At 42.3% G+C, this 72089-nt stretch overlaps 2 protein-coding genes across 2 annotated transcripts; both read left to right on the top strand.

The window, feature by feature from the left end:
- Positions 1–21601: 21601 nt before the first annotated feature.
- On the top strand, positions 21602–50257 carry LOC124701254 (callose synthase 9-like). Its single transcript, XM_047233301.1, has 51 exons — positions 21602–21805; positions 22364–22461; positions 23365–23528; positions 23673–23796; positions 24515–24625; positions 24710–24835; positions 25028–25117; positions 26895–26992; positions 27077–27194; positions 27388–27513; positions 27590–27666; positions 27743–27818; positions 28692–28808; positions 29568–29670; positions 29781–29904; positions 31289–31466; positions 31575–31627; positions 31708–31768; positions 31851–31932; positions 32401–32450; positions 33562–33648; positions 34177–34262; positions 34336–34360; positions 35255–35349; positions 35432–35513; positions 35620–35789; positions 35886–36006; positions 36930–37027; positions 37138–37228; positions 37322–37482; positions 39505–39614; positions 41302–41436; positions 41537–41605; positions 41695–41869; positions 42035–42149; positions 42479–42598; positions 42909–43024; positions 43119–43202; positions 43288–43400; positions 44146–44198; positions 45105–45281; positions 45739–45786; positions 46107–46265; positions 46684–46797; positions 46912–47000; positions 47085–47243; positions 47339–47441; positions 48249–48368; positions 48996–49046; positions 49139–49321; positions 49655–50257. Exons 1-51 carry the CDS (start codon positions 21607–21609, stop codon positions 49889–49891), a joined length of 5721 nt encoding a protein of 1906 aa, XP_047089257.1. The 5' UTR covers positions 21602–21606; the 3' UTR covers positions 49892–50257.
- Positions 50258–54562: 4305 nt separating this feature from the next.
- On the top strand, positions 54563–56033 carry LOC124694470 (pentatricopeptide repeat-containing protein At5g61990, mitochondrial-like). Its single transcript, XM_047227454.1, has one exon. The coding sequence runs from the start codon at positions 54563–54565 to the stop codon at positions 55805–55807; it is 1245 nt and encodes a 414-aa protein (XP_047083410.1). The 3' UTR covers positions 55808–56033.
- The last annotated feature ends 16056 nt before the right edge of the window (positions 56034–72089 follow it).

Here is a 72089-nt window from a genome sequence, read left to right on the forward strand (position 1 = left end):
GTGGACACTCTCAGCATTGATCACATAACAGAATAGATAAATGCATACTCTACACTCTCTTGTTGGATGATGAACACATTGCGTAGGATTACACGAACCCTCAATGCCGGAGTTAACAAGCTCCACAATTCAATGTTCATATTTAAATAACCTTAGAGTGCATGAAAGATCAACACGACTAAACCAAGTACTAACATAGCATGCACACTTGTCACCTTCACACTACGAAAGGAGGCATAGATCACATCAATACCATCATAGCAATAGTTAACTTCATAATCTACAAGAGATCATAATCATAGCCTACGCCAAGTACTAACACGGATGCACACACTCGTCACCATTACACCGTGCGGGAGGAATAAAACTACTTTAATAACATCACTAGAGTAGCATGCGGATAAATTGTGATACAAAACACATTGCAATCATAAAGAGATATAAATAAGCACTTCACTATGCCATTCATAACAGTGAATAAGTATTCTGTGAAATATAGCCTAAGAGACCCACACGGTGCACACACTGTCACCTTTACACACGTGGGACAAGGAGTCTCGGGGGATCACATAAGTAAAATTCACTTGACTAGCATAACGACATCTAGATTACAAGCATCATCATATGAATCTCAATCATGTAAGGCAGCTCATGAGATTATTGTATTGAAGTACATAGGAGAGATTAACCACATAGCTACCGGTACAGCCCCGAGCCTCGATGGAGAACTACTCCCTCCTCATGGGAGACAAGCGGCGTTGATGAAGATAGCGGTGGTGTCGATGGAGAAGCCTTCCGGGGGCACTTCCCCGTCCCGGCAGCGTGCCGGAACAGAGACTCCTGTCCCCCAGATCTTGGCTTCGCGATGGCGGCGGCTCTGGAAGGTTTTTGCGGGTTTCGTCGATCGTATCGAGGTTTTTAGGTCAGGGACCTTTATATAGACGAAGAGGCGGAGTCGGGGGGTCGACGAGGCGACGACACCATAAGGCGGCACGGCCAGGGCCAGGGCCGCGCCGGCCTATCATCTGGGGCCCCTGTGGCCCCCCTCTGGCGACTCTCGGGTGTTCTGGATGCTTCCGGGCAAAATAGGACCCTGGGCGTTGATTTCGTTCAATTCGAGAATATTTCCTTACTAGGATTTCGAAACCAAAAACAGCAGAAAACAGGAACCGGCACTTCGGCATCTCGTCAATAGGTTAGTTCCAGAAAATGCATAAATATGACATAAAGTATGCATAAAACATGTAGATATCATCAATAATGTGGCATGGAACATAAGAAATTATCGATACGTCGGAGACGTATCATCGAACTCCTGCCACAAACGCATCTATCGCTCGCTCATCAGATATGTTTTCTGCCGAGTTTTTGATGATATTCCACCTTTGGATGTACTTCCTCATTGATTCATCATGTTTTTGTCGACATGATCTCAATTCCCCGAGTGTCGCAGGCTTTTTGCAGGTGGACCGAAAATTCTTGACGAATATCTCCTCGAAGTCAGTCCAGCTGTCGATGGAACCTGAAGGAAGCTTCTTTATCCAAGATCTTGCAGCTCCACTCAAGTGCACCTGAATGCTTTGCATCGCCGTTGCCCTTGTTCCGCCTATTAACTTCACTGTCTCGAGATAATCTACCAGCCAATCCTCAGGATCCTGCAATCCGTCGAATTTCTTGAAATTGTCAGGCAACTTGAACCCCGAAGGCACCCGAGTTTTTCGGACCCTCCTTGTAAAACATGGTAGCCCACACATGTCCTCTTCGGCTATCTCTGGAGAATGTCGATGCTCCATTCTATGTTGTCGTGCTTTGTCTACCCTTGCTTGGATTTCCGTATCCCTTGCTTCACCTGGTTTCTCGGGAACTGCCGCTACAACAGCAGGACGTGGACTGTTTTGCCTTGTTGATCCTTCGGGAGGTGAATTTACAAATGCTGCTCCCATGGCTCCAACTCCCGCATAGCCATGTTGTACAATGCCTCTCTTGGATCTCCGGCAGGTGGTTTGGACGCGAGGATGAAAGCTTGCGTCGCCATGTACCCTGCTTCTGGTGTTTTCGGGATAATGTTTCCCCTTGTGTCTATCGACATAAAGGACATGTCGAGATTTTGGACTAGGTTCTCTCTCTCTGCTTCAGGTATGTTGTTTAGTCGAGACCTTGCCCTGTTGCGAGCTTCTCTGTGACTGCTGCCCGAAGTTCCTGATTGTCGGCTCAATTCTGCTCTTCGCCTACTCGACGCCGATGCTGCTTCTTGCCTTTATCGAGCTCTATCTTTTGTTTCTCGAGTTCTCGCCTGGCACGCGCGAGCTTATATTGGTATGCCTGTAACTCCTCTGGTGTTGCCGCGACAGTCATTGGTTCTGTCCCATTGATAGCTCTTTCCACTCGATCCCATACTGCCTGCGGGAATCACACCATCTCTCGCGTTGCCGTGCCGATATATTTTGTCCCCAGTCCTCGCGTAAGATCCGTAGGATCAACGAACGGATTTCCTGCCTCGTCGAAGTTTTCTGATGTCTGTTCTTGAGGTCGGCTTGAATCTCCGATCGCGTAGATCTGATGATACTTTATTTTTTCTATTTTTTCGAGATCGGTGACACCATCATATAGATTGGCAAAGACCTTTCCCACAGTGGTAGATTTGTCGATAAAGTCGAAGCTGTCGACACTCTCGGAATCGATGCTTATATAGGAGTCCGCAAACCACTCGAAAGACATGTCACTGAAGATCTTGGCGAGTTTTCCGCTTGCCTTGGTGCTGATGAAGCGTGGCGAGGAGGTTCCTTCGTCGCCTGACTCGACCGATGATGTCGAGCTTGAAGATTCAGTATGTACCACTGAAAACCTCGAGAAGGTCGGAATTTCGAGACGATACGTTCCTTCCTTCCCGATGCGAAAGTGGAACCTTCCGAACGTCATCTCCATGGGCTCCTCCAGATACGTATATGCATCCAAACGAGAGGGCGGGTGAGGTACAAAATCAACGAGACCAGTTTCGATCTGTTTACCTCTGTCCATGATGCTGCTTGCTACCGACGAAGTCGACGATCCTGAACGTGCCATCGAGATCAGCTCCTTGTCGCCTCTAAATCCCACAGACGGCGCCAATTGACAAGGGATTAACTTGTCAATGCCTACAAGTAGTAGACTAGGGTTTCGTTGGATGTAGAGGGCAAGTAGATCTCGAAGGTTTCAGCCGAAAAGTACTCGACGATGTAAAAGCTAGGGTTTGAGAAACAATGATTCGATCCTTTCTTTGTCCCTCGACTCCCCCTTATATAGGAGGCGGAGCCGAGAGATTCGTGATGTACAAGTTTACAGAGTTCGAGAGGGTTTCTGACCCGTCCCGTAAGATTACACTTTACACTTCCTATTACAACTCTATCTTTCCATAATAGCATTTTGGGCTTCCGAATCTTCTTATCCTTCGGGTCGTGGGCCTTGAATAAATCCCGGGTACCATCTTCGGCAGGCCCATTGGGGATGCATATGTCAATAAGTGCAACCTACGAATCAGCTAGCATAGAAACACGTGGGCTATGAGATAATTGAACATTCAACAACTCCCATGCACAACCAATTTGCTAAGTTGAGAGCACCTGTTAAATGTTCAGCTACCCCATTGATCTACGCACTGTCATAGTTGTAATCATTGACACATGAATTCATTAGGTAATCAATGTCAATTTTTAGGGCCACATACATTGGTTCGACACACAAATTTTAGAGATGTAGTTAGCAAACCTAGTTCATTACTAACCTTCACCGTTAGTACAAAGTACTGCCTCCGTCCCAAAATGTTAAGGCATCTAAGGATTAATCAAAAGTAAACTTTTTAAAAGTTTGACCAAGTTCATACATAAAAATATGAAAATTTACAATACCGAATCAATATCAATATTCATCACAAAGTATATTTCCTTAATGTGTTCATTCGATATTGTATATGTAAATATTGTTTACTAAAAATTTGGTTAAAGTTAGTAAGATTTAACTTTTAACTAATCCTCAAAACGTCTTACATTTTGGAATGGAGGGAGTACATGGTTTGGTAACTCTATCCCAAGATTACAGTGACCATATTTATATTTGAACCGTCGGTCGAACTTGCACATATGCATGTAAAACTATGCATCATAGATCCTTTAGGCTGCCATTCGGGTCCTAAGGGCCTGATTTGTTGATCACAATCCCATTTCTCGTTTCCATCGGGGCAAAATTCGTTTGTTTGGTGGGCTTGCTAACATGGAAAAACTGCAAAACACGAGTTTTAAAGCAGGCTAAAAGTTAGCCCCGGAGGAATGCTCGAGTCGGCCGATTCTCTAGGGACAGGTGATGGCGAGGCAAACTGGAGCATCCTTTTCTCCCTTGGTGCAATGGATGGCTCAGCTGGTATGCCCTGCAGGCCCTAATCCCCTCCGCTTTGCCCTCCCCAATCCACCACCCGTCGATGGGGCCATCAAGCCGCCGCCGCCACCTGACCAGCCCATGCAGGCCGCGCGACTGTGATCACGCGTGAAGCACATGTTCGTTGGGAACCCCAAGTGGAAGATGTGATGCGCACAACAACAAGTTTCCCTCAGTAAGAAACCAAGGTTTATCGAACCAGTAGGAGATGAAGGCCACGTGAAGGTTGTTGGTGACGAAGTGTAGTGCGGCGCAACACCAGGGATTCCGGCGCCAACGTGGAACCTACACAACACAATCAAAATACTTTGCCCCAACTTAACAGTGAGGTTGTCAATCTCACCGGCTTGCTGTAAACAAAGGATTAAACGTATGGTGTGGAAAATGATGTTTGTTTGCAAAGAACAGTAGAGAACAATGATTGCGGTAGATTGTATTCAGATGTAAAAGAATGGACCGGGGTCCATAGTTCACTAGTGGTGTCTCTCCAATAAGAAATAGCATGTTGGGTGATTAAATTACAGTTGGACAATTGACAAATAGAGAGAGCATAACAATGCGCATACTTATCATGATGACTAATATGAGATTTACTTAGGGCATTACGACAAATAACATAGACCGCCATCCAGCATGCATCTATGCCTAAAAAGTCCACCTTCGGGTTAGCATCCGCACCCCTTCCGGTATTAAGTTGCAAATAACAGACAATTGCATTAAGTATGGTGCGTAATGTAATCAACACAAATATCCTTAAACAAAGCATTGATGTTTTATCCCTAGTGGCAACAAGCACATCCACAACCTTAGAACTTTTCATCACTTGTCCCGCATTCAATGGAGGCATGAACCCACTATCGAGCATAAATACTCCCTCTTGGAGTCACAAGTATCAACTTGGCCAGAGCCTCTACTAGCAACGGAGAGCATGCAAGATCATAAACAACACATATATGATAGATTGATTGATAATCAACTTGACATAGTATTCCATATTCATCGGATCCCAATAAACACAACATGTAGCATTACAAATAGATGATCTTGATCATGATAGGCAGCTCACAAGATCTAACATGATAGCACAAGAGGAGAAGACAACCATCTAGCTACTGCTATGGACCCATAGTCCAAGGATGAACTACTCACACATCAGTCCGGAGGCGATCATGGTGATGTAGAGTCCTCCGGGTGATGATTCCCCTCTCCGGCAGGGTGCCGGAGGCGATCTCCTGAATCCCCCGAGATGGGATTGGCGGCGGCGGCATCTCTGGAACTTTTCTCGTATCGTGGCTCTCGGTCATAGGGTTTTCGCGACGGAGGGAATAAATAGGCGGAAGGGCAGAGTCGGGGGAGGCACGGGGGCCCCACCCCGTAGGCCGGCGCGGGACCCATGCTGGCCGCGCCGCCCTATGGTGTGAGGGCGCCTCGTGGCCCCACTTCGTATCCTCTTCGGTCTTCTGGAAGCTCCGTGGAAAAATAAGACCCTGGGCTTTTGTTTCGTCCAATTCCGAGAATATTTCCTGTGTAGTATTTCTGAAACCAAAAACAGCATAAAACAGGAACTGGCGCTTCGGCATCTTGTTAATAGGTTAGTGCCGGAAAATGCATATAAATGATGTAAAGTGTATATAAAACATGTGAGTATTGTCATAAAACTAGTATGGAACATAAGAAATTATAGATACGTTAGAGACGTATCAAGCATCCCCAAGCTTAGTTCCTACTCGCCCTCGAGTAGGTAAACGATAACAAGGATAATTTCTGAAGTGACATGCTGCTATCATAATCTTGATCAATACTATTGTAAAACATATGAGATGAATGAAGTGATTCGAAGCAATGATAAAGACAATGACTAAACAACTGAATCATATAGCAAAGACTTTTCATGAATAGTACTTTCAAGACAAGCATCAATAAAACTTGCATAGGAGTTAACTCATAAAGCAATAAATTCTTTGTAGAAAGTTTTGAAGTAATACAAAGGAAGGCATAAGTTTCAGCAGTTGCTTTCAACTTCAACATGTATATCTCATGGATGTATATTGATGACGCGTCAAGCACACGCCCGTTGGGAACCCCAAGAGGAAGGTGTGATGCGTACAGCAGCAAGTTTTCCCTCAGTAAGAAAACAAGGTTTATCGAACCAGTATGAGTCAAGAAGCACGCTGAAGGTTGTTGATGGCGGAGTGTAGTGCGGCGCAACACCAGGGATTCCGACGCCAACGTGGAACCTGCACAACACAATCCAAATACTTTGCCCCAACTTAACAGTGAGGTTGTCAATCTCACCGGCTTGCTGTAAACAAAGGATTAAACGTATGGTGTGGAAGATGATGTTTGCAAAGAACAGTAAAAACAAGTATTGCAGTAGATTGTATTCAATGTAAAAGAATGGACCGGGGTCCACAGTTCACTAGTGGTGTCTCTCCGATAAGAAATAGCATGTTGGGTGAACAAATTACAGTTGGGCAATTGACAAATAAAGAGCGCATAACAATGCACATACATATCATGATGAGTAGTGTGAAATTCAATCGGGCATTACGACAAAGTACATAGACCGCTATCCGAGCATGCATCTATGCCTAAAAGTCCACCTTCGGGTTAGCATCCGCACCCCTTCCAGTATTAAGTTGCAAACAACAGACAATTGCATTAAGTATGGTGCGTAATGTAATCAACACAAATATCCTTAGACAAAGCATTGATGTTTTATCCCTAGTAGCAACAACACATCCACAACCTTAGAACTTTCTGTCACTGTCCCAGATTTAATGGAGGCATGAACCCACTATCGAGCATAAATACTCCCTCTTGGAGTTATAAGTATCAACTTGGCCAGAGCCTCTACTAGCAACGGAGAGCATGCAAGATCATAAACAACACATAGATGATAGATTGATAATCAACATAACATAGTATTCCATATTCATCGGATCCCAACAAATGCAACATGTAGCATTACAAATAGATGATCTTGATCATGATAGACAGCTCACAAGATCCAACAATAATAGCACAATGAGGAGAAGACGACCATCTAGCTACTGCTATGGACCCATAGTCCAGGGGTGAACTACTCACACATCGATCCGGAGGCGATCATGGCGATGAAGAGTCCTCCGGGAGATGATTCCCCTCTCCGGCAGGGTGCCGGAGGCGATCTCCTGAATCCCCCGAGATGGGATTGGCGGTGGCGGTCTCTGGAAGGTTTTCCGTATCGTGGCTCTCGGTACTGGGGTATTCATGACGAAGGCTTTAAGTAGGCGGAAGGGTAGGTCAGGGGCGTCACGAGGGGCCCACACACTAGGGCGGCGCGGGCCCCTCCTTGGTCGCGCCGCCTTGGTGTGTCGCCACCTCGTGGCCCCACTTCGTAACTCCTCCGGTCTTCTGGAAGCTTCGTGGAAAAATAAGACCCTGGGCGTTGATTTCGTCCAATTCAGAGAATATTTCTTTACTAGGATTTCTGAAACCAAAAACAGCAGAAAACAGCAACTGGCTCTTCGGCATCTTGTCAATAGGTTAGTGCCGGAAAATGCACAAATATGACATAAAGTATGTACAAAACATGTGAGTATCATCAATAAAGTAGCATGGAACATAAGAAATTATAGATACGTTTGAGACGTATCAAGCATCCCCAAGCTTAGTTCCTACTCTTCCTCGAGTAGGTAAACGATAACAAAGATAATTTCTGAAGTGACATGCTATCATAATCTTGATCAATACTATTGTAAGCACATGCAATGAATGCAGCGATTCGAAGCAATGGTAAAGACAATGAGTAAACAACTGAATCATATAGCAAATACTTTTCATGAATAGTACTTTCAAGACAAGCATCAATAAGTCTTGCATAAGAGTTAACTCATAAAGCAATAGATTCAAAGTAAAGGCATTGAAGCAACACAAAGGAAGGTATAAGTTTCAGCAGTTGCTTTCAACTTGTAACATGTATATCTCATGGATAGTTGTCAATACAAAGTAATATGATGAATGCAAATAAGCAAGTATGTAGGAATCAATGCACAGTTGACACAAGTGTTTGCTTCTAAGATAGAAAGAAGTAGGTAGACTGACTCAACATAAAAGTAAAAGAATGGCCCTTCGCAGAGGGAAGCATGGATTGCTATATTTGTGCTAGAGCTTTTATTTTGAAAACAAGAAACAATTTTGTCAACAGTAGTAATAAAGCATATGTGTTATGTATAATATATCCTATAAGTTGCAAGCCTCATGCACAGATTACCAATAGTGCCCGCACCTTGTCCTAATTAGCTTGGATTTACATGGATTATCATTGCATACCATATGTTTTAACCAAGTGTCACAAAGGGGTACCTCTATGCCGCCTGTACAAAGGTCTAAGGAGAAAGTTCGCATTGGATTTCTCGCTTTTGATTATTCTCAACTTAGACATCCATACCGGAACAACATAGACAACGAGATAATGGACTCCTCTTTAATGCATAAGCATTCAACAACAGATAATATTCTCATAAGAGATTGAGGATTGTTGTCCAAACCGAAACTTCCACCATGGATCATGGCTTTAGTTAGCGGCCCAATGTTCTTCTCTAACAATATGCATACTCAAACCATTTGATCATGATAAATCACCCTTACTTCAGACAAGACGAACATGCATAGCAACTCACATGATATTCAACAAAGCGAAATAGTTGATGGCGTCCCCAGGAACATGGTTATCGCTCAACAAGCAACTTATTAAGAAATAAGACACATAAGTACATATTCAATACCACAATAGTTTTTAAGCTATTTTTCCCATGAGCTATATATTGCAAAGACAAAGAATGGAATTTTAAAGGTAGCACTTCAAGCAATTTACTTTGGAATGGCAGAGAAATACCATGTAGTAGGTAGGTATGGTGGACACAAATGGCATAGTTTTTGGCACAAGGATTTTGGATGCACGAGAAGTATTCCCTCTCAATACAAGGCTTAGGCTAGCAAGGTTGTTTGAAGCAAACTCAAGTATGAACCGGTACGGCAAAACTTACATAAGAACATATTGCAAGAATTATAAGACTCTACACTGTCTTCCTTGTTGTTCAAACCCTCACCAGAAAATATCTAGACCTTAGAGAGACCAATCATGCAAACCAAATTTTAACAAGCTGTACAGTATTTCTTCACTAATAGGTGCTAAGTATATGATGCAAAAGCTTAAACATGAGCACAAAAATTGCCAAGTATCAAATTATTCAAGACATTATACCAATTACCACATGTAGCATTTTCTGTTTCCAACCATATAACAATTAACGAAACAGTTTCAACCTTCGCCATGAACACTAAGAATAAAGCTAAGAACATATGTGTTCATATGCAACAGCGGAGCGTGTCTCTCTCCCACACAATGAATGCTAGGATCCAATTTTATTCAAACAAAACAAAAATAAGAACATAAAGACGCTCCAAGTAAAGCACATAAGATGTGACGGAATAAAAATATAGTTTCACTAGAGGTGACCTGATAATTTGTCGATGAAAAAGGGGATGCCTTGGGCATCCCCAAGCTTAGATGCTTGAGTCTTCTTGAAATATGCAGGGATGAACCACGGGGGCATCCCCAAGCTTAGAGTTTTCACTCTCCTTGATCATATTGTATCATCGTCCTCTTTTGATCCTTGAAAACTTCCTCCACACCAAACTCAAAACAAACTCATTAGAGGGTTAGTGCATAATCAAAATTCACATGTTCAGAGGTGACATAATCATTCTTAACACTTCTGTTCATTGCACAAAGCTACTAAAAGTTAATGGAACAAAGAAATCCATCAAACATAGCAAAACAGGCAATGCGAAATAAAAGGCAGAATCTGTCAAAACAGAACAGTCTGTAAAGACGAATTTTTCTTGGCACTTAACTTGCTCAGATGAAAATACTCAAATTGAATGAAAGTTGCGTACATATCTGAGGATCACGCATGTAAATTGGCAGATTTTTCCGAGTTACCTACAGACGGGGCTACTCAATTTCGTGATAGCAAGAAATCTGTTTATGCGCAGTAATCTAAATCTAGTATCATCTTTACTATCAAAGACTTTACTTGGTACAACAATGCAATAAAATAAAGATAAGGAGAGGTTGCTACAATAGTAACAACTTCCAAGACTCAAATATAAAATAAAAGTGCAGAAGTAAAATCATGGGTTGTCTCCCATAAGCGCTTTTTTTTAACGTCTTTCAGCTAGGCGCAGAAAGTGTGTATCAAGTATTATCAAAGAGATGAAGCATCAATAGAGGGTTTTGGAGTTCTCTCAACTATGCGTTGTATCTTATCTATGTAAGTTTCAGAGGCTCCTTTTTCATTACTCTTAGGCTTGCTATTCTCATCAAATAAATTTTCAGGAACAATCCAATCATAATTCTTTTCTAGTGCCTCGCACATTCCTAAGAGATTGCAAGGTATTGATGTTTTAATATCCCCCTCATAATTAACTTTATTAGTGTACTTTCGTCTATCTTTTTCCATCTTTTCAAGGGTACTAGCAAAGTTGGTATAAGAGCCAAGCATCTTATATTTAGTAAAGACTTTTGTAGCTTCTCTTGCTACATCGCCAAATTCTTTAAGAAGGGTTTCTAAGACAAAATCTTTCTTTTCTCCTTCTTCCATATCACAGAGTGTAAGAAACATATGTTGCATTACGGGGTTGAGATTAACAAATCTAGCTTCTAACACGTGTACTAAAGAAGCAGCAGCAATTTCATAAGTAGGAGCAAGTTCTACCAAGTGTTTATCTTCAAAATCTTCAACCGTACTAATATGAGTGAAAAAATCTTCTATATTATATCTTCCAATAATAGACCCTCGTCCTACCGGTATGTCTTTCAGAGTGAACTTAGGAGGAAACATGATGAAATAAGTAAAGTAAATGCAAGTAAGTAATTTTTTTGTGTTTTTAATATAGAGAACGCAAACAAGATAGTAAATAAAGTAAAGCAAGTAACTAATTTTTTTGTATTTTGATATAAGAAAGCAAACAAAGCAGTAAATAAAGTAAAGTAAAGCAAGACAAAAACAAAGTAAAGAGATTAGAAGTGGGAGACTCCCCTTGCAGCGTGTCTTGATCTCCCCTGCAACGGCGCCAGAAAACAGTCTTGATGACGCGTCAAGCACACGCCCGTTGGGAACCCCAAGAGGAAGGTGTGATGCGTACAACAGCAAGTTTTCCCTCAGTAAGAAACCAAGGTTTATCGAACCAGTAGGTGTCAAGAAGCACGTTGAAGGTTGTTGATGGCGGAGTGTAGTGCGGCGCAACACGAGAGATTCCGGCGCCAACGTGGAACCTGCACAACACAATCCAAATACTTTGCCCCAACTTAACAGTGAGGTTGTCAATCTCACCGGCTTGCTGTAACAAAGGATTAGATGTATAGTGTGGAAGATGATGTTTGCAAAGAACAGTAAAAACAAGTATTGCAGTAGATTGTATTCAATGTAAAAGAATGGACCGGGGTCCACAGTTCACTAGTGGTGTCTCTCCGATAAGAAATAGCATGTTGGGTGAACAAATTACAGTTGGGCAATTGACAAATAAAGAGCGCATAACAATGCACATACATATCATGATGAGTAGTGTGAAATTCAATCGGGCATTACGACAAAGTACATAGACCGCTATCCAGCATGCATCTATGCCTAAAAAGTCCACCTTCGAGTTAGCATCCGCACCCCTTCCAGTATTAAGTTGCAAACAACAGACAATTGCATTAAGTATGGTGCGTAATGTAATCAACACAAATATCCTTAGACAAAGCATTGATGTTTTATCCCTAGTAGCAACAGCACATCCACAACCTTAGAAATTTTTGTCACTCTCCCAGATTTAATGGAGGCATGAACCCACTATCGAGCATAAATACTCCCTCTTGGAGTTACAAGTATCAACTTGGCCAGAGCCTCTACACTAGCAACGGAGAGCATGCAAGATTATAAACAACACATAGATGATAGATTGATAATCAACATAACATAGTATTCCATATTTATCGGATCCCAACAAATGCAACATGTAGCATTACAAATAGATGATCTTGATTATGATAGGCAGCTCACAAGATCCAACAATGATAGCACAATGAGGAGAAGATGACCATCTAGCTACTGCTATGGACCCATAGTCCAGGGGTGAACTACTCACACATCGATCCGGAGGCGATCATGGCGATGAAGAGTCCTCCGGGAGATGATTCCCCTCTCCGGCAGGGTGCCGGAGGTGATCTCCCGAATCCCCGAGATGGGATTGGCGGCGGCGGCGTCTCCGGAAGGTTTTCCGTATCGTGGCTCTCGTGATCGGGGTATTCGTGACGAAGGCTTTAAGTAGGCGGAAGGGTAGGTCAGGGGGCGTCACGAGGGGCCCACACACTAGGGCGGCGCGGGCCCCTCCTTGGCCGCGCCGCCTTGGTGTGTCGCCACCTCGTGGCCCCACTTCGTAACTCCTCCGGTCTTCTGGAAGCTTCGTGGAAAAATAAGACCCTGGGCGTTGATTTCGTTCAATTCCGAGAATATTTCCTTACTAGTATTTCTGAAACCAAAAACAGCAGAAAACAAAGAATCGGCTCTTCGGCATCTTGTCAATAGGTTAGTGCCGGAAAATGCATAAATATGACATAAAGTATGTATAAAACATGTGAGTATCATCAATAAAGTAGCATGGAACATAAGAAATTATAGATACGTTTGAGACGTATCATATATCTCATGGATGATTGTCAACACAAAGTAATATAATGAATGCAAATAAGCAAGTATGTAGTAATCAATGCACACGGTTGACACAAGTGTTTGCTTCTAAGATAGAAAGAAGTAGGTAAACTGACTCAACATAAAGTAAAAGAAAGGCCCTTCGCAGAGGGAAGCATAGATTGCTATTTTTGTGCTAGAGTTTTTATTTTGAAAACATAGAAACAATTTTGTCAACGGTAGTAATAATTCATATGTGTTATGCATAAGACATCCTATAAGTTGCAAGCCTCATGCATCGAATACCAATAGTGCTCGCACCTTGTCCTAATTAGCTTGGATTTTCATGGATTCTCATTGCATTACATATGTTTCAACCAAGTGTCACAAAGGGGCACCTCTATGCCGCCTGTACAAAGGTCCAAGGAGATAGGTCGCATTTGATTTCTCGTTTTTGATAGATCTCAACTTTGAGGACATCCGTACCGGGGCAACATAGAAAATAGATAATGGACTCCTCTTTAATGCATAAGCATTCAGCAACAGATAATATTCTCATAATTAAGAGATTGAGGATTAATGTCCAAACTGAAACTTCCACCATGATACATGGCTTTGGTTGGCGGCCCAAAGTTTTTCTCTAACAATATGCATACTCAAACCATTTAATCATGATAAATCACCCTTACTTCGTACAAGACGAACATGCATATCAACTCACATGATATTCAACAAAGGTGTAATAGTTGATGGCGTCCCCAGAAACATGGTTACCGCTCAACAAGCAACTTATAAGAAATAAGATACATAAGCTACACATTCTTCACCACAATACTTTTTAAGGCTATTTTCCCATGAGCTATATATTGCAAAGACAAGGAATGAAATTTTAAAGGTAGCACTCAAGCAATTTACTTTGGAATGGCAGAGAAATACCACATAGTAGGTAGGTATGGTGGACACAAATGGCATAGGTTTTGGCTCAAGGTTTCGGATGCATGAGAAGTATTCCCTCTCAGTACAAGGCTTTGGCTAGTAAGGTTGTTTGAAGCAAACACAAGTATGAACCGGTACAACAAAACTTACATAAGAATATATTGCAAGCATTATAAGACTCTACACTGTGTTCCTTGTTGTTCAAACACTTTACCAGAAAATATCTAGACTTTTAGAGAGACCAATCATGCAAACCAAATTTCAACAAGCTCTACAGTAGTTCTCCACTAATAGGTGCAATCTACATGATGCAAGAGCTTAAACATGATCTATTTGAGCAAAACAATTGCCAAGTATCAATTTATTCAAGACAATATACCAATTACCACATGAAGCATTTTCTGTTTCCAACCAAATAACAATGAACGAAGCAGTTTTCAACCTTCGCCATGAACATTAAAAAGTAAAGCTAAGAACTCGAGTGTTCATATGAACAAGCGGATCGTGTCTCTCTCCCACACAAGGAATGCTAGGATCCGATTTTATTCAAACAAAAACAAAAATAAAAACATACAGACGCTCCAAGTAAAGCACATAAGATGTGACGGAATAAAAATATAGTTTCACTAGAGGTGACCTGATAAGTTGTCGATGAAGAAGGAGATGCCTTGGGCATCCCCAAGCTTAGATGTTTGAGTCTTCTTGAAATATGCAGGGATGAACCACGGGGGAATCCCCAAGCTTAGACTTTTCACTCTTCTTGATCATATTGTATCATCCTCCTCTCTTGACCCTTGAAAACTTCCTCCACACCAAACTCAAAACAAACTCATTAGATGGTTAGTGCATAATCAAAAATTCACATGTTCAGAGGTAACATCATAATTCTTAACACTTCTGGACATTGCCCAAAGCTACTGAAAGTTAATGGAACAAAGAAATCCATTCAATATAGCAAAAGAGGTAATGTGAAATAAAAAGCAGAATCTGTCAAAACAGAACAGTCCGTAAAGACGATTTTTTTCGAGGCACTTAACATGCTCACATGAAGAAGCTCAAATTGAATGAAAGTTGTGTACATATATGAGGATTACTCATGATTTTTTGCAGATTTTTCTGAGTTACCTACAGACAGATCTACTCAAATTCGTGACAACAAGAAATCTGTTTCTGCGCAGAAATCCAAATCTAGTATCAACCTTACTATCAAAGACTTTACTTGGCACAACAATGCAATAAAATAAAGATAAGGAGAGGTTTCTACAGTAGTTACAACTTCCAAGACACAAATATAAAACAAAAATTGCTGTAGTAAAATAATGGGTTGTCTCACATAAGCGCTTTTCTTTAACGCCTTTCAGCTAGGCGTAGAAAGTGTAACTCAAGTATTATCAAGAGATGAAGCATCAACATCATAATTGGTTCTAATAATAGAATCCAAAGGTAACCTCATTCTCTTTCTAGGGAAGTGTTCCATACCTTTCTTAAGAGGAAATTGATACTTAATATTCCCTTCCTTCATATCAATAACAGCACCAACAGTTCGAAGAAAATGTCTTCCCAAAATAATGGAACAAGATGCATTGCATTCAATATCCAAGAAAACAAAATCAACGGGGCAAGGTTATTGTTAACCGTAATGTGAACATTATCAATCCTCCCCTAAGGTTTCTTTATAGAATTATCAGCAAGATTAACTTCCAAATAACAATTTTTCAATGGTGGCAAGTCAAGCATATCATAGAGTTTCTTAGGCATGACAGAAATACTTGCACCAAGATCACATAAAGCATTACAATCAAAATCATTGACCTTTATCTTAATGATGGGCTCCCAACCATCTTCCAACTTCCTAGGAATAGAAGTTTCAAGTTTTAATTTCTCTTCTCTAGCTTTAATGAGAGCATTTGTAATATGTTTTGTAAAGGCCAAATTTATAGCACTAGCATTAGGACTTCTAGCAAGTTTTTGCAAGAACTTTATAACATCAGAGATATGACAATCAAAAAAAATCTAAACCATTATGATCTAAAGCAATGGGATCATTGTCCCCAATATTCTGAAAAATTACAGCAGTTTTATCACAAACAGTTTCAGCAGTTTTAGCAGTTTCAAGCAGTTTTGCACGCTTTGCATTAGGAGTAGAAACATTGCCAACACCAATTATTTTATCATTGATAGTAGGAGGTTTAGCAACATGTGAAGCATCAACATTGCTAGTGGTGGTAATAGTCCAAACTTTAGCTACATTATTCTTGTTAGCTAGTTTTTCTTTTCTTTCCCACCTAGCATGCAATTCATCCATCAATCTAATGTTTTCATTAATTCGAACTTGGATTGCGTTTGCTGTAGCAAATGACTTAATATCTTTAGTTTCATTAGGAATAACTTTCAATTTCAAAAGATCAACATCAGCAACAAGACTATCAACCTTGGAAGCAAGAACATCAATTTTACCAAGCTTTTCTTCAACAGATTTGTTAAAAGCAGTTTGTGTACTAATAAATTATGTAAGCATGGCTTCAAGACCAGAGGGTACACTCCTATTATTGTTGTAAGAATTACCATAAGAATTAGCATAACCATTACTATTATTAGAAGGATATGGCCTATAGTTGTTACCAAAATTATTCCTATAAGCATTGTTGTTGAAATTACTATTTTTAATGAAGTTCACATCGACATGCTCTTCTTGAGCAACCAATTAAGCTAAAGGAACATTATTATGATCAACATTAGATCTACCATTAACAAGCATAGACATAATAACATCAATCTTATCTCTCAAGGAGGAGGTTTCTTCAACAGAATTTACCTTCTTACCTTGTGGAGTCCTTTCAGTGTGCCATTCAGAGTAGTTGATCATCATATCATCAAGAAGCTTTGTTGCGGCACCCAAAGTGATGGACATAAAAGTACCTCCAAGCAACTTGAATCCAATAGGTTCCTCGAAGAAAAATTCAGTCCTGCATGAAAGGTTTGGATGATCATCCAAGTAGTCAGTCCATGGGTAGGGCAATTATTTACCAAAGATTTCATTCTTTCCCATGCTTGGGCAACATGGTCATTATCCAATTGCTTAAAATTCATTATGCTAATTCTCAAAGATATAATTTTAGCAGGAGGATAATATCTACCAATGAAACCATCTTTACATTTAGTCTATGAATCAATACTATTCTTAGGCAAAGATAGCAACCAATCTTTAGCTCTTCCTCTTAAGGAGAAAGGAAACAATTTCAGTTTTATAATGTCACCATCTACATCCTTATACTTTTGCATTTCACAAAGTTCAACAAAATTATTAAGATGGGCAGCAACGATCATCGTAACTAACACCCGAAAATTGCTCTCTCATAACAAGATTTAGTAAAGCAGGTTTAATTTCATAAAATTCTGCTGTAGCAGCAGGTGGAGCAATAGGTGTACATATGAAATCATTATTATTTGTGCTAGTGAAGTCACACAACTTGGTGTTCTCAGGAGTATTCATTTTAACAGTAGTAAATAAAGCAAACTAAATAAAGTAAAGTAAAACAAGTAACTATTTTTTTGTGTTTTTGGTATATAGAGAACGCAAACTAGACAGTAAATAAAGTAAAGCAAGTAACTAATTTTTTTTGTATTTTTGATATAAAGAAAACAAACAAAGCAGAAAATAAAATAAAGTAAAGCAAGACATTAACAAAGTAAAGAGATTGGATGTGGAGACTCCTCTTGCAGCGTGTCTTGATCTCCCCGGCAACGGCGCCAGAAATTTAGCTTGATGACGCGTGAAGCACACGTTCGTTGGGAACCCCAAGTGGAAGGTGTGATGCGTACAACAGCAAGTTTCCTCGCAAGAAAGTAAGGTTTATCGAACCAAGTAGGGAGATGAAGGCCACGTGAAGGTTGTTGGTGACGGAGTGTAGTGCGGCGCAACACCAGGGATTCCGGCGCCAACGTGGAACCCGCACAACACAATCAAAATACTTTGCCCCAACTTAACAGTGAGGTTGTCAATCTCACCGACTTGCTGTAAACAAAGGATTAAACGTATGGTGTGGAAAATGATGTTTGTTTGCAAAGAACAATAGAGAACAATGATTGCAGTAGATTGTATTCAGATGTAAAAGAATGGACCGGGGTCCACAGTTCACTAGTGGTGTCTCTCCAATAAGAAATAGCATGTTGGGTGAATAAATTACAGTTGGGCAATTAACAAATAGAGAGAGCATAACAATGCGCATACTTATCATGATGACTAATATGAGATTTACTTAGGGCATTACGACAAATAACATAGACCGCCATCCAGCATGCATCTATGCCTAAAAAGTCCACCTTCGGGTTAGCATCAGCACCCCTTCCAGTATTAAGTTGCAAACAACAGACAATTGCATTAAGTATGGTGCGTAATGTAATCAACACAAATATTTTTAGACAAAGCATTAATGTTTTATCCCTAGTGGCAACAGCACATCCACAACCTTAGAACTTTCCATCACTCGTCCCAGATTCAATGGAGGCATGAACCCACTATCGAGCATAAATACTCTCTCTTGGAGTCACAAGTATCAACTTGGCCAGAGCCTCTACTAGCAACGGAGAGCATGCAAGATCATAAACAACACATATATGATAGATTGATTGATAATCAACTTGACATAGTATTCCATATTAATCGGATCCCAACAAACACAACATGTAGCATTACAAATAGATGATCTTGATCATGATAGGCAGCTCACAAGATCTAACATGATAGCACAAGAGGAGAAGACAACCATCTAGCTACTGCTATGGACCCATAGTCCAAGGATGAACTACTCACACATCAGTCCGGAGGCGATCATGGTGATGTAGAGTCCTCCGGGTAATAATTCCCCTCTCCGGTAGGGTGCCGGAGGCGATCTCCTGAATCCCCCGAGATGGGATTGGCGGCGGCGGCGTCTTTGGAACTTTTCTCGTATCGTGGCTCTCGGTTATAGGGTTTTCGCGACGGAGAGAATAAATAGGTGGAAGGGCAGAGTCGGGGGAGGCACGGGGGCCCCACCCCATAGGCCGGCGCGGGCCCCATGCTGGCCGCGCCGCCCTATGGTGAGGGCGCCTCGTGGCCCCACTTCGTATCCTCTTCGGTCTTCTGGAAGCTCCGTGAAAAAATAAGACCCTGGGTTTTTGTTTCGTCCAATTCCGAGAATATTTCCTGTGTAGGATTTCTGAAACCAAAATCAGCAGAAAACAGGAACTGGCGCTTCGGCATCTTGTTAATATGTTAGTGCCGGAAAATGCATATAAATGATGTAAAGTGTATATAAAACATGTGAGTATTGTTATAAAACTAGCATGGAACATAAGAAATTATAGATACGTTTGAGACGTATCAGACTGTCGTCCCTAATTCTGCCTGCATGATGAACGGAAACCAGTGGCACGTCACTGTGGAGTTGTTATCGAGTGGTCGCCCCTTCTTGATTTGACCATGGTTCATCAGGAAATTAGCCATGAAATCGAAGAAGAATCCCCGTCGCATTGGTTTCTTCTCCCCTTTGTGATTTACAACCGGCGGGACAACACACGATGGGCGATCACGGAGGGCATCGTGGAGGTAGCAACGAGCGCACGCTCGAGATCGTCGACGACCTCGGTCATGGATGATCGGTCACAACCGACGGGGCCGACATAGTCAGTAGGAAGGTAGCCGACGTAGGCGTGCGCCTCAGCCTTGTGCGGCGTCGGGGGAGGTGCGGGTCGAGCACGCGCGCCACGTCGTCGGCGAGTGCAATGTTGAGGCGGCCGCGCCGCAACATCACCGACGGTGCCATGGGGCTGCGGTCGTGGAGGGTGCCGTTGAACATGAACTCGTACGCCAGCACACGCTCATCAGACTGCGCGCAACCACCCAGCAGGCACATGATGTTCACTAGCGCGATCAACTCAGAGTTGAAGGCTGTCTCGCGGTCGCGGCACCGTGCCGACCTCGACGAGCTCGAGGACTTGGTGGTATGCTCCTCCGCCCGCTTGATCGCCACCTCGCCCCCGCCTGGGAGCGTGACGCGGTACACTGAGCCGAAGCTCCCGGAACCGATCCGGCGCTGGTCGTCGAACCCCTTCGTCGCCACGCACAGTGTGTCGAGCGTCAAATTCTGCACCACGCCGTCTACCCCCTGCTCCTGCTCCTGCTGGACCCAAGCGGCGCCGGCATCAACGACTGCAGCACACCAAGATCATACGGGACATCATTGTGGTGGCGCCAACAGCGACACCATAGGAACACCGCGAGCTAAAATGGCACCACCAACAAAAGGAATGCAACCGCTCCGACGGCGACCCAAATAATGATCTTTATCCTCCCTGTATCGCTGTCCTTTCCGGGGGGGGTCAGCGCCACCGCCTTGGGGATCACGACGTCGAGCTCGAAAGCGGCAGTCCACAACACCAAGCTCGCCAAGGACACGGGCAAGCTCGCCAAGAACGTCAATTTCGCCTACCGTTATTAGTTCGGTAGATTAGAGTTGATAAATCTTCTATTTGCATGCAACCAAACGCCAAGCATTTTTCAGAGACACCGCTTCTTCCTTGGAGACGAAAAATTGAATTGTTAGAACATGCTTTTGAACTTGGTTCCGTTGAACATGGCTTCAGGAAGAAAATCTGCACACATCTCTAGAGAAAACGCCGCTAGCAACCAATCATCAGGTCCTAAGCGGAGGAAGTGATGCTAGACCGACCGATCGGTCAGGGGATGAGACTAGCAGAAGGCGGTTTTTAGAATTCTAAAAATAGAAATTGCAAAAACTGAAATAAAAACCCGTATAACCTTCCCTATCCTGCGTCCGACCCACAGGGACAGCCGGACAGGGAGCCATCTTCGGTACATCTTCCAGAGCCGGACGAGACCACGATCGAAAAACTCGTTCAAACGCGCGTTGCACCTGGTCACGTCCCCATCCTCGTCATACTAGTCCACAAGATGATGCCACTGGCCATATACCTCAGACTCGCACAACCATTTCCTCCCCCAAAAAAAAAGACCGCGTAACCATTTCCGCGTCGAGACATTGCTTAATGCTCCGGCATCCGATCTGGAACGCACACACGCAGATGGCCCACTAGCCAGCCTCACACGCACGTCTTAAAAACCCTCTCCCCCTTCCGGCGCGGCACGCGCACGCGCCGGTCGACCCGGAAGTGGCTTCCGTCCAAGTCGCGACGCGCAATCCACAGTGTATCCAGCACGCCACCCGCACGGAGTAGATCGCATCCAGTCCAGGGTGAAAAATATTCTCGCCAAAAAAAAGCCGACGAGGTTTTGAGATTTTGAGATTCCCGTCCTGCTCCTGCTCCTCCTCCGCCTTCGCCCCCTCCATTCCCTTCCCCCGCTCCAGCTCGAGCGCGCGCGCGCGCAGGCGGCCGAGCCGAAACCCTAGCCCCCACCGCGCGCGGCCGCCGATCGCAGCACAGCAGCCTGGCGCGCGAGCAGCGGGGTGGTGGCATGCGGGCCGGGCTCTGAGAGGCGCGCTGGTGCGGATCTGAGAGGCGCGCGCCTCCGCCGCCGAGTAAGATGGCGAGGGCGGAGGCCAACTGGGAGCGCCTGGTGCGGGCGGCGCTCCGCGGGGAGCGGATGGGCGGCGGGTACGGGGTCCCCGCCAGCGGCATCGCCGGGAACGTCCCCACCTCGCTCGGCAACAACACCCACATCGACGAGGTGCTCCGCGCCGCCGACGAGATCCAGGACGAGGACCCCACCGTCGCCAGAATCCGTAAGCCGAGCTTCGCTACCCCTTTTACTCAGCTTCGCTCCGCCCTCCCGGGGCAATCACCGGCTGTGTTACTAGTGCTTCCTGAGGAGGAGCTAGTACACGGCTTGATTCTGATTTTCGGCTACTGGTAGTGCGCTAGTTACAATCCGCCTGCCTAAATATTTCCATTCCTTCCTACATTAGCTCATGATTTCTGTGTGTTACTACTTTTCGCTCTGGCCTGCTGGTGCTGCACCACACCACAAGGCAACTCGTAGGTCATGGCACTAACCTCAGCTATGGTGCTGAGCTGCAATGCTCACATCATTTTGTACATTCCTGCTGGCAACATTCCAGTTTATAACTGCAGTTCTGCTCAGTTTGCCATTTATATTATGCTTCAGCTGTTTTGCATCATCGGACACACTTTTTTGGACCCAAGAGATGCTAGTAGAATATAATGCTCCGGGAAAAGCAAACACATGAGACTATATGATTTCGACTATGTTTCGCAATTAAGTTCAACTTTTACATGCACTTTTGTTTTGTCTTGTGATACCTCTCTACTTCCATGAGCAGTGTGTGAGCATGCGTATGCGCTAGCCCAAAATCTGGATCCCAATAGCGAAGGGAGAGGCGTCCTGCAGTTCAAAACCGGTTTAATGTCAGTAATCAGGGTACGTCTCTTATGCTTTATTGTTTTTATTTCATATACTATGTTCACAAGTACACGGTAACAATGTATGCCCCTTTTTTCATGTTGTCAGGCGTTAAGGCAACACTTTGACTCTTCGTTCCTGTGAAGTTATGTTGTTTGAAGTAAAACTAATTATGCGTTAGGAAAGTATGTTTTATGCTAGGTCTAGTGTTATCAATTTAGCGCTCTTGATGTTAGTATTCTTTGTTCTACATCAATGGTCAAACCTGATAATGTTTGTATAGCACAGATTCTGAAACGACCTGCATCTTGACACGGAGGTAGCGTAGTAAGCAAACCAGCACTCCACATATACAAAATATGAATCCTTGGGTGCAACTAACATTTTCTTCTATATGAAGACCGGTTAAGAGATGTGGGGGTAGGCTAAACAGGCCCAGAGCCCAAAATCACAGCTAAGCCATATACTCCCTTCTCTCATGCACAGATAGTACCGGGGCACCACGTGGAACTGCCTTTGCCACCTCAGTACCCACCTCTCTTCATCTCTTGTTTTTGTGCCAGATATGTAACTTGTCAACTATTATTATGGCATGAACACTCAGATGCACATGTATAAGAGCAGCCATTAGTCAAGGCCGCAATTTTTGCGACACTTCTAAAATGACACCTCCTACTTATGAACATTGGGTGTACTTAACAAGCTAATACTTTGTTATTTTATATATGCTGTTTGCTGATCAGAGCTTTAACATCTCATGGCTTCCTTGAACATGTGGCAGTGTTTTTGAATGTCAGTCTCACTCACAAGCCATGCTACACACCACGTCTCTTGAACCATGATTTGTTGAGTCATACTAGATTTTTGTTTTGTTTGGGAAGTTAATTATCTTCTTTTAACATGTCTTTCTCAAAATTTCAGCAAAAACTAGCAAAGAGGGAAGGCGGTGCTATAGACCGGAGTCAGGATATTGCTAAACTGCAAGAGTTTTATAAGCTATACAGAGAAAAGCATAAAGTTGATGAGTTGTGTGAAGATGAAATGAAGCTTAGGGAATCTGCTGTGTTTAGTGGTAACCTTGGAGAGTATGTATATTCCCTCCGAAGACCTTTCTTAAAAGTTCCAATTATTTTCTCTTTTTGAGACATGCTGTTTTTAAGCATACTTTTAAATCGATTTCTAGCATTGTGGTGTCTACTATCCGTTAACTACTGCTGTTATTTGAGCAGGCTGGAACGCAAAACTCTGAAGCGGAAAAAAGTACTTGCAACTCTCAAGGTCTTGTGGTCAGTAATAGAGGATATAACAAGGGAAATTTCCCCTGAGGATGCAGATAAATTGATTTCTCCTGAGGTATGGTCTTACCTTTGATAATATAGTTGCTCATCGTTGATTCTGCTTCTGCTTTATTTCAGTTTGAAATGTTTAGAAATCAGAGAAGATAATAATACAGTTTCTTCTACTGTTACGTAGTTGAGTGCTTTGTTATGAATAGGTTTTGGCTACTGGCCACCAGGGAGATAATGAAAATATTCTCATGTTTTCTAGAACTACAAGAGTCACCTACTGTTGTGCATTCAGATGTTCTGTTACTAGCAGTGGTGGATTAGTAAATAAATATTCAGCGATCATATATCTAGTAGATATAATGTCAAACATGTGAAATTAACAAGCGAAAAGCTTAGCTGTCATATAGTCATTCCATTGAGTTTTAACATATAAAATAAATAGAAAACACAAGAATGAGTTCCCACAATCTTAAACAATGGTCTCAAGAACTTGAAATTTACCCTCAAATGCTACAGAATGTATAAGGTGCTGTGCAAAAAATCTCAATTGTTTAGCAAGGTTCTTTACTTCATCATTATGCTAACTGTAAACTGAACTGTGCTGGAGACAAAGAGCAACATTGGGTTATTTGCACATAAAGTTCTAACGTTTAGCTGAATGTAAGTATGATGTGATCACTATGAGCCTGCGTCTGTTCAGTTTCCCACCTTCTAAATGTACTTGCCATACATCAAACATTTCCCTATTGTTTGTAAATATTAATGCACTCTGTTCTACTCAGATGAAAAAAGTCATGCAAAAGGATGCGGCAAGGACAGAGGATGTTGTAGCTTATAATATTATTCCTCTAGATGCCGTGTCTACAACTAATGCAATTGTCACTTTTCCAGAGGTATCTTTCAGGGTCTGAATTTTTTTATGTTCATTATTTCGACCGGGCAGTGGCTGTATTCCTGTAGCATTGTTTCAATTTCAGGTGAGGGCAGCGATATCAGCTTTGCAGTACCATAGGGATCTGCCGAGGCTCCCTGGTAACATTTCAGTTCCTGATGCTAGGAATTCAGATATGCTGGACCTTTTGCACTGTGTGTTTGGTTTTCAGGTTAGCATATGGCTCACCTGATGCGTTAATCTATGTTGCTTAAATTTTTGATGAAAATACTTGTGTAATTATGGTCTCAAACTTATCACACCTTTTAACTTATCTTGGCGTTCTAGAATGCTAGACTGCTAGTGTTATGGAATGTTGATGGTTTCACTGAAATATGCGAGAAACCCTATCTTGTGGTTGCAGAAAGGCAACGTGAGCAATCAACGGGAGCACATTGTTCACCTGTTGGCAAATGAGCAGTCTCGGTTGGGCAAACTATCAGGGAATGAACCGGTATGTGTTTTCACTGTATCTGTTAGCCATGAGTTTTCTTTCCTTATCATTTTTTGTTTGATCGATGTCCTATTAAATAATATTGAAATGCAAGCTCAACAGAGAAAATTATTGTAGCAACTGTCACCCTTAACAACCCTTTAGGGATCTTAATGCATTACCGATACTCCTTTTCCTTCTGTAACATAGTTTTACTTAGCCAACCAATGCTTTTATTTTGCTCCATCTATTGTGACTAACCAACCTAGCTCACTTCTCTGGTAGCGACAAATACACATGTTTCCTTCTTTCCTGATCACACTTTGCTCAGTTGATATATCAGTCAATTGTTTGTGTATTGCAGTACATTTACTGAAGTTTTTGACTTTCTCTTTAGCATTTTTGTCTTTGTGACCAAGAAAAGACATTTTCTGAGTGCTTTTAGAATGCATGAAACACTTCATGATCTGGAAGAGAACAACTTCAAAGACTTCTGCCAGTTGGATTAATCCACTTCTTTACTAAGTCAGGCTAAAAAATTTGAATGCTCTCTTGACCAAGAAAGGACATTTTCTTCTTTCGGTTTCGGATGCTGGAGAGTTTATTTTAAAAGTAATTTGATGCTATGCCAATTCAAAGTGAAAGAAGCTGTGGTTCAACCACTCATTGACTGGTTGCTTGATATCTTTCTATAAATTTATGTCTTATTTTTTTCCATTTGTTTCCTCCTTGATGTAATCCTCTCTTGCTGAACTTTGTACAGTGTGCCCCATTTTTAATTTATAATATTACATAAAGGTGTAAAAAAAGGGCTACCTGAGAAAACTCTCGTCTAAACTAGGTAGATACTTGGAAACTAACCCCAAACCCGTAGACGGTAACCGATCAAACAAGCTCGAGTGTGCCCTCCTCTCTTCAAAAGAAGTACTGTGCCCAGCTCAGTATCTACAATTTTTCTGTTATTGTTCTGCTATATGCTGGTTGCGTGATGCATGTGCTTACTGATTGAAGGACTCAGAGCTACCATTCGTGCAAAATTTTCTTTATTATTGCAAAATCTGATTAGTGCTCCTGCAACCTGGGAAAACGGAGAACAACTAGCTACCATATACTTCTTTACTACTCAAAAGTTTTAAATTTGTAATTTGGTGTATGCGCTGGTTTTCAGCTGTCCGTATGATATTTTGATACTAGTTTCAGGTTTTGAGTTTTAATAGTGATGATACTACACTAACCTTTCATGCAAAAATAATACGATCGAGATTATTGATCTTTAGATCATCGTGGGAAAATACTGCCAGGGAGATGTGGAACAGACGCACAGTAGTGACGAAGGGGGCCAGAGGAGAGACTAGATTAGATTATAACTCTTAATTGTAGATTGACTAATGGATTCGTGTGGTTCCTCTCTTCATATGAGACAGGAGTCACTAAAAAGTAAAATTTAAGACCTACTAATGGGATCTTATCCCTTCTTCATATTTGTAGGGCCTGCTGATGATATTGAAAATGGCCAAGGAACTTTCTATGCTTTAGTTAATTAATACTATCCCTCCGATTCATATTAATTGACTCTAATATAGATGTATCTAGATACATTTTAGTTCTAGATACATCCATATTGAAGTCAATTAATATGAATCGGAGGGAGTATATGACTTGACATTAAATTCACAGTGTATCCTTTTATTTTATCAATATGATATTTTTATCCAGCTGGCTTAAAACATTCATTACCATGTTGATTAAAGTTATTATGCATTTCTCTGTTCTTAACATTGTTTTCATTTGTTGCTAGAAAATTGACGAGGGTGCTGTACACGTCGTTTTCTCCAAGTCTCTAGATAACTACATGAAATGGTGCAGCTATTTGCCACTACGTCCTGTCTGGAATAAGTATGATTTGCTATATTCTGCACTAGTGTTTTCCTTTCCTTATTGTTGGCTTATTTGTTACTGAGGCTTTTTTTTTTGCCTTAGCGCTGAATCGTTGACCAAAGAGAAAAAGTTGCTATATGTGTGTTTATACTACCTGATCTGGGGAGAGGCTGGCAACATACGATTTCTTCCAGAATGCTTATGCTACATTTTTCATCATGTAAGCTTGTAGAGGAATTCTACCCAAGTTCTCCATCGCACTCATTTCGGTGCATGGTCGTGCCTTCATTTCACCATTTTCTTGCATGAATATTATGAACATACTCTGTACATGTAGTTTGTTAGTGTCTCTTGTAAGTGATGCCAAATGTAATATTTGTTGTTGAAATTCATGTTTTGTTTCGTTTTTGTAGATGGCAAGGGAACTAGAGGAAACTATGCGGAAACAGATTGCAGAGCCAGCTGAAAGTTGTATTTCTAACGATGGTGTATCATTTCTTGACCAAGTCATTTCCCCTCTATATGAAATCATTGCAGCTGTAAGTGGGGCTGCCGGATTATCTTGTCTAACTTGCTAGGTCCTGGATGGTTAACTGAATGGTGGTTTTGCTGCAGGAAGCAGCTAACAATAACAATGGGCGGGCAGCACATTCTGCATGGAGAAACTACGATGATTTCAACGAGTTTTTCTGGTAGGTGGATTAACTGAGCTCTCTGATTTTGTTCTTCGGTTGCTATTTTTTATATACTGTTGCTTCTCCTTTTCAGGTCTTTGAAATGTTTTCAGTTGGGTTGGCCATGGAAACTGAGCAGTCCATTTTTCTCGAAGCCTACTAGGAAGGAGGTTTGTTTTTATTAATTGTATTCTTGACTGTATGTATCTTGCAGTAGATGGAACAAAATGAATATGTGCATATGTTATGGGTTCCTTACCTTTTTCCGCTTGAAGGGTTTGTTAGTATGATCTGCGCCTCTTGACTGTCAGGAGCAAGGATACTGTTTATCTTCCTTCCTGACTTGGTTGCTCTATTATCTGCACGTTTAAGCACTGCCACTCATGAAGGGCTTCTAGAGTTTATCACAGACTAGGGCATTGGGAAATCTCTTCTTGCCAGCTTTTCACTGTGCTTGGCATGGGCAGTCGAGGACAGTCATGGTGGCTGCTCTGGTGCTGTTGCTCCTTCGCTATTCTCAGCGATGGCAGCTCTCACTTTGCACAATGCGGTTCAGTGTCAAGCAGAACAGTTAAAAATCAAAGATCTTGTGTTGTGGTGTGCTTGATGAGGAGTGCTGTCTTTTATTCACTGGCATGCCGTTGATTCGGTGACGAGTTGAGTAGCCGTGATTGTGTGCAATGAATAGGGATTTGGACTTATCATTGTTCAGCTTTGAAATATATTCCCATTTCATGTTCTAGATGTGCCATAGCATACTGTAGGAATTATCAATGTAAACCCTGAACTTGCCAAACAACTTTTCAAGCTACACAACAAACACTTGCGGTCATATGAACCAAGAAGGCGAAAAGCAGGCAAATTGGATTACCTGGGCTTTGCCTAAGCATGCCCTAATATTGGAATCTACGAATTTAGTTCCTAAATGTTTTTGCCTTTTTATCATAGTCCAGTTACACGTCACCATCTATGATGAATAGTTTGGTATTAATGTGAATGGTTCTTTACTTTTCATAAACAAGTGTCACATGTTCCTTTTACAGGGTTTGCTCCATCGGCCGCATCATTATGGAAAGACATCTTTTGTGGAACACAGAACTTTTCTCCATCTTTACCACAGCTTTCACCGCCTTTGGATGTTCCTAATTATGATGTTTCAGGTAAATTTAAAATTTTACAATGGCTGCAGTATCCTGCTTTAGGTGCAGCATAAATGCCCACCTTTTTTTTTTTACTTTTGTGTTCTGATATCTTAGATTTGTTCTATTCATTTGCTAAGAGGTGCTAGAAGCAAAACATTGAATTTTCTAATTAAAGGCCTGTGTCTCGGGGATTTATATTTTGAGGGTTATTATAAGGGATAGTCCTGATATAATGTGAATCAGAAGTATACAACCGTTCTTTGTTGCGGTTAGTTGAATATTTTAATTTACGCAAAAAAGTTCACATGCTGTTTCTAGAAAACTTCTATATTTTCTCAAAGCTTGGCATATATAATTGGATCATTAATATCTATAATAATATGTTGGCTAATAGTTTAAAGGTGATGTGGCTTAATGAGGATGCTGTGCATCAGAAGTCAGTTCTAGAGCGAAGAATGATTTAGCCATATGGATATTTTGCAGAATCTTACTTTCTAATGGTAGCACAATAATATTTGATGAATTCTCTTCATATGCTACATTGACATGAACACTGGCATTATGGTACCATGTTATCAATCTGTATTTTTCAGGTGTGGATTTATCCATATACAAGTTTAGGAATTTAAATAATACCCTGGTGCTCAGTAGGAGAGATGCAGAACTTTTTTTTTCTTGCTCTTGTTTTTCATGGTATTTCCTTGAGGACCATTTTATGTTTTCTATTGTCATTGTAACGTTTTTATTGTGCCTGTGGTTCTATTTATGTGCATGCAGGGACTTACTATCATTGCTTTCAACAAAGGTAGTTTTAAGACAAAGACTGTATTGGAACTTCTTAGCTTGGGCCCAACTTATGTCGTAATGAAATTCATTGAGAGTTAGTACAAAAAAACCTTTTCTTTGTAATCATTAGCGTGGTTGTTTGCATACTATCCCTTGTGGCTGATTAATTGCTTCTGTTGTTTTTGTTTTTCTTTGTTGAGGAAGGTGTATTGGACATTCTAATGATGTATGGTGCATATTCAACATCTCGTCGATCTGCCATTACCAGAGTGATCTGGCGATTCTGTTGGTTTACCATGGCTTCATTGGTCATCTGTTACCTATATATGTAAGTTTTGATGCCTACACATAGTAATAATAGAGAACTGTGTTATTTGTTTAATCGCCCAATGATAATTTTAGGATCCTGTTATCTGGTAGCGACTTCATCAAATATGTTGAAACTGAAAGGTTTTATTGTTACCACAATTGTCCTTATAGATAGCTCAGATGAGTACTGGAATTCATGGAACATTTCAATCCTGACACTCAATTAGTTATTGTTTGTCCCTTGACTGTTGGAGAAGAGATTATATGACCAGTCAAATTTTGGTTTGTGCCCTTGATGTAACAATGTTCTGTTGAAATATGACCAGTTCTCAAGCCCTGAGCAACAACCGCTTCTATTGTATAAACGCCTAAAATTTGGCTTGTAAGGGCTTCTTCGATCCAAAGAAATTATGCAGCGATTTTAGAGGGTTTTTATTCCTTACTTCCCTTCACTATAGAGTTTGTTTGTTTTGTACAATTGAAAACCATAGAAATATTTTCCTTTGGGCTACTTTGAGTTCGATTTCAGTGGAATATTCTAGGGAATCCAACCTCGTGGATTTTTTTCTTTGTTTCTATGACAACTAAGGAAAACATCCAATTCTTGAAGGAAGTTCCTGCGTTTTTTTCCTTTTGTGCAATCAAATAACTTCAGTTTCACATTCCTGGGTTTTCATCGTCTAGGATTCAACATGCTATGGCATACAATTCCTACGATTTTTCTATTCCTGTGTTTTTGTAATCCTGCTAGTCAAACAGGACTTACAAACTCTCCAGCCAGAGGACTCGTGGTTCTCTATTAATCACGTGGGATATCTAAAATCTAAGTTGTTTAGAGTATAAGGATAAGGTGATTGTATATAGATACCAATATAAATATGAGGTTGGCACCTAATTGGAATGTTTGGTGTAGCTTTACTTGGCTTATATGTCCTTTGAAGCTTGCCATCCTGTAAGCTGCCTTCTAATACTTTCCCTTTGGTGGTGTTGGTTAAGTGTAACATCATAGTAAGTATAATAAGATAGGTAGAACAAGGCATTACATGATTGCTTGAAAAAGCTAGTAGGTGTTGGCTCAAGAACATGTCTGTGGTTCCAGGATGAATGTACTAAATTGATATGTGGACCAGAACCTCAGTTTGGTTTTGTAGGTGAAATATATTGCATTGGCATCCGAGCTTTCTTGTGAGTTTTATTTTGACAACTCTACTTTTGAAGGAGTTTCTTACATACTTCATTGTCTTTGCATTCATGAGCACAATCTTCACCAAAGCTTTGTGCCCAAGAGTATGAATATGTTTCTTTAGTTGGTATCAATATTTTGTCGAAGTATGTATCCGAGATGTTCCTCTTGGTGTTTACACCATTTCGGTATAAGTTATAATAGTTTGATCATTTCTCAGCAAGGCACTTCAAGATGGAGCGCAGTCTGCACCTTTCAAGATATATGTTGTTGTAATCAGTGCATATGCGGGTTTCAAGATAATTGTCAGCCTTCTCATGAGTGTTCCTTGTTGCCGTGGTGTTACCAATGCTTGCTACAGCTGGTCTTTTATACGCCTTATTCAGTGGATGCATCAGGTCTTGCCCTTCTGCGCTTTTTGACTTCCTAAAAGCTGCCTTTCTTTAGAAATATTTGTGATGCAATATATTCTGCTAACGGTGTCTGACATTTTTTTTATGTTGAAGGAGCACAATTACGTTGGAAGAGGCATGCATGAAAGGCCTCTAGACTATATCAAGTAAATCTGATCTAACTTTGAACTCCTTGATTCTGCTGGCATATTGGAAGCACACATCACTAACTTGGTTTACTGTGCAGATATGTGGCTTTCTGGCTTGTTATTCTTGCAGCAAAATTTTCATTTACCTATTTTCTCCAGGAAAGTTCAGTTCATGTGTTTTCCCTTTGTTCTCCCACTCACATGCATCAATTTGTCTTTCAAAGTGGCTTTTGTTATGCAGATTCAACCTCTTGTAGAACCAACACAACTGATCATCAGTTTCAGAGACTTGCAGTATCAATGGCATGACTTTTTCTCAAAGAGTACGTATACCCTTTCTCCATCATTGTGCTTTCCTTTTAAGTACCTATTGATTCTTATAGTTCACTTCTGTATTTCTATGAGTACTGCGACTGTGTCATAAAACAAGAAGTGTCACAAGAGAACTAAGCTGAGTCGTTTGGTAGAAGCTGCTGCGAACAGCTTCTTAGCCCCTGTTATTGTATAGTTAGAAATATTTGTTCTTGAGAAGTGTATATCTTCTAATTATTAGTCCTTAAGATTAAATCTTTTTCTTTAATCTTTATGCTGCAATCCAGTACCTTGTTTTGGAGTAAAGCTTGAAATTGGCCTCTAATTTATTCCATTGATATCCCTTAATCCCAGTGAGATGCGCTAAGCTGTGTTCTTCGATGCACAGAACTTGTATACAGTACAATTTTTAATATTATGAAAGTGAGATTGTAGGCTGTGCTATTAATTTTTAATGTTGGTTGTTGGGATGCGTGCAGATAACCATAATGCCTTCACAATTCTTTCTTTATGGGCTCCAGTGGTCTCAGTAAGTTGCATCCCCTCTCCCACTCATTGAGCTTTCTGGTATGGTATATAATGAGCGGCACCACATAATCATTATCAACGTTCATCTAAAACATGCAACATCATAAGGTTTCTTTAGAAGTATAATTGACTACCTTTCCAGTGTGATTTTGGGGGGCTTATTAACACCGAGAAATAAACAGACCCTGTCCAAGATCTGAGCCTTGAGCATAATGAGCTCAATAGTTAGGTAGAAATACGTGGATACAGCTTTTTCAGTGAGATAATACACGGATACACCTTTTTAGTGAGATAATACATGAATAAACTATGTCCTTAATATCCAGCAAGAGGATATTTGTATTACTTACATAGCTTCTATGGAAGACAGATGAGTATGTAGATGATAAGTAACAGACATGCATAAGATAAGGCATTGGAATTTGGAACCCCAAAGAGCGCTAACTTGTCAGTTTGTTAACCCACATGGACAGATTGGGTACATCATGCCCATAGCTTGTGCTTCCAATGCTTATGATCCTTGTCTACAGTGCATGTCATAATGAATTTTGATTTGCATGCTGTAGACTGAGAATTCTCCAGGTGAATAGATGAATTTCCTCATACAATGACCAACTGATGAGTTGTGTAAACATAATGTCAGAACCTGAACGGAATATGCTTTATCCTGGCCATATGATAAGCTGATAAAATTTGTCGCAGTACTTATCTTATGTTGTAATTTTGACATGCTGGTTATTAGTTCACTGAGAGATTACAGACTGTAAATTTGGTTTTTGTGGTGAATTTTGATCTTGCTGAATTACCATATGCAACTTTGATAATTGAGATCAGATTCCTGGTAGACTAAGGCTGTGTTTGGCACTGCGGTGGATTATCCTAACCCCGCTCGTCCGACCCGCTTTTGCCTACCTCTGTGGTTAATTTTCTACAGCGGATTATATAATAACAAGCACAGTTCAGCCCGCAAACTGAGGCCAAACGTGCCTATGCTTATTTCATCAGCTTGCTGCTGCTCTTGTTTCTGTTGGGCTTATTGTTTCTGTAGGTAGCTGCTTCATATGTGCATTAACAGTTTAACACATATTTATAAGAAGAATATATTTTTGCAGATTTATCTTTTGGACATCCATGTATTTTACACCATCATGTCTGCTATTGTCGGATTCCTCCTTGGTGCACGTGAACGACTGGGAGAGGTTAGTTCTTTAACTGTAGTTTTGTGATATTGTCATGCGATTGTTTTCCTCTAAGTTGCTTCTTGCGGATCAGTTGGTAAGTAAACAGAAGCAATGTGTGGGTGTGGGAATACTACCACCCCAAACGTTAATATAGAAGATGAGGGTGGTTTGGCTATCCTACCAACTGTTGTGCTGGCCAACTGAGCTCGGGATGTCAGGAGGCTTCTCATTAGTCATTACTGTGTAGTTAGTTAATGTAAGGCGCACTTGTTTATGTACACACTCATAAGTAGTGTATGTAATACAGTTCACCTATAAACTACCTCTGTTCCTTAATGTAAGAAGATTTGGCAAACTAAATTTGTTTGCCAAAACGTTTTATATTATGGAACGGAGGTAGTATATAAGTATATTATACTCCAGTTTGGGTTGGATGTATTAACATTTGGTTGCCCACGAGCACATGGTTCATGCTTTGATTTTTTTTCCCTAGCTCTCCATCTATTAATGGCTGATGCTTTGAGTATGTTTGGTTTCCTTTTTCAGATTAGGTCTGTTGAAGCAGTTCACCGATTCTTTGAGAAGTTTCCTGAAGCATTCATGGATAAACTTCATGTTCCTGTTCCAAAAAGGTTTTCAATGTTCTTATAGTTATTTTCCACAATTCATTTCAATGCACCTAAACTGGTTTTCATGATCGTACAGGAAACAACTGCTATCATCTGGTCAGGTATGTGTCCTTTTGGTATCAGTACTTCACAGCCTGTTACTTTATAGTTTGGCTTTCTGTAGGCGGAGCCCTGGATGCATGTTGCTTTTTACTGATCTGAAGTTGCTTCATTTAGTACCTTGTAGAGTCTGGAAATTTGTTCTGTAAAGAGCTCCGACCATAAGATATTAAGAAACTTATAAACATATCATGGAAGTATCTTTATAATGAATATGACATTCAGTTTTCTCGTAGCTACTCCAAAATTTTGTGCATGTATGTGGTTGAAGTTACAAAAAGTGTCTGCTACGGAATGAAATGATGAAAGCGATACTATTCTTTTGTCAGCTATACTATTTTTTTCTCTTGTTGGCTCCTTCGATAAGCATGACCTTCAGACTTGAATATTGTGGTTCCCCGAAATGAATATATTTTGCAGAACAATCGTTTTCAGTTAAAAGATGTAATTAAATAGATAGGCAATCCTTCTACTGTCCTCTGAGTCATTACTAAGTCCAAATCCTCCTCCATTTCTGCACATATCTGCTTAGTAGAGCTTGTTGACTATCACCTCCTTTGATGCCCACCTGTAGCGTCATTTGGATATCTGTTGTTATTTTTCTTTTAATTTGGTGTTGTCATGTCTGTTCTAATTTTCTATGTAGCCATGCTTGGTTTCATCATTGTTCTTCGATTCCTGCCTTGCATTTGGAGTCATATTACTTCCTCAATGTATTTGAGCTCCTATTTGCAGCGACAGTTATGCCTTTTTTTTGCAGTCTGTATTGCTATCGCTCGCTTAAACAAGTAGTAATACAAGTTCCTTTTGTGCGTAGATTATATATATACCTTGTTTTCTTTCAGTTCTTTATTGTTACTTTCAATAAGTTGACATGATAAACACCAATTTACCAGCTTCCAGAGTTAAATAAGTTTGACGCATCTAGATTCGCTCCTTTCTGGAATGAAATTGTGAGGAATTTGCGGGAAGAGGATTACATTAACAACACGTAAGCAGAATTAAAAGTGTGTTATTGATTCGTTGAAGCCATAGCTGGATACAGTGTACCTCATGTTTTGGCCCTTTTGCAGCGAACTGGAGTTACTCTTGATGCCCAAGAATAAAGGTGGTCTTCCAATTGTGCAGTGGCCTCTTTTCTTGCTTGCTAGCAAGGTTGAAAATCAAAATCATGTTTTTTTTTAAAAGTATTCCCTTGCATATTTCCACATGATACATCTGTTCTTTGTCTCTTTGGTGATTAATTGCCCTTTCATTGCAGGTTTTCTTGGCGAAAGATATTGCAGTTGATTGCAAAGACTCACAAGACTCACAAGATGAACTCTGGCTAAGGATTTCAAAGGACGAATACATGCAATATGCTGTCGAGGAGTGCTTTCATACCATTTATCATATCCTGACCTCTATACTAGATAAAGAAGGCCATCTCTGGTATTGTTTTTATGAAATAATATTATTCATGTTCATCTTGCCTCTTTCCACCTTTTATGGTTCAATAGATTTATGATCAAAAACTATAATTATTAGGGTGCAAAGGATTTATGGTGGTATTCGAGAAAGCATTGCAAAGAAGAATATCCAGAGTGATATCCATTTCAGCAAATTGCCTAATGTCATTGCCAAGCTCGTTGCTGTAGCAGGAATACTGGTATATATGTTATAATTTAGTTTGAATATGTCAATACACTACTATGGTTTATGCGTGCCTTTTCACTTCACGTGCGCATAGGCCACATTTGCTGCTAGATCACCTTACACATGACCTATCTGTACAACATGCTAGAACTCGATTCTCTTCAGAGACCTACCTATACAATGTGCTAAAACTTGATTCTCTTTAGGAACCTTGTATTTTGTAGCCAGATCCCTATCTATTCAAGCCAGATCCATGGTACTGTAAAAGCTTTCTGGAAATTTTTAGCATTCCCTACACCATTTTGGTCTGCCCCTGCGGCTGCCTGCGCTAGATATATTTCCCTTATATATAAAATATGCTTTCTTATCAACATGCCTCTTAATAGCATGTCTATTTATCATATCCTGACACATGCAGTAAAGAAAGCTATTAATAATTCATGAACACGTACAGAAAGTAGTTATCTATCACATGGATTATAAACTGGAGTGTGCTTCTGTTTTCGTGTATTCAACTCTTTTTCGGTGCTCTTGCTCTCTAGGACTAGACCTAGAATTTGAGTTTGTTAAGGAGTGTTATATGTCTATACAAATGGAAGCTGGTGTTGGTTCATCCATATGCATGTTTCGTTTTTTTTGTCTTGATAAAAGATCTCTAAATAAGAATCACAAACGTACCAACCGAAACGCTCCTATTGTTGTGTTGCTGCTCATCACAAGTTTCACATGGTGAAATCACTACTATTACCAGGGTTAAGATTAAGTTGAGGTGGATTGTCTGTTTTTGTTCAAGGGATGTGACAGCTTTGGTTAAAATAGTCAAAGACTTTTTCTAGCATGGGATTTCAACATTTTAATCCATGCTCCTAAAATCTAGTCTGTGTTGTTTGGTGTTTAGACTACTGTTTATATGATTGTTAAAATGATGTTTTGCAGAAAGAAGCAGAGTCTGCTGATATGAAGAAGGGGGCAGTTAATGCAATTCAGGACCTATATGAAGTTGTTCATCACGAAGTGCTATCTGTTGATATGAGGTCTGCCATTTTGTTTATAATCTGTTCTGCTTATTCTTATAGTCAGATCTGTATGCCGATGTATCATTTGATTTATTTCATGTCTGATTCCTTGTGCATATGAATGTTAGTGGCAACATTGATGATTGGAGTCAGATAAATAGAGCAAGAGCCGAAGGCCGCCTCTTCAGTAATCTCAAGTGGCCAAATGATCCTGGATTGGTATTGTCTTATGTTCTTGTTGAGTTATATTTTCATGTTATCTTGCATCTCTCATAACCATTATTTAATCTATCTTGATGTAATGGGATACAGAAGGACCTCATCAAACGATTGCATTCACTTCTGACCATCAAGGAATCAGCTGCGAATGTTCCTAAAAACCTGGAAGCCTGCCGGAGACTGGAGTTCTTCACGAACTCTCTGTTCATGCGAATGCCTCTTGCAAGGCCTGTTTCAGAAATGCTTTCCTTTAGGTGAGGCTTCCTTAGTTATTTTCTGCTTGTTCCATTAATTTTGGAGTTGTTGATATTATTTTACTATCAGTACTGCACCTATATTCTACTGGGTGCATGTTCTAAGTTCCAACGATAGTGATAGCTGCAACTTTTTTTTCGCCTTTTAAACTTGAATATGGTTCATTTTGCTGTGAAAATATTTCCCATAACTTAGTAAGAAACAACTGATTGTCTCTAGAAGCTGGTTAATACCAATTTCCCTTTGATTTACAGCATTTTCTATAGCTTACATTGCCCGTAAGTTGTTTATTTGCAAAAAGATAATGACATCTCGGTTGATAAGTATTGCCCAGTTGATGCAAATCTTGTGGTGAAATCGAGGAGTCTGACATGTCCTGCTCCCATAATTAAACATGAACAAGTTGATTTTCACTCACACTGACCAGTACTGTACTTGGTTTGTAGAAACTGAGCACATGCGGTAGTTATCAGTTTCCTTTTGCCCCTGTTACGGGCAGCACCACTATTAATGTGAACATTATCGTGGATTGCAGCAGTAGCTCATGTGACCATAGCTTTGGGAACTCCAATTGAATAAAAATAAGAGTCATGTTATGCGATAAGGCTTTATGTCCGTGCTGTGAGAGTTTGTGGCCTTTTCCCCCACAGCCTCAAGCTCTTTATCTTAAACCTGCTTCTCTACTTAATGACAAGATGTCCATTCAGCTAAAAAAAACAAGATGTCCAACGTTTTTTTGTTGCATGTAATCTAAAAAGTAGTAAAGAAGATCAAGTTCCTACTATGTAGCTGTTAAACTTGAGGTTAGTTTCTATTTGTTATGGCGTTTCCCATGTATATGATGGGCTGGCGCATACTATTTGACATTACTCCCTCCAGTCCTATGAAAGCATTGTTATAAGATCAGGGTAGAGTCAAACTTTTGAATTTCTGACTATTAATTTCTTTTACAAATATTTTGGTTGGATACTTGAAAGTAACACCTGAATATGTCTCGAATAGTACTTTCACTGTATACTTCATCCGTGTCAGTTCATGCCTCATGTTTGAGGTTCAAGTTCGACTATCATTTGACTAATGAAATGTGTGACATGTGCCATAGAATTTATATTATTGAATTCATATTCAATTTTTCCATAGATTTTTTAAGGCTCATGATTCATATATTATTTAATATCACTTCAGTACGAGTTATAATTCAATGTTTTTGATGGTTTGATTAAGATGTACATGAATATTCACTTAGTATCAGTATTGTAATATAATAACTGCATTATATGTGCTTCTTTACCCAAATTATGCATTGTTATGTTATATTTAGTGAAGCTGTATATCTCTAGTTTTGTTCTCAATATTTTTACACCAATTTCTGGATCTACGTACCCGTTCATAGCGGTCAAAATAATGGACCAAATATTGCCATATCAGCTAATTATCTGTGAAACTGAATTTTGGAATGATACATTGAATGGGTATCGGTAAGCCGTCTAGGCAGCAATATCTGGAGCAGATATACTTATATACACTAATGTGCTCACACTGTCTACAAGTCTCCACCGAGGTTTCTTTAAAACCTGCTGATGAGTGATGACACATATGAGTATCTTACAGTTGCAGTGATACTTGAGTGTTAGAAGATTCTTGTTGTCTGTCAGCTTTGCAGATATCTATTTGTCTATGAATTGGTATAACAATCAGTTTGTAACTAGGTTACACAAACATGCATCTTGATATGTATTAGCCAGGATGTTTGGCAAAAAAAAAAAAGTTTTGATGGAGGCCTGGGTAGTGGACAGTGAAGTATATATATTGAGGAAAGGCAAAATCAATACAACGATACTAGAACTGAATCCTTCACATTTTCCTTTTTGAGGATTATTATTATGTACTTGCCTTTTTGAGGATTGAGAATTTTTATACTGGAATGATAGTTTCCAGGGAATGTGAGAGGCTCATGTCCTTCAGTTTTTTTCCAGTTCAGTTGTACTATGTGCTTCTAATATTTGCCATTTTATTTGTAGCGTGTTCACTCCATATTACTCAGAGACTGTGCTTTATAGTATCGCTGAACTCCAGAAAAGAAATGAAGATGGTATAAGTACACTATTTTATCTTCAGAAGATATATCCAGGTTTGTTCTTTCTTTCCATTGTGAAATTTACTACTCCTCCGTCCCAAATTAAGTGACTCGGCTTTGTCTAGATACATGCGCACTTAATTTGGGATGGGGGAAGTAACAGTTACGTAAAAGGGGTCAGCTTCGGATGCATAGGTAGGTTTGAGACAGCCCCTTGTTTTCTTCGTCAAACCATGTTCCTTTGAAATCGGAAGAGATCAGTTTCCCTTATCAGCTTGAATATTGCATACACCCATCTGCCATGGCCTCCCTGTTGGAGTGCTACCATCTAAACTAAGCCAACCAGGAAACTGTCCTGCTCCCATCTCGTGGAGGTGATATTTAGTGCTATGTCCACATCATGTACTACCAGGTTCCCAGGCAACCCATGCCCACTAGATGATCTAAATCAGAAACCAATGGCACACATTGTCAGTGGGGGAGTCCTCTGGCCATTTTTACTAAAGCCCCTAAAACTGCCGTTTTATTCATCTATTCTGCAATAGTCATGCAACATTTTGGTTTTGCCCTTTCCAATCCTTAGTTCTCTGAATTTTGAATGTTGAATCTGATCAACACACCTGGTATTGAGCTAAGTAGTAGTACAGCGAATAAATGTGGAATGCACATTTTCCAAAGAATTTAGTTGCAAGAGTACACGAAAAAACATGGAAGTACTAAATTTGTGCACAACAAAAAACTATAAAGAATATTGCTATGTACAAGCAAGAATATGTATGTAGTACTACTTGCATAACACTTACGCAAATCAAAGAGATGTACAGGCAATGTGCTATTTGTCAGACCGTTGCAGTCCTTTACATTATCTGATATTTTGAACGGAAAAATGAAGCAAAAGAATTAGTAGAAATACACATGTGCTACTACTTTGAATGGGTGGCAAGTACAAATCCAAGGAAGCATCATTGGGGGACAACAGGCTACAGCAGATGCGGTTGTCATGGCTGACAGACCTGGGGCGGTCGGGGCATGTTTTGCAGCCAGCAGCCGTGGTTGGGGAAGAGATGGATCCAAGGTGGGGGCAGTAGGTGGTTGCACCAGGGGTCGCAAACTTCCTAAGCGGCAGCAGGCGGGGGCAGTTCAAGAGAGAGGGAGGGGCTGGCCGGCTGGGAAGGGGCAGAACTGTGGAGAGTGAGTCCGAGGAGGGAGGGTGAGAAAAACAGATGCTTTATTTCAGATTGGGGTGTGGAGAGCCACTTGATTCATAGAAAGTGCAGGGTGCTTTTCACTAACGCGCTACATAGGTGGATCGAGTCCCTTCATTTGTATCTGACGGCTAAGAATACATGGGAATCCAGTAGTACACTGTACAGGATGGGGATGTAGCACTAGATATCTTCCATGTCGTGCTAGCTACTCCCTCTGTTCCTATGAATAAGGCGAACATGCTTTCAAAGCCGAATCTTTGGCCAAAAAATTGAGCAACAATATCCTGATTATGTTACAAAAATGACATCATTGGATCCCTATCAAAAAACACTTTCTAATTATATCATTTTTCATCAAATAATCCTCTAATGCTGGACTAATTCTTTGTCGAAGACACATCTTGGAAAGCTCGTGCACCTTATTCTCAGAACGGAGGGAGTAGAAGAGAGGATGCATATTCTGTGTTAACATCGAAGTATGTGTGTTGTCATAATTATTCTTGTATAAATCTGATGTGAACTTTTGTATACAGATGAATGGAAGAACTTCCTTACTCGCATCAACAGGGATGAAAATGCAGCAGAGTCTGAACTTTTTAGCAGTGCAAATGACATACTAGAACTGCGCCTTTGGGCATCTTACCGTGGGCAGACCTTAGCGCGAACAGGTTTGCTGTAATTTGGAACTTATGTTCTTCTCTGTGTACATTCCTTTTGGAAATACTTTTCCTATGTATGTATCCATATTTTGGAACTTTTGCTCTGCAGTTCGTGGTATGATGTATTACAGGAAGGCCCTTATGTTGCAAAGTTATCTGGAGAGAATGCATTCTGAAGGTATTTCTTCTAGCTTCCTTGTGGAACACATAAACTCTGTATTTAACCAAGTGCATGTAACATCCTTTTCTGATGTGTTTCTTTGCTAGACCTCGAATCTGCATTTGATATGGCTGGTCTGGCTGACACACATTTTGAGTACTCCCCTGAAGCACGCGCACAGGCTGATTTGAAGTTTACATACGTGGTAACCTGCCAAATTTATGGATTACAGAAAGGAGAAGGGAAACAAGAAGCTGCCGATATAGCCCTTCTAATGCAAAGGTGCTCTTAGCTTTATAACTTAGAATTATCTCTTCTTTCATAGTACTAAATTAAGCGATGTTCCTGTTCTTAAAATCAGTGATCGAGCTGGTTAGTTTTTTTTTCCCCTTTTGTGTGGATTATATAGTGCTACACCGGTACATCATCTCTAACTTTTTCTCTCAGTAACGAAGCTCTCAGAATTGCTTACATTGATGTTGTCGAGAGCATTAAGAATGGAAAGCCTAGCACTGAGTATTACTCGAAGCTTGTTAAAGCTGACATCCATGGAAAAGACAAGGTTAGTAGTGGCAATTGGCTTTCGATGCCTTTCCTCCTGTCTAATGCTTTATCGAGTTTCTGAAGCACTGTTTTAACTTTTAAGAACAGTCATCTTGGGTTTCAACTGTTCTTTTCCCTTGTCACACCTTTAATGGCTACAGTATGTTAGTTCCTGAAGATTGTTCTGGTCCGTTGAGTGCAGTTCTCATATCCTTATACTTGATGACAATAAACTTATTTATACTGGCACCACTATAGTATCCTGACAGTTGCATTCTTAAGGAAGTCAATATCTTCAACTATAAATTTCAACATGGTTCAGTCTCACCAAATTAATTTCTGTTGCAGGAAATTTATTCAGTTAAGTTGCCTGGCAATCCAAAGCTTGGGGAGGGTAAACCTGAAAACCAAAATCATGCCGTAATATTCACTCGTGGAAATGCTGTACAGACTATTGATATGAATCAGGTACTCATTTATGAAGCTGTGTGCAGTACATCACCTACCGTTTTACATAGAGGCAACTGTTTTGTACTTCTTGTTACCAGACATATTTACTTGCTGCAACTTCTTCACTTTCCAGTGCACAGTTTCTGATGCGTACACACCTAAGTAGTTTCTCATAAAGCTTGCCATCTTTGTCTTTATGAGAAAGGATGATAAGACACATAGTTCATCCCATTATTGATATTGTCACTGTTTCAGGATTTGGCTACCACTGTAAAAAATTCATCATCCGTTTTTATCCATCATTGTTGATTTGATTTTTCTATTGAAGGACAACTATTTTGAGGAGGCACTCAAGATGAGAAACCTGCTTGAGGAGTTCTCTCAAGATCATGGCAAGTTCAAACCTTCAATTCTTGGTGTTAGGGAACATGTCTTCACAGGAAGGTGTTAACTTTTTTCAGTATATTTTGGCTGTGCATTTTCTCGGGTTCACTTCATCTGTAAAATTTCAGTCAAATTAACATTTTCTCTTGTGTAGTGTTTCCTCCTTGGCCTCATTCATGTCGAGTCAGGAAACTAGCTTTGTAACATTAGGACAGCGTGTTCTTTCTAATCCACTAAAGTAAGTGCTTTTACATGATAGTAGTTTCCTATATTACATGAGTTTTCTAGAATTACGTCTTGTTAACATCTTTTGCTTTTTGCAGAGTGAGAATGCATTATGGTCACCCAGATGTTTTTGATAGAATTTTTCATATTACGAGGGGGGGCATCAGTAAGGCATCCCGTATCATCAATATCAGTGAGGATATATTTGCAGGTAAAACTAGATAACTTTTACTACTAGTATTTTCCGAGTACATGTTTAGTATCTTTTACTAATAGTATTTTCGGAGTCATCTTGATGTCACACATGGTTACCTTCTTTACATAATCTGTTTCTCATTTAGGAAGTTGAACACTGGATTAGGTTAGGTTTCAAGTGAATCATTGCATTATTCTGCTCTATCTTTCTGATTACTCATGCTAGCTGATAATTATTCTCTCTACTAGTTACTGTTTGATAAATATTTAATATTTTTATGTTTTTCTACACATTTATATATGATACGTTGTTTTTTGGTCTAGAAATTATTTGAATATCTCCTCATGTTCTGGCTTGAATTGTCATGTTTGTGTAGGAAAACATATAACATTGTTTTTGCTTTATTAGCTGAAAATCTGGTTATTCATGGAAAAGCATTTTGGTGAAATGAGTTGTAAGTAAATAATGATGTGTCGCAAGGTCATTTTGTAATCTAGATATTATCGGCAATGTGTTCCCACATCTGTAAACACCATATTTTATTTGCATTCCACTAGTTTTATAATGTTGGTGTTTTTTTCTCTTGTTTTAGGAGAATTTGATGTCTTTCATATGCCATCAATATGTCCAATTGTTGGTCCTTAATTATTTTACATATCTCCACAGTTTTCTTCTTCGTGCTCGAAGATTTTTTAATACTCTGTACATTAATACCTATGGAGCTGTAGCCTCTTACTGATGCACCATCTATGAATTTCAGGGTTCAACTCGACGTTGCGTCAAGGGAACATAACTCATCATGAGTATATTCAGGTCTAGTTTTTCTTCAACCATATTTAGTTTTTACTGTTAACTGCTGATCTCTAGTTATTTCATTCAATGTAAACATTAAAGGTTGTTAGTTGTCTACGAAGCTTTCTAGAAAAGCTAATATTAGATTTTCTTAGTCATCGCTTCTGTTTCTGTATGTGGGATAAAACTGTGCTACAGGATTTGGTGAGGATAGATTTAATAGAGCCGAATCTAATGGGAAATGCAGATTGGCTCTCGGGTGCCACACACCCCTATAGTTGGAAAAATAAATAAAATATTTAAAAAAGTTCAAAAAAATCAAAAAAAATTGGGAATCAAAGATGACCAGGTATTGTATTTGAAACAAAATATTTCCCTAGGAAATTACTTTTATTGTATCCTGGGTTAAAAAAAGAAACTCGAAACGCCCCATGACCAGATACTATTCACTATATATTTGTCATAATTTTGTCTTTTTTGCCCTGGAGACCATGGAAATCATTTCGTTTCCAAACATATTTTTTACGAGTACAAACTTAATCATCCTTGGTTTTCAGGAAGATTCAAATATTTTTTTGACTTTTTAAAATTACTAATTTTTTTTATTCTATGGGGGTGCGTTGCACCCGAGAGCCAAAAGTCCGCTTCCTGAATCTAATGCGTTATAGTCTTTAGATGGAGACTATGAGACTATATTACAGTTCTGATTAAATTGGAGAAATATGAACTCTTTATCAAAGTCATTCATTGCCAGTATCATCAGGGAAGCAAGCAACACAAGTGTTTCATGCATATATTTACAAATATTTGCACACCCAACTTTATGTATGATGCTCTTAGGCACACATTCCCCATTCTTTATTTAGCTGGCATACACTGCACTGCTGTCTTGTGTACATTGTATTGATGTTTGACATCATTGTCTAGGTTGGGAAAGGAAGAGATGTTGGGCTTAACCAGATTGCACTATTTGAAGGAAAAGTTGCTGGAGGAAACGGTGAACAAGTGCTTAGTCGAGATATATACAGACTTGGACAGCTCTTTGACTTTTTCAGGATGCTATCCTTTTATGTGACAACTATTGGATTCTATTTCTGTACTATGGTAATTCTTTTTCCTAATGCTGTATGTTACATTTATTCTGCCAGCGCTGTTTCCTATTAGCCTGTTCCTAAATAGATGATGTCCTAAGACTAAGATGCGTTCAGTCAAACTCTAACTTTGACTCATATAATTTTGAAAATTATTTAGTTAGACTTGTACTGTTAGATTTGTAATGACACATATGTTCATAATATCACAATTCAATGACTCTTACTGTCCATATTTGCATTTGGCATTGTGTCCATTTCCAAAACGTTATCTATGTAGCAACCAAGGAGATCGTGGCAGTTGCTAGTGGTATTTCATCTATTCATCAAGCTTGATGCTATCTCCTAATCTTCTTATGTTTTATTATTGAGAATGGCATTGATGAAATGTGTATAAAATGTAAATATTGCAATCATTTATTTCTTTCATCCTCAGAGTTTCTGATCTTTATTCATTTATTCTTTTGCAGCTAACTGTACTGACTGTGTACATATTTCTCTATGGAAAAACCTATCTGGTAAGTTTGAATATCCATTCATCTATCTTTTGCTGTATGATCTTCGTGCAAGAATCTCAGACAAGCCTTTTTTTATCATGTCAATCCACTTGTATGTAATTGTCAAACCTTGTTTCTTGATGACTCCATGGCATATTGTTTTTATTGTATGAAATGTATCATTGCTATGCTATTAGCTACTGCTGTTCCAGTTTCTTAGACACCGATACAGTGCATCATTGCTATGCTATTAATTACTTCTATTACTGCTTCCTAGGCATGTACTCCCTCCATGCCATCACCTTTTTTCTGACATGCTTTTTAATGTTATTTATGTTTAGGCTTTATCTGGTGTTGGAGAATCAATTCAAAATAGGGCGGATATTATGCAGAATAAAGCCCTGACCGTGGCTCTGAACACACAATTTCTTTTCCAGATTGGTGTGTTTACTGCTATTCCCATGATTCTAGGTCTCATCTTGGAAGCTGGTGTCTTGACGGTATTTTCTTGAAGAAATCTGGACTTCTGGCTTAACCTAAGAACTTATGCACTACTTCCTATATTCCAAAATAAGTGTTGCAGATTTGTCTAGATTCGTACGTATCTAGACGTGTTTTAGTGTGTAGATACATGTGAGACAAATATGCGGCACTTAATTTCGAACGAAGGGAGTAGTATTTATCGTTGGTTTATTACCGTATCTAGTCTGGAAAAGTATTTTCAATAAAAAGTAAAAGGAACTGTTTATATATAGAACAGCCATGACTTTACATATTCCTTTGGGTTCAAATCTAGCGTCAATAGTTCTGTTGAGATGAGCTTATATTTCTGGTGTTCTAACGTTTGTGCTATTTGTTAGCTTGGTGCATGAATAGCCACTCTTCTTTGTAAAGTCTTATCTGAATGTCTGGTTGCAGGCTTTTGTCAACTTCATTACAATGCAGTTCCAGCTATGTTCTGTGTTTTTCACTTTCTCTCTTGGAACAAGGACTCACTACTTCGGTCGCACAATACTACATGGGGGCGCAAAGGTAAGGCCTTTCTCGAATTAATGTTATCAATTACTTAATTTCTCTGCACAATTTGTTTTGGTGTTGAGAATTTCACACTAATACTAATACTATATATTTCTTATTTATTACCAGTATAGGGCAACTGGTAGGGGTTTCGTGGTGCGGCATATTAAGTTTGCTGAGAATTACCGTCTTTATTCCAGAAGCCATTTCGTGAAAGGGTTTGTTGCCACTTGATGTTACTTTCAAGATTATATGTGCAATCTCAGTATTATCCAGGCCAATATTATTGTTCTTTTTTGTAGGTTGGAGGTTGCACTCTTGTTGGTGATCTTTCTAGCTTATGGGTTTAACGATGGTGGTGCAGTTGGCTATATTTTACTATCCATAAGTAGCTGGTTTATGGCGCTTTCGTGGCTTTTTGCTCCGTATGTTTTCAACCCATCTGGATTTGAATGGCAGAAGTAAGCCACTAAGCATTCTCTGTATGTTTTACTCTCACTTATCACTTTAAAATGCGAGGGTGAAGATAAACTCTGCCTCTCCCTTTCTCTTTTAGGGTTGTTGAGGATTTCAGAGACTGGACAAACTGGCTATTTTACCGGGGTGGTATTGGGGTTAAAGGAGAGGAAAGCTGGGAAGCCTGGTGGGATGAAGAACTGGTAACTGAATCAGTATTTGATTAACCTCTAAAGTCTCAAATGATCTGTCATGTCATCTGTCTGCTGTGTACTTATGTCAAAACCTGGATTTTATTTTAATTACAAGATTGTGTGGACTGTAACCTGATAAGCATACAGAGTTAGTCAAAAACTTAACTTTGTTCTTACAAATACCCTATTATCATGTAGCAGCCTGATGATGTCATGAGGACCTATTGTCATGTGCTGTGAAACCTTTGGTTTATGGTTTTGAGTTCTTACATAGATGTTGAGTCAACAATTTTTGTCTTAAATAAGTTCCTTTTTTTTTTTCTTTTGGCTTCCTTGCTACTATGTCAAATTCTGACTTGTTTACCCTCTTATTTGGAGCTCCTCTACAGCTGTGAGTACTGGTGCTCTCTTCCATCACGTTTATTTTCTTTGAATAAGACTATCTAAGAACCATGAGGCTTATGCTTTTGAATTCGTACATAGATGTTTCAGTAGTCCACCCTTCTAGCCTTTAATAAGCTCACTTTATCTTTCACTTGTTTAATAAGTAATACTATGTCAAATTCTGCCTTTGTTTGCCCTGCTCTGCTTTGGTGCTTTCTTGGACTGTAGTTGAGCTTCCTCAACGCTGGTGCTCTTTTTTCACAATGAATAATACACGGTTGAAGAAAATAATGAACTCCAAGTTTGTTAATCTTTTGTTCTTTATTTGATTTAGAATGCATAATTTATTTGGAATTCTAAGCTCTAAATATTAGCTGCAAATTTTGGCAAGATTGTGTTGAGTATAAATCATTTCCAAACATTTCTTTTCAGGGACATATCCAGACTTTTCGTGGGAGGATACTGGAGACTATACTTAGTTTAAGATTTTTCATTTTCCAGTATGGAGTTGTTTACCATATGGATGCAAGCGAACCAAGTACAGCATTATTGGTACGCTAGTGTTTCAGCACTCATCTGATTGTTTACATGCAATCTAGTGACAATAGAATGTGAAATTTGACGTTCTAAAGTTAAAACACTTTCCAAGACAGACATCATTTCTATATGCTGTTAACTTCCACTCGTACTTTGATCATACATTTAACATTTAATTATTTTCATTTTGCATATCATGTTGAAACTGGTTGGCATTTACATAACCTAATTGTGACCCTGTGAACCTAATTGATCTTTGTTGGGAAAGTTAAGCTTTGCCGTTCGTTTGCTAGTTTTGGTTGTATTAACGGCCTGAAAACATCACTAACACCATGCCTGGCTATATTATTAGCTTGAACGAGATCTTTTCTTTGTTACACTAATGTTTTATTTAATTTCTGTTACGTACATAGCCTAAGCTTACCTATGAATCTGTTTTTCCTGTAGTTCACTGTAGTGTTGGCCTTTTGACCATTAGAAATTGTTTAGTCTATATATTGTTAGATAGATATGGGGAAGTATGTCTTCAATTGCTGTTTTCTTTTATTTAGAACGGTAGGGGAGAGCCCTACTGAATTAATTGCATGTATGTCTTGGTTTAATTTATCAAGAATTGTAAATATCATTGCCTTGGGACTGCAGGTATATTGGGTATCCTGGGCTGTGCTTGGAGGGCTTTTTGTCCTCCTCATGGTATGTGGATTCATGATGTAATGTTAACTAAGTCATCTTGGTTTTCTACTGCTTGAGTTGTTCACCTGTGTACTTTCTGTATTGATATGCAGGTATTCAGTTTAAACCCCAAGGCCATGGTTCATTTCCAACTGCTACTGCGTCTTGTCAAAAGTATTGCCCTATTAGTGGTTTTGGCAGGTTTGATTGTGGCAATTGTGTCAACACGCCTTAGTTTTACAGATGTACTTGCTTCCATTCTGGCATATGTGCCTACTGGATGGGGAATTCTTTCGGTGAGTTTCCTGTGGAAACTTTGGTGCCATGCATTTTATCTGGATAGTTGGTTACTGTACAAATTGAACTTGATAATGATATCACTAATGCTGCATAGCAAATAAAAAGGTTCATAGGATGTTAACACAGGATTTATCTTATGTCTTTCATGTTGATTTTCCTTTGCAAAATAAGAAAACAGTGTTTGTGTTTGTTTGTTCACTGTTAGTTTTCTTTTGAGTTGACAATCCTTAGTACAGTACCATTCAACTGTTTCGAACATCGTCAACTTCCATGTTTTTAAGTACAACAGTTTCTTGCTAACCACTATAACTTCGTTTTTGCTTATACAGATTGCTGTTGCATGGAAACCCATAGTGAAAAGGCTAGGTTTGTGGAAAACAGTGCGCTCTCTGGGTCGACTGTATGATGCCGGCATGGGAATGATCATCTTTGTACCCATAGCCATTTGCTCGTGGTTTCCCTTCATTTCCACCTTCCAGACGCGACTATTGTTTAACCAGGCTTTTAGCCGAGGTTTGGAGATTTCTCTCATCCTTGCTGGCCAGAATCAGAATACAGGTGCATGATGGCAGCCTTACAGAACTTTTGAATCTTCAGCCAGATCATGCTCCTCTGTGGCTCGATCGATCCTTGGTTCTCAGTTTAGCTGTAAATGTGTATATCTTGATGTTGAGAGGCAGTTATCTGCTATGGTTGTAGCCTGTAGGTGGTGGTGTACACTAAGGACTGGGTACTGATTCATTGTAAAAAGAACTCGTCCAGTGTTTATGTTAATTTAGACATTGTAGATTTTGGATCTGGTAGTGAGAAGTTTGAGATTGAGAAATTGATGAGCTAAGTTACTAAGAGAACACCATGGCCTTGGAAATGGAATGACTTCATGTAATTAGCGACTTGATGTAGATTGAATAGCAGTACTGATTTATGGATAACCAGGATAGCCTGAAATAATGCTCGTTGTGAGTTCTCTGCAGCCTCTAGAGACATTGCTGACAGCTATGTGGTGCATAAAGTTTGTGTTTGTCTTGGCCTTTTCCAGATTTTTCAGACCTGGCTGCTTCATTCAGAGCTGAAATTTAAAGTTTGCAGTGCCTGTTTTCCTAACCAGCTAATTACCTTTTTTTAAAGAATGAACACTCCCTGATTTTTTGAGAACAGGGCATCTTTTTGACCAAAGCAGCATGAAGGTATCCTTTTGCTTCATTCCTCGATATGCATCCTCAGAGGCTATGTAAACCAGCCCATTTGTCAACTGATTGTAACACAGATGTAAGTTCACTTGGGAAAATCCCTTGAAAACAAGCTTTGTTTCTCCTTATCCCCACTCCCCACAAAAAAAGCTGCCAGTCGCAGGGGTACTTGGAACACCAGGAAAATCAAAAGCACATTGCGCACAAACTGCAAATAAACCTAGACAAATAGCACCCGGTGGAATGCTGGAATGCTCTTAGAGCATCTCCACTAGGCTCCCGATGGACGTTTTTCCAATCCGGACGGCGTAATTCGGTCCAGTCGCGCCCCCGGTTCCTCGTTTTCGTCCGGATTTGGGCCTAAATTCATCTGGCGATCCCACGCCATCCCGGCCCCCCGGGGAGCTCTCGGGGACTCCGGACGAAACAAAAGCGCGCGAAAGGGCGAGGAAACTTCCCGCGCGTCTGGTGGCCCCAACTTGTCGGCGAGAGACACCGATCGTTGTCCTCATCGCATCGTCTTCCGCGCGCTGTAAAAGCCTGCCGTCGGTCAGCATTCGCCGGCCGCGTAGCTTCCACGCGGCAAGTTAATGTCGTCGCCTCGGTATCACGCGCGCCTACCTCTATTTATCGCCGAACTACCGCGTCTGCCTCGCATTCACCTCTCCTCTCTCTCGCATTCCACCAAATCTTCCCCCGAACTCGAAGAGGTAGTAATGGCGAACGACGGTGCGGCCAACAACGGCTTCGGCCGCCACTCTCTCCACCAATGGGAGGGACGACTCCTCCACGCGGCGGGCTACCCGGCGCCGCCGGACTTCCGCGCACCGGGGGGATGGAGGCTGAGCGCAGGCGGCGTGCCGATCCCGCCGCCACCAACGGGGGGGGGCGCACTCGAAACGGCGATCAACGAGGTGCTCGCCACTCTCAGTGACGAGCAGCGCGCGGATCCGCGTTTCTACCCCGAGAACCGCGAATCGTGGATCGCGTTCTTCCGGCGCAGGTATGAACGCGAAATCCGGTCGTACGACGGCCCTCCTCCTCCTCCGGCAAGGAATAACGCCGCTGGCCGCCACCGATGGTGGACCGCGCCTGAACGCACCCTCGAAAATGTGCTCGCGCACATCGAGGCCGGGAACTTCCCCGTCCTGGGGATGCCGCCGTCGGTGGCGCCTACCGTGTCGCGCCGACACGGTAGTTCGTGGATGCCGAGGAGGATGGTATCATCCTCCTCGTCGTCTGGCTCGCGGTCGGCGTCCAGGTCCGGCGGGTCGACGGCGCCCACCGTCAAGCAGGAGTGGGCGACCGTCAAGAAGGAAGCGGCGTCGCCACCGCCGACTAGAGGGCGCAGCAGCGGCGCCCTCGTCATCCGCGACCAGCCTTCCGCTCCGCAGAGCGGCCGGAAGAAGACAAAGAAAGAGGCCGCCGCAAGCCAGCTCGCCGAGGAGGAGGCGAAGCGCGCGGAGGACGCCGCGATGGCGGAGGCGATCGCGAGGTCGCTCAAGGACATGGAGGAGGAGAAGCGCGCGGACGACACCGCACTGGACTGGTCCAGGCGTGACTGGGAGCGCGAGGAGGCGGAGCAGCAGCGACGACTGCTGGATCTGGCCGCCGCGCGTCAACTCGCCATTCGCGCCGCCGCACCATCCGCCGCTAGGAACGCCGCGCCCAGGGAGGTGGTGAAGCTCGAGGAGAGCAGCGACGGCGACGACATGTACCTTCCGTCGCCGCCACGCACCGGCGACGCCGGCCGAGGCACGAGCCGCTGGTACGAGGCTCCGCCGCCCCAGGACAACGCCGGCTCGAGCGACGACGACGACGGCGGCGACTACACGTCCTTCTACCGCCATTTCGGCATGTAGTAGGCTGCTATTTAGTTTTAGTTTAGTTGCCAATAGCCGAATTCAAATATATGTACGAATTCGGCCTATTTATGTACGAACTCGCCTCTATATGTTAAATGTCATTAAATTTCGCTTATATTTGAACGAACTCGCCAATTTTGTCTGAATTCGCCGAAGTCCGTTACATCCATCCTGGGCTCGCGGCCTCCCCAGGCCAAATTTTCCTCCAATCCGGACGACAATATCGCCGGATTTGGGCATGGGGAGCCCAAACGGCTGGAGATGCTCTTACAAGTTCACTGCGTCCCCCACGCCGGATGTTTGAGCTCCCCTAGCTGTGCGTCCCAAAGTATACTTGCATCAGGCCAAGCCTAATACGGTGTACGGCACCATGAGCCTATCCCCACTACACAGGGAGGTGATGCGGGGGATGGACAGAACGAAAACCCGCGTGGTGGGCCTGCCTTGTCCTTGACGTGGAGGCATGCACACCGCACGCGGGGTTTAACCTGTTGCCTACCTTTGGTCAAGTCGGGGGTGAATGAGGAAGAGGATGAGGTGACGACGCCCCTCCGCCAACATCGCCTTGTCGCAAGCAGCGACGAACCTGATGACACATCGAGGTTTAACGCGGCGTACATGTCGTCGCTGAACGACACCAGCGCATGGGAGGGCAACATTGAGAACGTGATCGCCATCTCCATCTACGACAACTGCATGCCGCTCGTCAACCTCACAAGCAACGACGACGAAGTTGGTTCCAACAGCGCGATGAAGGACGAGCCAGCCGACCCTTGCGGCAAGCCGCCCATCGACGGGGACAACAACTTCTTCTTAGTTATTTTAGTTTAAATTTAGTCAAATTTCATTCAAATCATTGTAATATATAACAAATTTGAATAAATTCTAATATTTTCCATACGCATTGAAATTTCTTAAATTTATGTTTGGAACAGACGCGCCGAAAAGCGGTAGGCCCTCAAACGCTTGATCCGGCGGTTTATTCGCGCGCTTTAGACCAGTCACAATGGGGTTTATTCCTTAGTAGTATCATGCATATATGATAGTAGTGCTTGATACTATCTTCACAATGCATAGTAACATGTAGTAGTATCATGTATGATTTCTAAAATCTTAATACAAAATATGTACAAGATTTATTTGACATTAATATTTCTAGTTCTACGGTTATGATACGGTATCTACCCATGATATCACTATCATATGTTTCATTATTAATTGGTATGACACATCAACTTTTTTTGAATGCATGTAGTGTATGATACTAGCTATGATACTCGGATTGTGAATAGTCCTAGGGCATGTTTGGTTGGTCACAATGGCGTTTCTCGCATAGGGGGAAAACGAAAATAGCCCATTTGGTTACCCATGGGCTAAAAAAATTGTGCATCACAGAAATTTTAAACCAGCCAAAAAATTGTTTCAAGAGGAAAGTTTCCGAGGCCAGACTCGTGCGAGCGCAAAGGTGGGCCCGCATACTAGCCCCTCTACTAACCTTGGCACTAATCTGCATCATTTCGATCCCTCCCGATCTACAAAATGGTGGGTTTGTTTGAAATATGTTGAACACGAAAAAGGTGAATGGTTTTTGGTTTCATGGAGTATTTGAATGGCAATTTCATGTCCTATTTGAAGTTTTTTTTGCCGAATTTAGTCAAATTCTTCGCAACCGTTCGCGCGTCTCAAAATTTATTCGACGAGTAGCTTCATCTCACTGTCGTGCACGACTTTTGTATTCATATAGTTCTCTATTTTAACATTCATATACGAGTAGATCTACGTCTTCCAAGTATATTGTACGTTGTTTGAAATATGTTGAACACGAAACCGATTTCGAAACACTCGACGAAACGACGAACCGATGACGGGAATGGAATCACAACGCGGAGCCGCATCTTTTCCATGTAAACCTTGTCACGAATATGAATGATTAGACAGTTAGAGCTGATTGTGATTGAACTAGTTTAATTAACCACAATTCTCCTCAACGTGCATACAACCAAACGGAAGTGTTCCTTGTGTCTCCACTTGATGGGATGGGCCGAAACGCAAAATTTCCATGGGCTGGAGATGGTCTAAACAGTGGAGAAAAAAACTTTGAAACAAAAGACGGCTTCCCATGGGACTTCCTTGTCCTTGGCGGCCGCCACTTCGCTCTCGGTTCGTTTTCCGCTGGTCTCTCATGTGGCTCCGCCGTGTCCTCCGCATCCTTCCCGCCGGCGGCGAAGCCTTCTCCTCGAAATCCGCGGTTCGACGCAGCAGCGACACCGCCGCCACGTCAAATGCGATCGCTACCCTCGTCGCCGCGGCCGGTGGCGGCGGTGTCGGGATCAGCAGCCTGGAGGCCGACCTCGACCGCCTCGACCCGCCCCTCTCGGACGCCGTCGTGTCGGACACCCTCCGGGCGCTCACGGAGCGCGGCGTCCCCGCGTGCCGCTTCTTCGCCTGGCTCTCCCAGCACAGAGGCGTCTCCCCGAGCGCCCGCGCCCACAACCTGCTCGTCGAGAACGCCGGCAGGCTGGCCGACTACCCGGCCATGGCCCGCGCCCTCGCGCGTGTCTCGGAGCGGCGCCTCTCCCTCACCGAGCAGGCGTTCGCGTTCCTGAGGGCGTCCTCCTCCGGGAGCAGCGTGGATGGCGCGGCGAAGGCGACCCTACAAACCTTGGACGCCACCGGCGGGCCGTGCCGCGCGTCCGGCGTGTTCTCGCTGGTCAAGGCCCTGGCATCGGCCGGCGAGTTCGACGCGGCCGTGTGGGTGATCGAGGAGACGGCGAGGAGGGCGAGCTACTACAACGTCCTCCTGGCTGCCAAGTGCAGGGCCGGAGATTTCCAGGGCGCCCGAGAGGTGTTCGACGAAATGAGGAAGGGGAAATGCGACCCAAATTCCAACTCCTGGAACTACCTCCTCGGGTGCCTGCTCAAGAACGGAAGGGCCACCGAAGCGTGCGACCTCGTCGAGGCCATGGAAAGGCCTGAACACGACGGTGTCCCGAACTCGCTGACTTACGAGATCCTCGCGTGCCACGCCTGTAAAGCGGGAAAGATGGATTCGGCGAGGCGGATTCTCGACCAGATGTTCTTGGAAAAGCTGACGCCAAGGATTACAATTCACACTGCCTTCATCAAAGGGTACTTCTGTACCGGGAGAATGGAAGATGCTTGCGAGTATGTCAGGGCTATGAGCACCAGGGACAGGTGCTCTGTCAACAGGAACTACAGCTTGCTCGCCAAGCTGTTCCGGAAGTCAGGTAGGACCGTCGAGGCTGGAAGGGTCCTGTACGAGTTGATGATGATGGGTCTCAGGCCTGACCATTCTTCTTATGTTAAGGTGGCAAAAGATTTGCATAAGATGGGCAGGGGAGACCTGGCTGCTGAATTGAAGACCTTGTATCAGGGGTTTGTTGTACAGACAGGTTTGGAGCGCTGATTTCTTTTGTTCTTCTGTCAAGGCACTTAGATGGGTCAAATTTGTTTGCCAAAGAAGACATTTCATCTGCGGTTGGTGCCCTTCACTCGTCTCTATCCCATGTGGGAGTCGATAAACTTTGCTGCAACTCAAAAGGACGTCTCCTACTCTGTACAGAGAAGAAAAAATTAATTATCTCTGAGAAAGCCAGATATTGATGAAACAAATACATAAATGTGTGAGACAGCTGGTGCAGATCCATGTCACTGTGAACTTGATCAAAACATATTTGGTCTGCTGCTTGATGATTAGTGCTGTCTCGGTGTCTCCTATGCCATCAGCTGGATGAAGATAAAGGGCATCTGTTTCTGAAATGGACGAAGGTTCAGCTGGCGAGGCAAACGATGTGGTGGATGAGTTGTGGAAACTGTTTGAAGAAAAGAGGATATAAATAGCAACCATGGGGTAGTGTTGTGGCATCAGCGCAATAGAGTGCCGGAAGGGGAGCGACCCCTGAAAGCAGCTGACATTGCACATCGCGCTTTGTGTTCTGCTCCGTAGTCTATGCAAGTGTCTAAAAGGAACAAGCAGGATGACAGGGAGATTGTGGAGAATCGGCAGCCACCAACAAAAGATGTCCTTCAATTCAGTGTGGACAGGGACTGTGGGACAGACCCACGGGGGACGAGTGTGGTTGCCAGTGATTACCAGGGCATGGTTGTTGCTGCTTGGGCTGGACGACAAGAGCACATAGGGAGTGCTTTCACAGCTAAATTGCCAGCAGTGGAGGAGGCGATCAGTCTGGCCACGGCACTAGCCACTAGGTGCCATTTGAACTGAAGTGGAAACTGATACTCAGCTGCTCATGTTAGCTTTGAATCGCCATTTCCAGGGAGGCTTCAATCATCGATGAGCTAATGATTGATTCAATGTAAGACGTGGTTCTAATCATGTGAGGTCAAATTCTGCAGAAGGAAAGCTAACAATGTGGTGTGCGAGCTTACCCAGATCGGCTATCGATGTGTACTGGCATCTATTGCTGAAACTATGTCCAGGCGATATGCTCATGCTTATTTTGTAATAAAGCTTTTGATTTACTGTAAAAAAACATCTTGGTCTGCTGCTCAAGCATTTGTCTGTATCTTTGGCAAACAAAACTATCATCTCCTTTCTTGCTTATAAAAATCATCGTTCCTCTGGCCATGAATTTATTTTGAATGTAGGAGCACTGATTCCAGTTTCATATACGAGTATCATGAAACTGATATGACAGTTTTTGTTCTTCCAAAACTCTAAAGCCATCCAGACATCTACCCTGGCCATGGATGGCCAATGTGTTTATGGAGCTATGTTCATGCACATTAATCCTAGGTGGGTGCTTTCTACTATTTACATCAGCAGCTTGTAAAATTATCTTTTTTCGATAATAGTCACTTAATTAAAGGGAGCAGCGTTTTGACTATGGGGTACATATGCTCCCTTTATTTAAAATGTACTTCAAACATATTTTGAAATGTCCAGAATTTTTTTTAAAATATGCCACGGGGACATCTTCGCAACCTATGTGCGCACCAAGTTGTTTCACAAAAAACGGCATTTTGTGTGGGCTGCGTAAAAACATAAAATTCAGTGCTAAAATAAGGGTTCACGCGAGCCACCTTTCGGTTTTTTTACATAGAGCACATAAATTGTTGGGTTTTCACGGAACTTTACGTGCGCACATAGAATGTGGATATGAATGCGCAAAATATATTTTCAGATTTTTTTTGACATTTTAAAATATGTTTTTCTTTGGATAAAGGGAGCATATACACTCGTAATGAAAAATGAATTTCCGCAACAAAACAATTTCTAAACATAACTATGTTGTCTCCCTTCAACCTCTCTCCATGGATACACTGTTGGGAAAGCTAATGTACATATTATTTTTTTTGAAAAATTCAAGGGATGGGGGGAAGAAGCTGAGAAGTGATCTCGCCATATCATGGCATCCTCTTTGTGCATAGGGTTTTTAAATGTATGCAACCAGAGAGATAGGTCTGAAATTACATGAGGATATAGGCGTAACGAACATCTCGGAAGATGAGTACATTCCTGGCATCCCAAATGTTCCATAGGATAGTTAGCAGGACCGAGGGCCAAAGACAAAGTGCAGTTACATAATGGTTTATTTGTGCAGTTAGCCTAAACCTTGTGATATCGTCAAGTGGGCCAAGTTCATATCGTTGAATGACAGTTTGTTTGGTTCCTAATAGAAAAAAATATCAGTTTGCTTGTGTACAGTGTTTGATTGCCAACTAAGCTGCAATATATGTACGAACTAGGAATTTTTCCGTGGTTGGTAATCTACCGTCATGTGTTATAGTTACCACTTCTCCCAAGCGGTGACATTACCCATCATCACTTGGAACAAAGAGGCAGTATAACAACAAAACAAACTAGCAAGCAGGACTATTATATCGTTGTTCGGTCCTAGCTACTTCGAAATAACAGTTTAGCACAACTAGTTTATCCCTAGCTAATACTGAATGGTAGTTCAACACACAAGTAGTCGACTTATACACACAAACAAGACACAAACAGGAGCAGTTCATAGCACACATCACGGCATGGAAATGCTTCTTCTTCAAATCTTGGAGTTGCCTCTACAGCTCACATAGTGTTCGCCCACTCCTGCCTCTTGTTCTTCCAGGCGGCGTTATCATTGGCAGCAACACTATGGCCAGCATCAATCCCGTCAGGCAGGACTTTATGCTCAAGACCCTATCCTAAGATCCTATTATGCAGAATACAACATGCAAGAACTAGCTTAATCTAGATGGGGAAAGTGTGGAAAGGCTTCTCATCAGGTATCTTAAATATGTTCTTCATAGTTGTGAATACCCTCTCGACCGTGACTCTGAGGCTAGAGTGTCTAAGATTGAAGTGTTCCTTGACATTTTTGGGGTAGAACCTTGTAGAGAACTCATTAAGGTGGTACCTTGTGGACCTGAAGGGTGGGAGAAACCCAAGGTGGCAAGCATAGCTGGTATCAGCAATGTAGAACTTACCCTCAGGGACTTTCAGGCCATCAGGTCTCTCCAAGCTGTCAGTCGGAATTGCTGCATCATGGGCTGATCGTTTCCACCTAGCAAGCACATATGTGAACTTCATATTGAAGTCAACAATGGCAAGCACATTTTGGTTGGTGTAGTGTGTTCTCCCTTGCAAGCAAGAGACTGCCTTTTAGGAACTTTTGCCGTGATTTGAGTATCGTCAATGGTCCCAATACAATCCTAACATGAACATGAACAAATTAATGGTTAGGCGCTTGTGTTGTACAATGTGTAAAGCACAAGTTTCACCTTGGAATATGATGTACAAATGTGTAAATGAGTTCATTATCGCTGTTGGGATCTCCATCTGGTAGACTGCACACAAAGTCCCCAGCTGACTAGATGCCTAGTTGCTAAATTATTCAAGAATTTTCTCTGGCATATAAGACTTGGACATGTTGGAACAAAGAATTTGCAGAAGCTTGTGAGAGGAGATCATATCAATGGAATTGAGGATGTCGAGTTTCATAAATATCATACTTGCAGAACATGTCAAGCAGAAGACGTTGTGAAGACAAAGCACTCGATCAAGAACATCATGTCTACCACCATATCTCTTCAACTCCTACACATGGATCTTTCTGGTCCTGACTCGTCAAGATCATTTGTTAGATCCTAGAGTAGTTTGAGGAAGAAGAGAACCAGTCGTGTAAGTGCTGGAGTGAATCCAGGAAGTGCTAGTGCGTCAGTTAGTGGAGTCGTGGTGGTAGTAGAAGGCGTGAGTTTAGTTTAGGCTGAGAGCTTATGTATTCTCGTTTGCTATATAAGAGAAATAGAGGAGAAAATTACAAAAACCCACCACAATGGCGGCTAGGGTTTCAAAAAACCACCACCTTTCATATTTTTGACAGAAAACCACCTGTTTGGTGTAACAGCGTGACAAATACCCACCACTTTATGAAATAATGACGGACCAACGCGTTAAGCACCAAATTAACAGGTGGGGCCCTTTGTCAGGCTGACGTGGCAAGTGTCCGAGCCACCGGCCGTTAACGGCAGGTCGGTTACCCTAACTGAGCCCAGTTGGACCTGTCAACCTGTGACTCTCTCCCCTGCTCCTCCCTCTGTCGCGAATGGAGGCGGCGCCCCCTCCCGGAGATGGCGCTCGTGCCGGCGGCGACGGCGGCGGCACCAAAGGCGGAGGTGTGGGATCTACGCGTGGTGCATCTGACGAGGCTGCTGGTTCAGGCTCGGTCGGCGACCACTGCAGCGGGAGCTCGAACCCGCCCGCCACCACCATTCCCCCCAAATCCGTCGCCCCCGTGTGGAAGGATCTCCTGGAGCAGAGCGTTGGCGGCCATGGGTAAGTATTTTTCCCTTCTCTGTAGTAGATGAAGTCATGCTGAGATCTCTGTGTGTATGCTAGGTACATAGAAATCATTAGAAGTAGAAATTAATAGCCATTGTGTGTAATCTCTGTAGCATTAGCAATATGGGAGAACCAATAGAGGATTCAGAAATGATGTACATATTGAATCAAGAGAGCAAGCAGATTTGGGAATAGGATGAAGCCGATGACTGTGAAGAAGGAGATGTTGAAGAAGAAGCTGAGTATGATATGGACGATGGACCAGAGGCTACAGAAGCTATTAGGAAGGAAGATGCTGATCTCAGCCAGAAGATTATTGACATGAAGAGCAAGAAATCAGATCCTCATTATCACTATGAAGGAGATACAGAGGAGGAAGACATATTTTATGACTCCGATGGTAGTGACAGTGACTGTAATGTTCAACCACAACCAAAAATAGAAGCAGAAGAATTTGTAGTGAGAGAGAAGAAGAGAAAGAAACCATGCAAGCCCGGGCCGACCAACAGATCTCATTGTACTGAGGAGAGCTCAACTCCAGCTGACTTTGTTTCTTCTTCGGATAGTGGAACAAATGCAGATTTGGGGTTCGATGATGATGATGGAGCAGCGGCTGCGGACGGGCGACTGCGACAGCTCTTGGAGAAGGGGAGAAAAATAACAGAACGACCCAACGCATGGGCCGGCCGGGTTCGTTTTTAGCTCTCGCCTTTAATGGTCGTTATCTCCGACACTTGCCACATCAGCCTTACAATGGGCCCTACCTGTCAATTTGGTGCTTAACCCGCTAAACCGTTCTCATTTCACGAAGCGGTGGGTATTTGTCACGCTGTTACACCAAACCGGTGGTTTTCTGTCAAAAATATGAAAGGTGGTGGTTTTCTGAAACCCTAGCCGCAATTGTGGTGGGTTTTTGTAATTATCTCGTAATAGAGAGAAGAGAAAGGTAGGCCGTGTTAGCTGAGCAAAACAATGTAGCATTTGTGATGCCAAGGGTGTGTGCGTTCTTGTGTGAGTTAGACAAGAGATAGTGATCATTCCAAGGATCGTAAGAAGGAAAAAAACACCAGTAGCTACTCGAGATACAAGTCCCACACCAATCTCATTGAATGGACTTTTCGATCTGAATCATATACCAACTTCGACTCCAACTCCTCAAGTAATGATGAGGAAAATGGTGTTGATGGGATCGATATTTCTACATATCTCCTTTCATGCTCCATGTTCAAAGTGTCCAAAAAGTAAAGCCATATTCCATCATGCTTCATGGCCAAAAGTCTCAAGGTAAAAGCTTTTGCACACTATGATGGCAGTGAATATGATTTTCTTTGTAAGGAACTAGAAGATGTCTTGATCTCATATGATAGATTCACCACTGTTTGTGAGAAGCAAGAAGATTTGTTTGTTAATTAGATAAGGACACGCGAAAGTCTAACTCATAAGGTTGAAAGCAAAAGTTAAAATATCTCGATTTCTTGGCGAAACATTGCACTCTTGAATGAACATGAGGAGGTAGGTCTTGATTATCTCAAGAGGAAGCAAAAATCACGAGTCACTCAAGTGTGACTGTGAGGATCTTGAGAATAAGCACACTTCTCTTAGTACCGACAATCTCAAGCTCCACAATATAACTCTAAAATTGTCTCCCCCATTATGTTTACCTTTTGTTACTTTTGCTCAAACAACGAAAGAAACTATTTTACTTTCTCAAATACTTCCCATATACCTATGGATGATGGTAACCCCTCTCCTAGCATTTTTGCTCGAAGAGGAAAATGCAAGGTTAAGAACATCTCCACTCGCCCTCCCAAAGGCCCCCAATAGCCGATTGGGGGGCACCGACGCGAAAACGGACGCCCATCCACGGTCCCCAAATTTTTTTTCCACCGGCATTGACATAGGCATCCCCAATGGGCCTGCCAAAGATAGTACCCGGGGTTTACTGAAGGCCCACGACTCGATGAATATGAAGTTCGGAAGCCCAAGTTAGTATTAAGGAAAGCTAGAGTTGTATTAGGAAATACATACTTGTAATTTTACGAGATGAGGAAGAAACCTTCCCGGACTCTGTAAACTTGTGTATTACGAATCCCTCGGCTCCGCCTCCTATATAAGGGGAAGTCGGGGGACAAAGAAAGCATCGATTCATTGTTTCACGCAACCCTAGTTTTCATATCGTCGAGTACTTTTCGGCTGAAACCTTCGAGATCTACTTGCCCTCTACTTCCGACTAAAACCCTAGTCTACAATCTGTAGGCATTGATAAGTTAATCCCTTGTCAATTGGCGCCGTCTATGGGAATTAGAGGTGTCAAGGATCTGATCTCGATGGCACGTTCAAGATCGTCGACTTCATCAACTGCAAGCAACGCGATGGACAGAGGTAAACAGATCGAAACTGGTCTAGTTGATTTTGTTCCTCACCCGCCCTCCCGTTTGGATGCATATGCGTATCTGGAGGAGCCCATGGAGATGACGTTCGGAAAGTTCCACTTCCGCGTTGAGAAAGAAGGAGCGTATCGTATCGAAATTCCGATCTCGTCGGGATTATCAGCGATCGATCCTGATTTTTCGAGTTCAGCATCGTCAATCGAGTCAGGCGACGAGGAGACTTCATCGCCACGCTTCATCAGCACCAGGGCAAGTGAAAAACTTGCCAAGATCTTCAGCGACATGTCTTTCGAGTCATCTGCGGACTCCGATATAAGCAATGACTCGAGCAACATCGACAGCTTCAACTTCATCGAAAGATCCACTACTATTGGAAAGGTCTTCACCAATCTCTATGATGGTGTCACCAAACCCAGCAAGGTTCAGAATCCAAAATATCATCAGATTTATGCCATTGGAGAACCAAGTCGCGATCAGGAGGAGACATCAGAGGCTTTCGACGATGTGGGAAATCCATACGTCGATCCCGCATACCTTAGGAGAGGTTTAGGCACTAAATATGTCGGGTCTACACCACGTTTAAGGGTTCAACTTCCACAAGCAGCGTGGGACAGAGCCGCAAGAGCTATGGATGGTACAGAACCAATGACTACAACTGCTACGTCGGAAGAATTGCAAGCGTACCAATATAGACTCGCCCGCGTTGGAAGAGAATTGGAAAAACAGACAGCTGCTTTGAATAGAAGAAGGGAGACAGCTTCCGCGTCAAGTAGGCGAAGGGCGGAGTTAAGCCGACATTCAGGAACTTCGGGAGATAGTCACAAAGAAGCTCGAAACAGAGCAAGATCTCAGCTGCAAAACATACCTGAGGCTGACAGAGAAAATTTGGTTCAAAACCTCGACATGTCCTTTATGTCGATAGACACGAGGGGGAATATTATCCCTAAGACACCGGAAGCTGGGTATATGGCGACGCGAGCCTTCATCCTCGCATCCAAGCCACCTCCCGGAGATCCAAGAGAAGCATTGTACAATATGGCCATGGCAGGAGTCAGAGCCATGGGAACGGCGTTTGTAAATTTGCCTCCCGAAGGATCAAGGCAAAATAGTCCACGACACACTGCAGCAGCACCAGGTCCCGAGAGAACAAGTGGAGCAAGAGACACAGCAACACAGGCACGGGTGGACAGAGCACGACAAAATAGAAGGGAACATCGGCATTCCCCAGAGATAGATGACAAAGATATGCGTGGGCTACCGTGCTTTACAAGGAGGGTCCGGAAAACTCGAGTTCCTTCAGGGTTTAAGTTACCTGATAATTTCAAAAAATTTGATGGCCTGCAAGATCCCAAGGATTGGCTAGTCGATTACCTCGAGACGGTGAAGCTGATTGGAGGAACCAGAGCAACAGCCATGCAGAGCATTCAAGTACATCTGAGCGGAGCCGCGCGATCTTGGATAAAGAAGCTTCCGCCAGGTTCCATCGACAGCTGGGACAGTTTTGAGGACGTGTTCGTCAAGAATTTCCGATCTACCTGCAAAAAACCCGCATCACTAGAAGAATTAAGATCGTGTCGACAAAAGCATGATGAATCAATGAGAAAGTACATCCAAAGGTGGAACATCATTAAAAACTCGGCAGAGAATATATCTGACGAGAGAGCGATAGATGCGTTCATGGCAAGAATTCGACGAGGAGATTTTGTCGAAGACTTGGGGAGAACCAACCCAAGGACAGTATCAGCACTGATGGAGATAGCTAACAGGTGGGCAGATGGAGAAGACGCTGTTCACAATAAGCGACACAGGTCACCAGAGGAGGACCGCGGTCGAAATTTTCAAAATAGACGACGATTTCCTCGGCAATTCTCGAGTTATGATGCTCCTGGCCAAATTTCGGCTAGGTTTCGGGGAAGCACTGGAGGAAACAATAGAGATGAATATCAAAGAAGTAACGAGCAGCGAGGCAACAATAGAGATGACTCTCGGAATAACAGGCAAAATAGTGGACCACGGTTTCAGAGACATTTTGTATCTCCCGAGGATATGATGAACGGGCTGTGTCAGATGCACTTCTATCTCGACAATAATGGGAAGAGGCAGTCAGGACATCTACAGAAGGACTGTCGAAATTTTCAAGCAATGTTGAGGTTTGTAGGACAAGCCAATGTTCAAGCAACAAATAGAAATCCCCAGGAGCCCAGGAGTGAGATCCACCTGCCACCTCCTCCCGCAATTACGGACGAAAATTGGCACCAGCTCAGAATAGTGGCAGCACCACACCCGCCTCCATACATCGACCCCAATTCCAACGGCGCGGTCTCGATGTTTCAGAAAGCTAGGCCGTCTAACAGGGCACAGAAAGTAATCTCGCGACAAGTATTCATGGCAGAGAAGATGCCTCCACCAACGATTGAGTACTTAAATTGGTCGGGACAGGACATTGGCTTCACAATAGCGGATCATCCGCAGCAAGTTCCTCGACCAGGGCAGTCAGCACTTATCTTACCAGCAGTGATCGCAGGATTCGACGTATCTCGAGTATTCATAGATGGAGGCAGCAGTCTAAACCTTATGTACACAGATACACTAAGGAAGATGAACATATCCCTAGCAAATCTGAAACCAACTGACACACGTTTTCATGGTATCACACCAGAGAAGCCAAGTTATCCGTTGGGGAAGATCAATCTCGACGTTCAGTTTGGGACCCGAGAAAATTACAGGATAGAAAGGCTGGAGTTTGAAGTCGTGGATTTCTCGTCGCAATATCACGCCTTGTTGGGGCGACCAGCATATGCCAGGTTTATGGCGGTACCACACTACACGTACCTGTTGTGGAGGCTACCTGGACCTAAGGGACCAATTACAGTCAAAGGAAGTTTCGCGTTAGCTGATAAATGCGACAAGGATTTTCATCGACTGTCAGAAACTTTCGGGATGCAAGCAGAATATATGGCGTCAAGGCTCACAACTGATTATGATGTGTTGCTAGATGTAGGAAGGTGAAAGGATCGTATGCCGCACCTAGAGGGGGGGGGGTGAATAGGTGCTAACCAATTTTTAGTTCTTTTTCAATTTAGGCTTGACACAAATGGTAAATTCTCTAGATATGCAACTAAGTGAATTTACCTATATGACAAGGCTACCAACTAAGCAAGATAACTAAGCAATAGAGAGAGAATAGGATAGAGGTAACCGAGAGTGGAGCACGCGATGACACGGAGATGATTCCCGTAGTTCCCTTCCTTTGCAAGAAGGTACGTCTACGTTTGGAGGAGTGTGGTTGCTACGAAAGCCAAACCAACAGCCACGAAGGCTTCACTCGGATCTCCGGTGAGCAACGCCACGAAGGCCTAGCCCACTTCCACTAAGGGATTTCCTCGAGGCGGAAACCGGGCCTTTACAAGGTTCTTGGGGCACACATCCACAACCAAATTGGAGGCTCCCAAATCTGTTACAACACAACAATCAACAACAATACATCAACACGAATCAACTAGGGAACCAAATAGGAACACTAGCATGAGATCCCTCAAACAAGAGAGGGGGAAATGAAGAACGCTTCGGTGAGGATGTAGATCGGTGTCTTCTCCTTCGAATCTCCAAAGATCAAGAGATTTGGTTGGGGGAGGAAGGAGATCTTGCAAATCTTGACTTTCTTTGAGTTGGCTCTAATGGAGGTGGCTTGGCAGAATTCTTGTGCAATGATTGAGCAAAGAGGCAAGGAGGAAGAAGGGGGTATTTATACCCCCACTCAAAATGGAGCCGTTGTAGCTTCCGGGGCCGGATAATCCGGCCTAAGTAAGGGCCGGATAATCCGCCCCCCCCGGATAATCCGGTCTTCGGGGCAAAAGAGTGACAATGTCCGGCCAAATGTCCGGCCTCCTTCCAGAGTTGATTTTCTTCCAGTCCTTAGCGAAAAACGGGGGGGCCGGATATTTCCAAAATATCCGGCCCGGATAATCCGGCCCTGGTACAATACCGGGACATTATCCGGCCAAATGTCCGGCCCCCTTCCAGAGCCAAAATTCCTGAAACACTTAGCCAAAAACAGGGGGGCCGGATATTTCGACAATATCCGGCCCGGATTATCCGGCCTGGCCAAACTTTTTCTGAAACCTTTTTGACACACGATCAAATCCAACACACATGAATAAATATCTATGTAATCCCCGTACCACTTAAACAAACATTAGTGTATCATATATATTGACATCAAACACACAAAACATAATGTGAGAGATGTTCTTTCAATCTCCCCTTTTTGGTGTTTGATGACAATATATGGATTTGCAATAGAATCACTATAGAGACAAGCATGATGGCAAAACATAGAGGCACTCCCCCTACATGTGTGCATATAAGTAATTTGCATTTGAATACAAATACACAACACATAGAAGTATGGTGCCTCAACACAAGAGATATCCAACATGAGCTCTAACAAAAGACATTGACACATATGAAGTTGAGATAGGATGAAGGAAGTCATACCCATGTGTAGATATATAATACGGAGATATAGCATCACACATAATGAAATATCCTTGATCTCAACAAATAGAAATCCGAAAACCATAACAATGTCTCACACCACATAGCACATAGTTTTGAACGGCACACAAATAAACCAAATAGTTCAAATAAGCGGGAACACAAGCAATATAAGAATGATAAACGCCTATGCTTGTGCCCAAACCATGCAAATCCCCGAGAATCCTAATAGAACACTTCTCCCCCTTTGGCATCGAGACGCCAAAAAGGGGACAAGCGCGATGCTACACGTCCCATGGGAATCACTCGGAGGCATAATCATCATCGGACTCTTGCACCTCTTCTTCTTCTTCTTCCTCTTCATCGATGTCGGAGCATCCGGAGAGCGACGAGAGGTGTTGGACCTTTGAAGGCAATCATCAAGATCACTCCATGGAACCTGTGCAGAGTGCCACCTAGTGTAACCCGGGTGAGCTGGAGGCTGAGGCGGGGGACCTTGTTCACCACTGAGCTTGTGAAGAATAACCGCCTGAGTATGCTTAATCTCAGAACGCTCACGGCTAGCTGCATAGTTCTCCTTATGGATCTCAATGTTCATGCAAAGGATGTGACGCTGAAACCAACTAAGCCGGGTCACTTGCTTCCTCATAGCCGGGACATCGGGATGACGACCAGGAGCAACACCACTAGAACGAGCATCACCCATGAAAGAGTCAGGTGCAGGAACAGCAGAAGAGACTGGCTTGAGCTTGTAGGCCTTCTTGACATGGTGCTTCACCAACGGATACCTACCCAAATCTTCACTCACAGACACAGAGTTGTTGATGAGAAGCTGGATGTAGGGTGCATAAGGTATGGTGGTCCGGGAGACCATGGCATCACGGATCTCATGGAAGATAAAGTCCATGATATCAAGAGTGTAGTCCCTCACTTCATCACCATCACGAGCACACTTATAGCTGAGGTGCATAAGATCTACAAGAACTCCCCGGATAGCATCATTGTTACCACCACTTGGGCAAATGGTTGCCCGAAAGAACCGAAGCAACTGACTGTATATGAGAAGCAGCCCCTTTGTAAAACCAATCCTTCCCTCTGAGGTATAGAGATTTGCAAGAGCATTCTTATCTGCCTGTTGTGGTCCATGAAGACGACGACCCTCATCAATAGAGACTCCAAGAATACTGGCAAAGCGGTGCAGAGTGGCACTGCAGTGTGTGGAGCCAGACATCCATTCCATAGTGCGTTCCTCATCAGTCTTGATTGCCAAAGTGGCAAAGAATTGCTTCACCAACTCTGGGCTATAGTCACATTGAATCTTCATGATATCTTTCAAGCCCATTCTTCCAACAACCCAGATAGCATCTTCAAAGTGATCGTTTTCAGCTAGAATGTCCACATCAATGGCTTGCATGGGTCTCAGATTCTTCATTGGCTCATAGATGTCCTTGTAGATGTACATTTGCTCCATGCACCAATATCTCCTGCCCTCTATCTCTTCATCTCTTGGCAAATCTTCATACCAGTTCTTCAAGCGGAGAGCGGAATAAGACACTGGATCCATGGCCTTGTAGTTCTCCCTCACTTCCTTGTTCTTCCTTCTTGAAGTGACCGACTTGCGAGGAGCATTGGGTGCAAACTCGTCACTAGATCGATCATGCCTCTGGCGTCTCCGACCACCCCGAGAAGCACCACCTGAGAGAAGCAAAGGCGGGTAGCAAAGAGAAGGTAATGCTCATAAGTCATGTAAGATATAGTAAAATACTCGAGAAGCATGCTATAAGTTGGTACAAGTCTAGACATGATAGATTGAAGCAAAACTGCAGCGGCGATGAAGCTCCAGGCCGGATAATCCGGTGCCCCTGGGGGCGGATAATCCGGCCCGGCCGGATAATCCGGCCTGCTCGGGGGGCGGATAATCCGGCCCTGCGAGATGTGCAGATTTCCAATCAAAAACATGTCTAAGACTAGATCGGCCTCATAGCATGCAAGAGGAGTACACTACTCATGATTTGGAACAACTAGACACCAATTCCACCAAGAAAATAGCACATATAAAACACAACATCTAGGGTTAGAGATTGTGAATCATACCCACATCCATTGTGGAAACCGCTTGGTGGAGAAGGTAGCTAGGGAGGAGATGCACCCGATCCACCCAAGAACTCCGAGAGGGGGCGGATGGAGCGTCTCCGGCGAGGAGGAGGAGATCCGGCGGCCTTGAGAGGAGAAAGAGGAGAGAGGCGCGTGGGGGGAAGGTCTGAACCGTTTTGCCCCCTGCGCCCTCGACTCAACCCTTTCAAGATCTGCCCAGGCCGGATAATCCGGCCCTAGCTTAGGGCGGATAATCCGGCCGGGCCGGATATTCCGGGGTGGCCTGGGGCCGGATTATCCGGGGTTCTGGAAAATTCCAGAATCACCGGAAATCCAGCCCATCTTTCGTTGGTTATTTGCAAGTCCCATATATGATGTAATAAAGTATCACGTCACATATAAGGTACAAATTTACCAATAAGATGGAGCACCCTAGATCATCCGACCGAAAAACCTCAAACTCCAAGTTTTTTACCAAACATGACAAATGAGCAAGATGGAAATGGCTTATAGGGGAGAGTAGGCTTAGGTTTTAGAAGATACAAACTGTTAATGGTACATGGTCACTCAAGTTTGCAAGATATGAGCAAATAAGGCCAAACTAGAGTGATTTCCCATAAGAACATGGAGATGTCAATAAAATCCAATGAAAAACCAAACAACTCCAACTCTTCACAAAGAAGAGTGTGGTGGCCTAGGCCACCATATATGAGTGTTATGGTATGGCACCGCGAAGATATATCTTGGGTCCAAACCAATACTCATCATTTAAGCTCACATATCAAAATATGATATAACGAGAATGAAATCTTTAATGTTGGCATTATGGGGGGAGGAATAGCTCAATAATTTAAACCGCACTCCCCCTATTTCCATGCCCACATCTAAACCAAATAAAGTTTTGAGACGAAGGTGTGTTTGCAAGATGGTCAAGCTATACTCCTTGAATCAATGATATTTAGCTCATTCCTCAAATAAGTGAACCTTGCTTCATCAAGAGGCTTTGTGAATATATCGGCAAGTTGATCCTTGGTAGGAACATAGATAAGCTCAATATCACCCCGGGCAACATGATCCCTAATGAGATGATTCCGGATCTCAATATGCTTCGTTCTTGAATGTTGCACCGGATTATAGGCAATCTTGATAGCACTTTCATTGTCACATAATAGAGGCACTTTGTCACAAATGACACCGTATTCCTTTAAAGTTTGCCTCATCCATAACAATTGAGTGCAACCACTTGCGGCGGCAACATATTCGGCTTCGGCGGTGGAGAGAGATATGCAATTTTGCTTCTTAGAAGACCAACACACCAAGGACCTACCAAGGAATTGGCAAGCCCCGGAAGTTGATTTCCTATCATCCTTGTCACCCGCCCAATCCGCATCGGTATATCCATTGAGAATAAAACTTGAGCCTTTGGGGTACCAAATACCATATCTTGGGGTATCAACTAAATATCGAAAGATTCTTTTGAGAGCCATCATGTGACTCTCCTTAGGAGAAGCTTGATACCTTGCACACACACCAACACTCAACACTATGTCCGGTCTAGATGCGCAAAGGTAAAGCAAGGATCCAATCATGGAGCGATATACCTTTTGATCCACTTCTTTACCATTGGGATCAAGAGCAAGATGACATTTGGTAACCATAGGAGTGGCCACACCCTTCAACTCGGTCATCTTGAACCTCTTGAGCATGTCTTGGAGATATTTTGCTTGGTTGATGAAGGTTCCTTCTCTCAATTGCTTGATCTCAAAACCAAGGAAAAACTTCATCTCTCCCATCATAGACATCTCGAACCTATCGGTCATAAGCTTTGAGAATTCATCATTGAAAGCTTTGTTAGTAGAGCCAAAAATAATATCATCAACATATAATTGGCAAACGAAAAGCTCCCCATTGACCCTCTTAGTAAAAAGAGTGGGGTCGATTAGCCCAACATCAAACCCACGGTCTACCAACAATTCCTTAAGGTGCTCATACCAAGCTCTAGGAGCTTGCTTGAGACCATAAAGTGCTTTATCAAGCTTGTAGACATGGTTAGGAAAGTTGAGATCCTCGAACCCCGGGGTTGCTTAACATACACCTCTTCATGCAAAGGACCATTAAGAAAAGCACTTTTCACATCCATTTGTTGAAGCTTAAAGTTATGATGCGATGCATAAGCAAGAAGGATACGGATGGACTCAAGACGAGCCACGGGAGCATAGGTCTCTCCAAAGTCAATTCCTTCAACTTGAGAGAAACCTTGAGCCACCAATCTTGCCTTGTTCCTCACAATATTTCCAAACTCATCTTGCTTGTTCTTGAATATCCATTTAGTGCCTATAACATTGCGGCACTCCTTTGGCTTCTCTACTAAGGCCCACACTTTGTTGCGCTTGAAGTTGTTGAGTTCCTCATGCATAGCTTCCACCCAATCCGAATCTTCAAGAGCTTCAAACACTTTCTTGGGTTCCACTACGGAGATATAGGCATGATGATTGCTAAAGTTAGCCAATTGCCTTCTTGTGGAGACTTTTGCTCGAACATCACCGAGGACCTTATCATGAGTGTGTCCACGAATTTCAAGGGTCCTATCTCTTCTTGCTAAACGACGGGCCTCGATCTCCTCCTTGGTTCTTCTTGGCCTTGGAGGTGTCACTTGATCATCTTGACCATTTGGGTCCCCGTCTTGACCTTCAACATGAGCTTCCTCAATTATTTGAGGTTGCTCATCCTCATGTGCTTGATCTTGAATGTTGAAAGGATACTCATCGGATCCATCATGAACCCGTGGTTGATCTTGTTCTTGGTCTTGTCCTTGATCTTGTCCTTGATCTTGCACACAAGGGGGAGGGTTTTGTTCTTGTTCTTGGGTTGGTGCATCATTTGCTTCACTTGATGGGGTTTGTTGAGGTTGAGAAGAT

This window comes from Lolium rigidum, chromosome 3 (genome assembly GCF_022539505.1).
Source record: "Lolium rigidum isolate FL_2022 chromosome 3, APGP_CSIRO_Lrig_0.1, whole genome shotgun sequence".
Lineage (NCBI taxonomy): Eukaryota > Viridiplantae > Streptophyta > Magnoliopsida > Poales > Poaceae > Lolium > Lolium rigidum.

What these genes read in the sequence shown, in the direction of transcription:
- LOC124701254 (XM_047233301.1), top strand. Translation starts at nt 21,607, where the DNA reads ATGGCGAGGGCGGAGGCCAACTGGGAGCGCCTGGTGCGGGCGGCGCTC. An exon ending in ACTGTGTGTTTGGTTTTCAG is followed by an intron (nt 24,836 to 25,027) that starts GTTAGCATATGG and finishes TTGTGGTTGCAG; the next exon opens with AAAGGCAACGTGAGCAATCA. An exon ending in TCTATGGAAAAACCTATCTG is followed by an intron (nt 45,787 to 46,106) that starts GTAAGTTTGAAT and finishes ATTTATGTTTAG; the next exon opens with GCTTTATCTGGTGTTGGAGA.
- LOC124694470 (XM_047227454.1), top strand. Translation starts at nt 54,563, where the DNA reads ATGTGGCTCCGCCGTGTCCTCCGCATCCTTCCCGCCGGCGGCGAAGCC.